Source organism: Chenopodium album, chromosome 4 (assembly GCF_948465745.1).
Source record: "Chenopodium album chromosome 4, dcCheAlbu1.1, whole genome shotgun sequence".
In the NCBI taxonomy this organism is placed as follows: Eukaryota; Viridiplantae; Streptophyta; class Magnoliopsida; order Caryophyllales; family Amaranthaceae; genus Chenopodium; species Chenopodium album.
The window spans coordinates 68,132,774-68,204,862 of record NC_137837.1 but is presented as its reverse complement, the minus strand read 5'-3'; the positions used below and the strand labels follow the sequence as shown (position 1 = coordinate 68,204,862).

The 72,089-nt window shown below is 37.8% G+C and overlaps 2 protein-coding genes across 3 annotated transcripts; one reads left to right on the top strand and one right to left on the bottom strand.

The window, feature by feature from the left end:
* The first annotated feature begins 51,462 nt into the window (after positions 1-51,462).
* On the top strand, positions 51,463-63,637 carry LOC145629232 (increased DNA methylation 1-like). 2 transcript variants are annotated; one of them, XM_081681778.1, is made up of 9 exons: positions 51,463-51,819; positions 54,235-57,053; positions 58,821-58,944; positions 59,657-59,736; positions 59,926-60,167; positions 60,593-60,679; positions 60,856-60,955; positions 61,168-61,369; positions 61,466-63,637. In XM_081681778.1, exons 2-9 carry the CDS (start codon positions 54,336-54,338, stop codon positions 63,610-63,612), a joined length of 5,700 nt encoding a protein of 1,899 aa, XP_081537904.1. In that variant the 5' UTR covers positions 51,463-51,819; positions 54,235-54,335; the 3' UTR covers positions 63,613-63,637. The 2 variants fall into 2 exon arrangements, with proteins under 2 accessions (XP_081537904.1, XP_081537903.1); XM_081681777.1 differs by having other exon boundaries at positions 61,168-61,378.
* Positions 63,638-65,871: 2,234 nt separating this feature from the next.
* Positions 65,872-68,332, bottom strand: LOC145627138 (protein trichome birefringence-like 31). The gene is made up of 5 exons (XM_081679529.1): positions 67,859-68,332; positions 67,427-67,598; positions 67,114-67,313; positions 66,830-66,976; positions 65,872-66,479 (listed from the first exon to the last, which is right to left on the bottom strand). Exons 1-5 carry the CDS (start codon positions 68,251-68,253, stop codon positions 66,131-66,133), a joined length of 1,263 nt encoding a protein of 420 aa, XP_081535655.1. The 5' UTR covers positions 68,254-68,332; the 3' UTR covers positions 65,872-66,130.
* Positions 68,333-72,089: the final 3,757 nt, after the last annotated feature.

The following is a 72,089-nucleotide window of genomic DNA, read 5'->3' as shown; positions in this document are numbered from 1 at the left end:
TCTGTTGGCCCTCATTATTCAAGGATGCTCGTGCCTTTTGCAATGCATGTGATGAGTGTCAAAGAATAGGAAATATATCGATGAGGCAAAAGATGCCACAAAATTGGATTCTTGAGGTCGAGCCTTTTGATGTCTGGGGCATTGATTTTATGGGACCGTTTCCCTCTTCTTGTGGGAATCGGTACATTTTGGTTGCCGTTGACTATGTCACCAAGTGGGTCTATGCTATTGCATCGCCTACTAATGATTCGAAGGTCGTTATGAAGATATTCAAAAAGATCATCTTTCTGCGCTTCGGAGTCCCAAGAGTTGTTATTAGTGACGGTGGTTCTCATTTCCATCAACGAACTTTCAAGTCTCTTCTTAAGAAACATGGAGTTACTCACAAGGTTTGCTTGGCCTATCATCCTCAAATGAGCGGCCAAGTTGAGGTATCTAATCGACAAATCAAGAGAATCCTTGAAAGGTAGTCAACAAATCCCGCAAAGATTGGTCATTGAAGTTGGATGATACACTGTGGGCATTGCGAACGGCTTACAAGACTCCGTTAGGGACAACTCCGTATCAGTTGGTGTATGGCAAAGCTTGTCATTTACTAGTCGAAATGGAATACCTTTCACAATGGGCCGTCAAGGAGATTAATTTAGATCTAGAGAAGGCTAGTGAAGCGAGACTTCTTCAATTGAACGAGCTAGATGAGATTCGGCTCGATGCTTACCAGAATCATAGGCTCTACAAGGAGCAAACGAAGAAGTTTCAAGATAAGATTATCCAAAAAGAGTTCAATAATGGTGACAAGGTGTTGCTTTATAACTCAAGACTTTGACTCTTTCTTGGAAAGCTTAAGTCTAGATGGTCCGGGCCTTTCACAGTCACCGATGTCAAAGCATATGGAGCCATAGATGTTGCTAGCGAAAATGGCACGAAATTCAAGGTAAATGGACAACGTTTAAAGCTATATACCAAGGGTGCTTTCATCATCAAATTGGAGACGATTTATCTCTCCGATACACCAATTGATGCTTGATACTAGGTAAGAAGTCGAGCTCACGACTCTAAATGAGTGCTTATCGGGAGGCAACCCGATTTCCTAATTCTTCTTTTATTTTAATTCTTTTTAGTTTTGTTTTTCCTTTTCTTTCTAGATTCTCTTCCTTTTTGTTTTTAATTTTTCTTACTTTCCTTCTTTTATTTTTATTTTTTATTTTCTATTCATTTATTGTTTTATGTATGCTATTCTTCTAGTTTTAATTTTTTTTTTAGTGTTAGTTTCGTTTCTTTTTTTGTTTTACTTCACTAACTCTATTAACGCTATTTGTTTTCTAAAAAAATTTAGTGAAGGTATAATTTTTATTGTATTTTCATTCTAAAAAAAAAAGGGGAAGCAGGGGCAGCCAGCAGCAGGCACCAGCCCGCACAGCCAGTGGCAGGCCAGCACCCGCTGGGCCGAGCAACCATAAGCAGCCCACCATACTACCAGGGCTGCTGGAATTCCAGCGCTCGCTGGTTCTGGCGCCTAGGCAGCCTACACGCATCCCAATAAACAAAAAAATAGAAAAACGCAGAAACTACGTTACTGCTACAGTCTTGCACACATCCCAAGGGCGCCCTTCTCTCTCCGCCACCCCACAACCGCGCACCACCGCCCACCCTCCGGCACACTGCCGTTGCACCCTCCGGCGACCCGGACAGCCCCCCTCCACGAATTAAACAACAACAAAATAAAGAAACCCCTAATTCTTTCAAGGTTAGAGCTTTTTTTTTTTTATTTTCTTTTTCAATTTGGAGAATTGTTTGGAATTGCAATTTAATCAATGCTTATTTGAGATAATCAACAACAATATAGTCTTAATTGCAAAAAAGGTATTATTTTCAATACAAATTTTTCTTTTTGAATTGTTCACATTCATATAAAAGTTGGAAATTTGCCTTTGTCTTATATTATTGGATTATTGTTGAGTTTGTGGTGATTAATTGTGATTGAACATTGATATTTGGTTGGTGGTTGATTGGAATTGATTCTACTTTAGGTTTTGGAATTGTGATTACTAGTGTTGGTTGGGGTATTTTGTGCTTATTGCTTTTTGATTGTGACAATACATCATGAGAACAACAAAAACAACTAGTTCTCACCCAAAGTCCACCCCTTCTCCACTTGCACCACTACGATCCACCCCCACAAAGAGAAACCCACCTCGAAAAGCAAGAGCTTCACCTTCAAAGAAGCATCCTGTAGGCGTCGCTCGAAGTGCGCCTACGTTAAAGCATGTGGTGAATATGCTTGGCACTCTTAGGAAGTGGGAATTGACATTACAATTAGGGACATGATTAGGGACAAGGAAAGTAGGGAGCCGCCAACAAGTTTTTAAGGAACTTGTAAACCGTTCACGGATCATAAAAGGCAACCATGATAAGGGACAACGATAGGCAACAACGATTGACCCGTGAAGGTTACACCCCATTCATAATCCATGAGATTACTAACTCCATATGGTTCGGAACCACGAAAGGAGGATCGGGGATGATGGTACGAAGTGAGTCATGGAGTCACATTCGCCCGTATTGGCCTCTACTCGATTCTTATAGTGAAAAGCATTCCTGTGATCTCAAAGGCATACAAACAAAATATTCAATTCGCTGCAAACTATTATTTAGCTAAATTGGTTTAATATTAATGCAACATATTATTCTAAAATATTGTGATCACTTGAATTAAACAACAAGATTAAAAAGGAACCTAAACCGATTGTCCAAATTATCTTATTAGGCGTGATTTTCAATTACATATTCCCTTTAAACATGCAATATAGTGATCAATAAATAAAAATAGAATAAACATTAATATTGGAAGCAATTCAACAATAATATCGTTAGTCAAATCAAATAATAAACCTAATCATGATTCTAGCAACAAGAATAAAAATAAGAGTAATTAAGTGATTAACTACTCACTTTCCACGCTTCCTTGAATTGCTACATCATGAATAAACTGTTAGTAACTTCAATAAATATATAAATCAAATTAAAATTAAATAAAATAAAGATTAGATTTGATTTGGTCCAAACCCTCAGTTATTTGTACCTTTCACGCCTTGGTTTAAGGACGGAACCTCGGGTTAAGTATAGACTCCTTGGAGTGCTTAGGGGAATTGTTATGGAAGAATAAGGAGGCTAGAAATTATTTTAAAGAGGGAGAAGAGAATGATTTTTGGTGTAAGGTGAGAGAGAATGATTATTGTTGCCCCGTACATCAGAAATGAGGGGGTATTTATAGGGAAAATGTGCTAAGGGAGCACACGAAACCCTAAAATGATAAAAACCCTAAAAAAGTATCCCGTGACACGGAAAACTGTACCGTGACACGGGAAGTCCCACCGTCAGACGGCAAACTTTCCCGCGACACGGTACATTTTTAGTGTGACGCGGGAAATTTTCAGAAAACGGGAAAGAAAACGCGTTAAGGGTTTACGCGGAAAACACACGGAATGTCCCGTGACATGGCACAGGTACCGTGACACGGAAGTATCCACCGTGACACAGTAAAGTACACCGTGTCACGGTATGGGAGACGCGGAAATTACACGGAAACAGTTCCGTGTCACGGGGAATCCCACCGTCAGACGGTGTAAATTCCCGTGACACAGTGGAAAATGCCGTGACGCGAGAGTTGTTTAGGTACGAAGAACGCAAATAGGACACGGAATAGCCCCGCATCACAGCAAGGGAACCGTGTCACGGGGATTCCCACCGTCAGACGGTGCAATTTCCCGTGACACGGTGGAATTGCACTGTGCGCGGTGATTCCAGGTTTTTACCCGTTTTTAAAACCATCATAACTTTTGATCCGTAACTTGGAATGATGCATATAATATATCATTGGAAAGCTTATCAAGTCTACTTTTCAACCCAATTAGAATCAGGTCAAAATAATATTTAGATTTTAAGATATGTTCGTTTTAGTGGAAGGGTGTCGGTTTTAGGCCGAGTTTAGTGTTTTGCTCATATCTTTTTCGTTATAGCTCGGAATTGGGCTTATGATATATGGTTGGAAAGCTTATTTAAAGGACTATCCAACAAAATAATAATTTGATCAAAATTGTATAGCCATAAAATCAGTTTCTCTCAGTTTTGCGATGTGGACACGAAAAGTGGAAAATAGGTTATGGTTTAGGGAAATGAGCTAGAAATTGGATTGGCTCATGAAATATGTTGGATAGAACATTGATTTAAGCACTCCAAAGATTAAATACTCAACTCGACCAATAATGGCGGTGAAAGGTTGTTCATCATCGGGTTTGGTTTTGGGGAGACATTTTTAGGTGTCTGCACATCCCAAACCTCCACAAAAATCTACCAAAATATCACATAAATCCCCTCCAAACACTTCTCTTACCAACCCACTTTCCACCTCTCACCCTCCTCAAGTTTGAGTAAAGAAGGCCTTGGTTTTTCACTTCAAGACCGAAAAACAAACCAACACTTCGTTATTCACAAGACGATGGTAGGAAGCTTGGGGTTGACGATTGTTTGCAAGAAATAGGTCGAAGGTGTGGTTGGTCAAAATTTCTTAATTTGAAGGAATAGGTTTATCCGGATTTGGTTATTGAGTTTCTTACTTCTTTAGTAGTGTCTGATAATGGTGACATATCTTTTTCTCTTGATGGAGTGGCACATTCAATGGCACCAAAGGAGGTTAATGAAATTTTCGAGTGGCCTTGTGATGGAACTATTGGCCCATCAGAGTTTCGTTCGTTTTGGGGTGACAAGAATGGATTACACTTTCACCAAAAAATGTTTTGGAGAGAACTCACAGGTCGAGATGATTGGAAAATTGGTCTTACTAAGTCTTTTTCAATTGTGAACCCTGTGCCTCGTATTCTACATTGCTTTCTTCTACAAGTGTTCTTTCCAAAGACAGAAATGGGACAAATTGCTACAAGTGATTTCAAGATGCTTTAGTGGTTCTTACATTGTGATCAAGATAGGATGGGTCAATTGGATTTCGGAAAATTCCTCATTGCTGCATTTCTTGTGGAGAGAAACAAGCCGAAATGGCCTATCACTATGGGAAGCTTTGTGTAGACACCCATTTGAGTCTCCCAAAAACCAAACCCGGTGATGAGTATCTTTCACGTCGAATCATAATCGAATGAAACGAAAGTGTGGAAAGTCTAGTGTTGCGGAAAGTTTTTATTTCTTTTATCTTCTCTCTGTTTTTGAAAACTTTACTTTAAGAAAACAGCCAATCCAGTTTGGTTGGTCCATTATATGGGTCCAATAGTAGTGTAGTTGGATGGGGCTTGCAAAAACCTTTCCAACGATATATTATAAGCCCAATTCCGATGAATATTGAGGAAGTTATGGCCAATTTACTAAACTGGGCCCGGTTTGAGCTTTATGTACGGCCCAATGATCTAGGGGAGGGCCTAATATGATTTATCATTCCTAATGCAATTAGGAATGGTTTTAGTCTTCTAGATTCTTCTAGAAGGTTCTTTAATTCAATTAGCATTGATAAGTTGACTTTGTTGACTTTTCAGAGTTTTAATCAAAATCAAATAGCATTTTCGAAGAAATTATATTATTTTATCCTCCAGTACGGTAAACTTATCGGATTTTCGAAAACGTGTTAAAATCAAGCTTGGCGTCCAACCCCAGGCCTTGACGCTTGGAACCAGGCCTAGCGCTAGCCATTGGCGCCTGGCGCTAGTGCTGGTGCCTGGCGCCAGCTAGCCAGGGTTGGCGCCAGCTCTGTTTCCTGAGCGTCAGACTCTGTCTTGTTAATTTATCTTTTTTGGCTGATTTTCTCTATAAATATCGTATTAAAAACTCCGTTTTCATTCATCAAAAAATCATCAAGATTAATCAAGATTCATCAATTCTCACCATTCATCAACATTCATTAGCATTCTTTTAATTCTCTCATTCATCTCCTCCTAAACTTGGTTTTCTCATACAAAATTCCGCATTCACAAGACTTAGATACACCTAGCCATATTCGAAGTTGCCTTCGCCCTAGACGTGAAAGGTTTAATTTCTGAGGGTTTGGTCCCAAATCTCTCTTTCAATTATTTAATTTAATTGTTTGATTTATTATTTTCCTTGAAGTTACTAACGTGTGTATTTTGTTATTAGAAAGAGATACGAGGCATCAAAGTAAGTGCTTTAATTGATTTATTGATGTTATGATGTAGAAATCATGTTTACATTGTTATTATGATATTCCTAGTATCATGTCTAGGGTATTTTTAATATTAAATATGATTGTTACGATGCTTCCTAGGTTCTTCCTAATATTTATTCATGTTAGGGCTAAAGCTTTGATTTTTATTGCCTAGTGACATGCTAGGGTTTGTTATTAATCTTGTTAGTATCATGCCTAGGATCTTGTTATTATTATGCTTTAATATTAACATGAACATGATCATGATTATAATTGTTATAATTTATGATGATTATGAATATCATTATTTTTATTATTATTATTATTATTTTGATGATGATTATTTTATTTATGATGATATTATTATTATTATGATTATTATAATTATTATTCATGATTATTGATTGTTATTATCATAATTATAATTAATTTATTATGTTGCTTGATATTATTTATTGTTATTGCTTGATCACACCTTTTATTGCATGCTTAAAGGGAATTGGTACTTGTAATCACGCTTAATAAGATAATTAATAATCTTGTTAGGGTTAATGTGATTATAATTCAAGTGATCGCCAATAATAGTTTATTTGTGCATTAAATTCAACCAACATAGATAAACAGGTTTAGGGTTAATCCTATTGATCGCATGTTAATTAGAAAGCGCACATGAATACGATCAGAATAAAGTAGAGGCCTATTATTAGGGCAGGTTCAATCTCTTTTAGGTTGGATTTGTACCTTCATCCCCGAACCCTTATTTGGTTCATGACCTTATGGAGTTGACGATCTCTTGGATCGTTAAGGGGTGTAACCTTCACCTCGTGAATGGTTTACAAGTTCCTAAAAAAACTTGTTGGCGACTCTTTTGCTCTATCTTCTTCCCTTTTGGACGCCATCGTACTTTAGTGTATGATCACAGTGGGGTTCAAGCTAGTGGGATTAAAGCTTGAAATTATTCCCCACAGTTTTTGGCGACTCTACTGGGGAGGATTTCTATTTTAATTCCTGAATTTGTTTCGGCAATGATTTAGAATGAGTGGATGAGACTCGAAAAGTTCTAAGTATTTCATGTGCGTAATTTTGATTAACATTATTGTCATATGCATAAAAAAATCTCATTGGAAAGACCATCCGTAATGAGTTAAAACATAGGATTTTAAACGTAGGAAATTTGAGAAATATCTTTCACAACTAGGATTGAAATAACACCGCGCAAAACTGGAAAATTTTATCGAGCACAGAAAGCTGCTGAGGCATGTGGGAAGTAGCGTCAGGGGCCAGAGCATTGGCGCTAGTATTTTAACCGTAGCGCCAGACGCCAGTATTGGCGCCAGGCGCTACAGTTAAAATCTGGCGCCAGTCTCTAATTGCTGGCGCCAATTTCCCCCAATACTGAGCCAGAAATATGCGTTCTAATTTCGACCGGTTTTTCGTATTGTTTGCTCGATCCTACTTCCTGATTGAATTTTTTCTCACTTTTCTGAAACCCATATATGTTCTACATATGGATATAACCCTCTGGGAATTCAAGCTCCATCTACCCGATTGAACGCTCCGTGCAACAAAGGGTACATCCGAGATGTTGAATTCACCAAACCATGGAAACGAGTTTTTTCTAAAACTCGCGGTGTCCCATCCACTCGCGCCAACCCTTCACGGTTAGGCTTCCGCGTGGTGCATCCAGACAATTAACCATGGACCCTCTTTGACTAAACCATATCCCGAACTTTAGAGAACTAGAGCCATGGTTAGGTTGCGAACACATTGCATCATATTGTGCCTACTTGACTAATTGTGCATTATTTGTTGTGCATATATATTCTATGTTCCTCTTAACCGTTTGTTGACTTGTGTTGAGATTAAGTAAATTAATGACTTAAAGGACTTTGCCTAATTAATTAATTAATTAATTATTTAATTTGAGTCAATAAAGTCTAATTTTTTTTAATCGGAATTGACCTAGTACGACTTTAGGCATACCCCAGTTGACTAATAACACCGAAAACAGTCCCAGACCGAAGCTCCACTATTGGCGCCAAGGTCTGAGCTGTAGCGCCACACTATGGAGTGTAGCGCCTGACGACAGCTATGTTGTCTGGCGCCAAGCTCCACAGTGTGACGCCAGTCCTGTCGCTTGGACGACAGTTCGGATTATTTGTCGAGTCATCACCTAAGGTCTAATTAATCAGTTTTCTGTTTAATTCGGTTAATTTTGCTGTCAATAATGTTTAATTGAATCAATGATCGAGTTTAGGCACTAAGTCCCATGGTCTTACACAAGAGTCCAAGCATGTCACTTACACTCAACGCACACACCAATACACATACCTTGACCATGATTAAGAGAGTCTTGTGTGCGCGTTTTTTTTCGTCATTTTTTTTAGGGGAGTAAGTCGGATATCAAACCTCCAACATAAAAATATATACATTATTTTTGCCAAAAATATGCACCCTCTTTTCCTTTTTCTCTTTTTTCCCTTAAAATAAACAATAAAGTCAAGTTGATTCGAGTCAAGTAATTAAAACGCAAAATGGTTTAATTTACAGCGCGTGGTCAAGAAAAGAAGGACGATTAATCAAAGATAACCTCTTCGTGCAAGTCCAACTTTTCGACAAACCTATAGCTCGCAAGAGGAAAGCAAGAGTCATAATGGCAACTCAAGAAGAAATCAATGATCTTAAGAACCAACTGGCTACTGTGACTGAGACACTTAAGCTTCTCGCACTTAGGATCGACGATCTCGTGAAGCAACAACAAATGGACCTCATGCAAGAGAGTTTAAGCAAGTTGTCTAGTGACTACAAGTTTCAAGAGCTTACATCACAAGGGGTCTCGGTGGACAAAAATCTTCTTCCGCAGAAGTTCAACGCCAACGACATCCCAAAATTCAGAGCAATTGACAACCCTTACTTCCATTTAAGAGCATTTGAAACAATAATGAGTATCAAGGGTATTGATAAGAAAGTCTTCCCTTCTCTTTTCTCACTATCTCTCGAGACCATTTGCCAACAATGGTTCTTTTCTCTCGAGAAAGAAAAGACCTCTACCTGGGAGCCTATAGCAAACGCTTTCGTTGATAGGTACAAGTGCAACATTCAAGTAGAGACTGACCATAGAGAACTTGAAATCCTCAAACAGAAAGAGAATGAAGGCTTCACCTCTTTCTTTAACAAGTGGAGAGAAACCTCAGCTAAAATAATTGAGGTGCCAAGTGAAAAAGAGTCTGTGAGATTGTTTATCAAGAATCTCCAAGAAAAATATTCCAAGCATCTTAAATATCAAAATAATCTCCATACCTTTAAGGTTGTTTATGACATTGGGATCAATATTGAAAATGACTTGGCTAAGTCAAAAGCTGCCAACATTAACTCCAACAGTGGCTGGAAAGGAAAGAAAAACGACAATCCTTTTTCTTCCAAAATCGCCCACTCAAATAATGTTAGCACCTTTAATTTAGGAGAAGTTCTTGCCATGAACAACCAATTAGGACAGAAGAAACCATTTAGGAGGAACTTCACTCCTATTGGCATGAGTTATGACACCGCATTTGATCGATTAAATGCAAAAGGTCTTATAACTCCCATTGGACCATTTGGGGACCCACCAGTCGAGAAGAGGTCGGTTAACTGGAACCCCAACGCGCACTGCAAGTATCACCAAGGTAGGGGCCATTCTACTGAAAACTGTTGGAAGCTTAAAGAAGCCATCCAAGACCTAATCGACAATAACAAACTGCTGTTGCCCCCTTCCAGTAAGAAGCCAAGCATCGACAATGCACCTCTAGCTCATACTCTGGCTATCTCCGACGAGGAAAACGAGATTGACCCCTCATCTCTCATTAAACCTGTTGAAGAAATCAATGCCACAGAAAAAGAAGAGGAGACCTTCTTCGATGTCAAAGATAGCCTTCCAGAACCGGAAAATAAGGAAGACATACAATTGCTCACGCTGTCTATGAAGGAGGCATCGCAACTACTACGTGAAGCTCTCAAAGTTATGAACGAACTCCATAAGAAATATGATGAGCTTCCAGTTCCAAAAGAAGAACCTAAAAGAGAATTCACCCCAGTGAGAACGACTTATGAGGCAAAGTATTTTCCCTTACAAGTCACGGAAAAACCCAAGAAGAGCATTAGAATCTACACTCCAATTGGGATCCCATATGCGCAAATGTTCGAAATGCTCTCCGAGAGTGGCGAGGTCAAATTTCTCGAACCGAGACCATTCGAGTCATTAAAAAGGACAAATAGATATTACTGCCAATATCATCAATCAGGGGGGCACACTATAGAAAACTGTTTCAAATTCAAGGATTTGGTACAGAAAATGATTGATGAAAAGAAACTAGTCCAAACCCAACAAGAAGAGGATATAACCATCAATGGAGTTTGGGACAGTGATGAAGAAGATGTCTACCTAAAGGACATAGTAGGACCGTCACCTTCTGTATCATACACCACAGATGACATTTGAGCTGAAGAAGATTCATCAATAGATATCCTCACAAGATCTGGGAGAATGCAACTTCCCGTTTCATCGCAACCTATGCCCACCGTACAACAAGTTCTACCTATCATCGAAGACAATGATATTGTTAAACAGTTTAAGAAGACAAAAGTTGAGATGAATGTGTGGAAACTTTTGGCAACATCTCGAGAACATAGGTTGGCTGTAATGAATGCCTTGGATAAAATCGGGATAGATTCTGACACTACTCCTGAGGGACTAGCCAACTTCCTCACAAGTGACCTTCCTAGTCCGATTAATTTAATCACCTTCTCTGACAAAGATTTACCCCCAGAAGGTGACAGACATTACAAGGCATTAAACCTCACGGTAGTCTGCAAAAGAATGAACGTTCCCATGACTCTTGTAGACAATGGATCGGCTATCAATGTCTGTCCACTTAGAACTGCGAGGATGCTCGGCATAAGGGATGAAGACCTAACTCCGTCCACACAAGGAATAAGAGCCTACTATAATACTCGTCGTCAAGCTCTTAGCAAAATAACCCTAAATGTAACGGCAGGAGCAATAGAACATTCTACTACTTTTCAAGTATTAGACATCAAAGCCTCATTCAACTTGTTGTTGGGACGCCCTTGCCTTCATGATCTAAAGGTCGTCCCTTCATCTCTCCATCAACAAGTAAAAGCCATAGTTGGAGGAATTCCAATCACTATCGATGCTTCGCTAATGAGAATCAAATCCATAGAAAATCCAATCATTAATGTGGAGCATGACGAAGATGATGAAGACCTATGGGGCTATAACGAAGAAGTCTCCTTAATCCAAGAGGATGAAAGGAAATCTCTTTGCCATGACCCCCATTCCAACATGATTGTCAACACCATGCTGAAGAAACAAGGACACTTCCATGGGATGACCCTAGGAAAGAAGAAAGGGATCGCAAAATCGCTGGAGTCACCTGGCCTCCCTAAGCTAGATACTTTCGGACTTGGTTTCGAACCGACTCGGAAAGATCTCAAGCGAGCCCAGGACAAGTTGAAAGCACGTAGGGACGCTGGCATTCAAAAGAAAGCAATTCCAATGGATCAGTACCCTCTTACGCTTAATGGTCAGTTCATAAAAGAAGGAGAGGACTATCCGTGCCATGAATTTCCTGAGCCATTTGTTGTAAACGACATACGACAACCAGGATTCGAGATTTTCTTGGATTGCTACTTCACTGATGAAATCCCAAATCCCGTCCACAAGGAGAAAGTACCCCCATGCTTTGACTTTAACGTCATGGGATTACTGTTTGGGCGAGAAAAGAATGAGCCAACTTACGAAGAAGATAACTCCTCGCTCATTCAAACGGTCCTACAAAGTGAAAGCTTCGACCCCTCGAAGCTAATAACTCCAGCCGAAGGATCACTACAAGGGTGGCGCAAGACTATCAAAGTGACTACTCCAAGCGGAAGGAAGATATCAATCATGACAGGGCTAGGACCGATGTTCGAAGAGTCATCTGAGTCAGAGTCTGAGTCAGAGTCTTCCCCTTTAGAGTCTTCTAAGTCTTTAGTAGTAACACCTCTCCATCCTATTTCTTCTCCTAGGATAGTTAGTGATCCAGTCCCTGAGGACATATCACTCTTTGATGTAGTGATCTCAGAGTACAATAATATTTCTCATTCTCCTTACTTCTTGTGTTCTTCTCTAACCCAAGATGACGAGCATTACTTAGCTAACGATAAAAAAGACAAAGAAATTATTAAAGCAATGGAAACACTCGAAAAGAAAACATCGGTAATTGAAGAAACTGAAACAGTTGACATCTCGAATGATTCAACTCATAAAAGAGAAGTTAAAATCGGACTAACATTGAATAAACAAGAAAGAACCGATTTAATTAACTTGCTTAAAGAATTTATCGATGTATTTTCTTGGTCATATGAAGATATGCCAGGCATTAATAGAGATAGCTCAACACACTATACCACTAATTCCAGGAATGAAACCCGTAAAACAAAAGTTGCGTTGAATGAAACCCGACGTAGCACTTAAAATAAAAGAAGAAGTTCAAAAACAAATAACTGCAGGTTTCATCAAGGTATCCAAATACCCCGAGTGGGTCGCCAACGTCGTCCCAGTTCCAAAGAAAAACGGAAGGGTAAGGATGTGTGTCGACTATCGAGATCTAAATAAGGCAAGTCTAAAGGACGACTTCCCTTTGCCACACATCGATATTCTAGTAGACAACATGGCAAATCACGCGCTTCTTTCATTCATGGATGGATACGCAGGGTATAACCAGATTCTCATGGCAGAAGAAGACATGGAGAAAACAACCTTTATAACACCATGGGGCACTTACTGCTACACGGTAATGCCATTCGGGTTGAAAAACGCGGGTGCTACTTACCAACATGCAGCAACTGCCTTACTCCATGACATGATGCACAAAGAAGTCGAGGTATATGTCGACGACATGATTGTAAAATCAAAAGACCATCCAGGCCATCAAATAGCCTTAAGGAAATTCTTCGAAAGGCTAAGAAAATATAACATGAGGTTGAATCCATCAAAATGTGCTTTTGGAGTCACCTCAGGCAAGCTCTTGGGATACGTCATAAGCTCTAGAGGAATAGAAGTAGATCCAACCAAGATTAAAGCAATCATGTCAATGCCATTGCCCAAGACCGAGAAACAAATTCGAGGATTTATTGGCCGGTTGCAATACATAAGTAGGTTCATATCAAAACTGACGACGATATGTGAACCAATCTTCAAGAAGCTCAAGAAGAATGTACCAGTAATATGGGATGATGAGTGTCAAAAAGCCTTTGAAAAGATCAAAGCCTATCTTGCAAATCCTCCCGTATTAGCGTCAGCACTTCCCGGAATACCTCTTAGGTTATACTTGACGGTTACCAAAGAGACAATGGGAGCCATGCTAGCACAAGAGGTAGAAGGCAAAGAAAACGCAATCTATTACCTAAGTAAAAAGATTCTCGAATACGAAACACGCTATACACCGCTCGAGAAATTGTGCCTCGCCTTGTTGTGGGCCACAACTAAGTTAAGACATTACATGTTAGTACATACCGTTTTCGTAGTCTCCCGATTGGATCCACTCAAATATCTGTTCGAGAAATCTACACTCAATGGACGCATATCAAGATGGATAGTCAATCTAGCCCAGTTCGATGTACGGTTTATGTCACAAAAAGCCATTAAAGGATCCGTGGTGTCAGACTTTCTAGCAGATTTTCCAATAGAAGACTCGACACCAATATAGGGCAATGAATTTCAAGATGAAGACTTAATGGTCACTGAAGATGATACTTGGACCTTGTATTTCGACGGTGCCTCAAACCAAAAGGGATGTGGCGTCGGAGTGCTACTAGTATCACCTAAAGAAGAGCACGTTCCAATCTCAATAAAGCTTGATTTCGACGTTACCAACAATGCTGCTGAATATGAAGCATGTGTGGTAGGCCTTGAAACAGCTTTGGCATTGGGAGTAAAGAAGTTAAGGATATTCGGAGACTCTTCTTTGATCATCAATCAGATATCTAAAAGGTGGAAAGTAAGGAGCGAAAGCCTAGCCCCTTACCAAACCTATCTGGAAACTCTTACCGATCAGTTAGAGAAGGTAGAATACACATATCTACCTAGCGAAGAAAACCAATTTGCTGATGCCTTGGCAAGATTAGCCTCAATGGTTAGGATTCCCACGGAAATCGAGCAAATGCCTCTAACTATCGAAAAAAGGCACAAACCAGCATATATCCAGGCTATAGAAGACGACGACTTAGTCCAAGGCGAAGAAGAAGAAGAAGAAGAAGAAGAACCGTGGTACACAGACATACTCAACTATGTCACCAATGGTGAATACCCTCCTCATGCTGACAAAAGAGCAAAGCGAGCATTGAGACTTTTGGCTTCTCAATATGTACTCATAGACAACGAGCTACATAAAAGGGTACCTAAAGGTCGAGCTCTCCTATGTGTAGGAAAGGTGGATGCACAAAGAGTAATGAGAATAGTTCACGAAGGAATCTGTGGCACTCATGTAAATGGCAAAATGTTAGTCCAGAAAATAATGCGAGAAGGATATTATTGGACTACAATGAATAGGGATTGCCATCAATACGTAAAAAGATGCCCTAAGTGCCAAATTTATGCCAATTTACAACATGTCCCTCCATCTTTGCTCTACACCTACACATCGCCATGGCCATTCTCTACATGGGGAATTGACATAATTGGCAAAATCACTCCCCCAGGAACAGGAGGCCACGAATTTATTCTAGTAGCAATCGATTACTTTACAAAGTGGGTCGAAGCGCAATCATACGCTAAACTCACTGCAAAACATGTAGCACTCTTTATCGAGAGAAATATTATTTGTCGATATGGAGTCCCACATGAAATGATAAGTGACAATGGAACTCACTTTCAAGCCGAATGTGAAGAATTGCTACAAAAATACGGCATTCAACATCATCATTCTTCCCCTTATAGACCTCAAGCAAACGGAGCAGTCGAGGAAGCTAATAAAAATCTAAAGACTATCATTGGGAAATGACAGAAAATTATAAGGATTGGCCTGACAAGCTTCACTTCGCATTGTGGGGTTATCGCACGTCAATCCGTACATCAACGGGAAATACGCCATTTTCCTTAGTATATGGAATGGATGTCGTACAACCTGTCGAACTAGAAATACCATCTCTACGCATTGCGTTAGAGAGTAAACTCGATGAAGTTGAATGGACAAGGGCAAGATATGAAGAATTGATTCTACTCGACGAAAAACGACTAGAAGCTCTACATCACACTCAGTGTTACCAAACTCGTATGGCTAGGAATTTTAATAAGAAGGTCAAGACAAGAAATATCAAAGTAGGAGATTTGGTATTAAAAGCACTAAGAAAAAATGTTTTAGACCCAAGGGGAAAATTTAGACCTAACTGGTGTGGCCCCTACATTGTCAAAACAATCCTGTCAGGAGGTGCAGCAAAACTAACTGATATGGATGGCAATGAATTCTCAAACCTGACTAATCTTGACCAACTTAAAAAATAATACCCATAATTACTTGAGTAGGATACTCAAGAGAGCTACGTTCGGCCTGATTCCTTAAGAAAGGATACGTAGGCAACCCTTTACGGGTGCGGCCACTTTATTTTTCGACATCTCCGCGCTCCAAAATCAATTAAAAAGTCAACAGAAAATCGGTGAATTATTGGCGTCGCAAAACAGAGCCTGGCGCCAGACAGAAGTCATCGGCGTCAGCCGATGGAATTGGCGCTTGGCGCCAGACTTCAATGGCAGGCGCCAAATGCCAATGATTGGCGCCAATTTAGGAATAAAATCTGGGCGAATTTCGGTGTTTTTCGAAAAAATTTCGACTTCCGTACTCGAAGAATTTCTGGAAAATTAATTTTTTCGATTTTCATTGCTTTAATAAAATAAATTTAAAGTAAAACAATTTAATTGAAAGCTAAAATTTCATTAATAAAATAAATTACATTATTTATGGAATTTAAATAAGGGATGAAGTTTTGGATCGTAAGGGATGGAGGAGAAAGATTTATGTTGATGACTACACGGAATAATCAAATTTGGTTCATGTTAGCCGACCCCACTTTTGGGATTAAGGCTTTGATTGATTGATTGATTGATTGATTTATGGAATTTAAATAAGGCTGAAATAAATTAACTTTAAATAAAAATAACAATCTAAGTCTAATAAATCTAAAGCTAAGCAATGCTTTTAATCTTTCTTTTCCTTTCTGCTCTTTTCCAATTCTTTTCTGCTTCCTCCTCTTCATCCATTACTTTAGCTAGTAGGCATCCTTTAGAGGACCTACATTCAATCTTGGAGTAGATGGTCTCCCCTTCAGCTAGCACTCCATGCTTCTTTTCCACCCAAACTTTTTTGTCTGTGGTGTTAGCTTTCTTTTTTCCTTTGTCTTTGGTAGTATTTTTCTTCCTAGGCATTGTAGGTGTTTTGAATTCAATTCTTGCACCTAAGCGTTCTTTGGCAGGAGTCACCCTGTCACCTAGACGATTCTTCACATCGGTTCTACCCTGATCAATTGAAGATTTCTTCAGCAACCACTTCTTTACATCATTGGGCAAAGAAGGAGGAACCTTTTGGGTAATCACTTCCCATAAAGGTCTAGTGCTCCAGTAAACATCGAATCTATCTACTTCTTGAGATACAGGGTACTCATAGGGAGGACGAAGATCCCCGGAAGGAATATTCTGAAGCAAGCCGTATTGTCTTTTTACCCTGCAAGGATAATAATAAGTAACACGAGACAAGCTTGGAAGACGGCAGAAAGGTTTCTTGTTAACACCAACCATCATTTCTATTTTCCACCATGGGACGACCCACTTGATAGCAAAATCACGTGATTCAAATACTTTTCTCCACCCATGGCGCCCAATTTTAGAGATGCGCTTCTTCCTTCTCACGAAGCAATTGGGAGTATATTTTTCAATGTCGTCCGGAGGGCTAATTAATCCTAGCCTCTCCATTAGCCACATCTGTAAAAAAATTGCAACGCAAATAAATTATTACAATAAGAAAATATATTTTTTGATTTCTGTAATTAAAAATATTATTTTTCTACCTGTAATAAAATTGGAGAACCGTGAAGAGGCGCTTTTGGGTCCCTTTTCAATTCATCTAGACTAATCATAGTCTCTCCAACTATTAATGGCATTGGATTTCTCCCTGATTCAATTTGTTCTAAAACAGTGGTTATAATTGATTGACCCTCATTATTTTTACCACTACTAAGAAAAAATTTATTGAGCATGCAAAATAAGAACGCCCTTCTTCTGTATATATGAAAAGATTCATAAAGAGGTTTATCAAAATAATGGCGTGCGAATTCTTTCAAATTAACTATGTTGCCATTCATTATTTTTGATAAATCCCTTTCCTTTAAATTAAAGAAGCGCTCAAAATCCTTATAATAGTATGCATCTACTCTAGGGATTACTACGAGGTCTATTGCAGGGAAGCCTAAAATAGCACCAAATTCCTCTGGCAAAGGGCTAATCTCATCATACCCTATTCTGAAACAATGAGTATCAACATTCCAAAATTCTAGAGCAGTATGTATGAAGTCTAGGTCTAGATCTACCCCTTTGATGCCATAAATTCCCCCCAAGTGAAATAAATCTAATTCTTTTCTGTCTTTAGCATTAAGAGATCGACACCATTCATGAGTGTATTGGGTGAAGGTTTTAGTGGCTAAAGACATGATTATTATTTTTTCTAAAGAAGAGAATAATTTTATTCGCTGGAATTATGAGAAGAATCGGCTGGGCAGGGGGCTATTTATACACAAATTGCGAAGAGTTTTAATCAGAATGAAACATGGAGTCAGCGTCAATTGGCGTCAAACACCCGTGATTGGCGCCAACCGCCAGAGCTTGGCGCCACACGCTAAGTGTAGCACCTGGCGCCACGCGCCATATTGTGGCGCCAGCTGGCGCCAAGTCACCAAGACAGCCGCGCGTGCTCAGATTGCGTTTTTAATATTAAACTCGAGTCGGTCAATGACTTTATGGCTCCGTTTAATTCTCATAAACATCCTTTATTTATCCTTTTCTTAATTAATTAAATATAGCTATTATTTTTTTAATTTACATTATTCTTTTTGGACTTTATTTCAAATTCCAAACACCCGACATTCTTTCCTTTTTTATTTTTTCTTTTTTGGGGGAGAGAGTCGGATACCCTCCATCAATAATAGAAATGACGGAATTTTTGCGCAAAATTGTTGTCACACTTTTCTTGCACACACAAACATACACACAACAATAAATAAATTCATAATAATACAAAATGTGTCTAAATAATGAGTCAAAGGCAAAGTTCTATAAAAAAAGTCAAAATAAAATATATACATGAACAAACTACGGCGCCAGAGGACGTAGGCCCATCATGTTGTAGAATTGCGCCGTACGAGGAGTCACCTCTCCACCGGCTCCAGCACCAGCTCCAGTCTCTGTAGGAGGAAGAAGACTCAAGATAGGACCACTCCAGCCAGGATCAACCTGAGGCTGAGGCCGCGGAGGCTGCTGCGATGACGAGCCCACCTCGTACATCCCACCACCTCTGAAAGCCGAGGTAGCCTCTCCTACCGGTGCAGTGTGACCACCCTCAGAAGAAGATCCCGAGCCCTCTGCAACGTCGGCTCGAGCAGCCTCAGAGCGACCGCCTCTACCCCCTGACGAAGTGCGACGACGTCTCGAGCTAGACCTCGCTAGATCCCTCCGCCCCTCAGGTCTCGTGCGGGTGTGAGAAGCGATAGGCTGACCCTATAAAAAGAGTTAAATCAGAAACAAAGTAAAATTGAAGTAGCAATGCAAAAATAATGAGTAAAGAAAGGCTACCTCTCGGACGACATCATCCCGACGACAGGTGGCCGCGTTCCTCATCCGGACGAGCTGGCTCCGGTGGGCATCTATGCATCGTGCCATAGCCGAAACCACCTCGCGTGAAAACTATCAGAAAAATAAGTCAGTAAAAATGCATGATATATGAACACAAAATTCTGAAAAAACTAGGCTTACTCGAGTCTGGTGGCGAGGAATCGACCGCTCTACGAAGCGCTCGCCCTCGGGAGCCGGAGAAATCATCTCCTCGATCGGCCCGTACATCCCCTGGTAGTGGATAGACATACGGGGCGGCACGAACTCAGCAGCACCATCCTAATAAAAACAGAAAAAAAAAATCATGCTAGTATTACTTGGGGGCTACTTAGCGAAAAATAAAAAGCTAAGAATTTTACCCTCACATCCTCAGCCGGTAAAGGGGCTGGAGCTAACAAAGGTAGTAGCTCCTCAGCATAACACCGCCCGAGGATCGCATGGGACCGCCAAGGGGTACCAGCTCCCTCAGACATGCTCGACAACCGCGCCTCGTCGAACATATGACGTGGTGGAGCGGCAGGAACGACGAAGACATCAGAAGAGAGCTGTCTAGCGACCCTCTCTCCTAAGTACGCGACCGCTCCATAGATCCCCAGAAAATAGCGACGCTCAGCAGAGAATTGTGCGGCTAATCCAGGGACTGTCCAACCGCCCCACGGTCGGTATACCACCTCAGGTCCCTATAAAAAGCATCGATCAGGCAAGAATATATCTAAAACACCGCGGAAAAGCAAGATAAATGATAAAAGTTGTACCGAGATCATCCAGTTTCGGACACGTGCAGTAGACATGTCCACGTGGTGGCCACCCCAAGAGGCGCTCACTGGGAATCCCCTCGGCGATAGTCTCGCCGGCGCAACGGAAGGAAAGTACTCGTAGAACCAGATCTACAAGGAGTTAAAAGTGTGAGTAAATGCGAACTAATATGTAGGGCTAAACTTTATAGGGAATAATGTTTGCCTCTACGACCTTCCAAAAAGCAGACAAAGCGACGTTCGTCCTAAAGGACCGGTGACGACACGAGTCCCTCAGCGCACGAACGAAGTCAGCATAGGCCAAGTTGGCCCAGTCATAAGTCCCGATCCGGTGGAGATCACGGACAGCAGGAAGGTAGTAAAGCAATGCCCTACTACCCTTGTCGGGAGAGAATGTCCCTGACAACAACATCAGCACAAAGATTCTTCTAGAAGGTTCTTTTCATTCCTAATTCAATTAGCATTGATAAGTTGACTTTGTTGACTTTTCAGAGTTTTAATCAAAATCAAATAGCATTTTCGAAGAAATTATATTATTTTATCCTCCAGTACGGTAAACTTATCGGATTTTCGAAAACGTGTTAAAATCAAGCTTGGCGTCCAACCTCAGGCCTTGGCGCCTGGAACCAGGCCTGGGGCCTGGCGCTAGTGCTGGTACCTGGCGCTAGTGCTGATGCCTGGCGCCAGCTAGCCAGGGTTGGCGCCAGCTCTGTTTCCTGAGCGTCAGACTCTGTCTTGTTAATTTATCTTTTTTGGCTGATTTTCTCTATAAATATCGTATTAAAAACTCCGTTTTCATTCATCAAAAAATCATCAAGACTAATCAAGATTCATCAATTCTCACCATTCATCAACATTCATTAGCATTCTTTTAATTCTCTCATTCATCTCCTCCTAAACTTGGTTTTCTCATACAAAATTCTGCATTCACAAGACTTAGATACACCTAGCCATATTCGAAGTTGTCTTCGCCCTAGACGTGAAAGGTTTAATTTTTGAGGGTTTGGTCCCAAATCTCTCTTTCAATTATTTAATTTAATTGTTTGATTTATTATTTTCCTTGAAGTTACTAACGTGTGTATTTTGTTATTAGAAAGAGATACGAGGCATCAAAGTAAGTGCTTTAATTGATTTATTGATGTTATGATGTAGAAATCATGTTTACATTGTTATTATGATATTCCTAGTATCATGTCTAGGGTATTTTTAATATTAAATATGATTGTTACGATGCTTCCTATGTTCTTCCTAATATTTATTCATGTTAGTATCATGTTAGGGCTAAAGCTTTGATTTTTATTGCCTAGTGACATGCTAGGGTTTGTTATTAATCTTGTTAGTATCATGCCTAGGATCTTGTTATTATTAAGCTTTAATATTAACATGAACATGATCATGATTATAATTGTTATAATTTATGATGATTATGAATATCATTATTTTTATTATTATTATTATTATTATTATTTTGATGATGATTATTTTATTTATGATGATATTATTATTATTATGATTATTATAATTATTATTCATGATTATTGATTGTTATTATCATAATTATAATTAATTTATTATGGTGCTTGATATTATTTATTGTTATTGCTTGATCACACCTTTTATTGCATGCTTAAAGGGAATTGGTACTTGTAATCACGCTTAATAAGATAATTAATAATCTTGTTAGGGTTAATGTGATTATAATTCAAGTGATCGCCAATAATAGTTTATTTGTGCATTAAATTCAACCAACATAGATAAACAGGTTTAGGGTTAATCCTATTGATCGCATGTTAATCAGAAAGCGCACATGAATACAATCAGAATAAAGTAGAGGCCTATTATTAGGGCAGGTTCAATCTCTTTTAGGTTGGATTTGTACCTTCATCCCCGAACCCTTATTTGGTTCATGACCTTATGGAGTTGACGATCTCTTGGATCGTTAAGGGGTGTAACCTTCACCTCGTGAATGGTTTACAAGTTCCTAAAAAAACTTGTTGGCGACTCTTTTGCTCTATCTTCTTCCCTTTTGGACGCCACCGTACTTTAGTGTATGATCACAGTGGAGTTCAAGCTAGTGGGGTTCAAGCTAGTGGGATTAAAGCTTGAAATTATTCCCCACACTTTGTAACCGTCTTTGCTACGCATCTAGGGATCGATTTGTCTTACTTTAAGAAGTTGAACACATATGCACTCCTTGATAATGTGAGCATGGAACGATATGGATGGTTGTTGTTACCAAAGATTTGTTTGTTTGTATGGCAGGTTAAGGGAGAGGAGAAGGACTCACACCCGACTCCTTATGTTGTTTTGCCCACTCTTGCGACTCGAATGGGAACTCCCGATGCCCTTTGTTTCCGCCTACCCCCAACATCAAAACAATCATCCAAACAGGTGTGCATTCTACAAAGCAAGGTTCTTCTTTGGCCCCTCTGCCTCTCGTTGATGACAATTCAAAGATCTCTCATACTCCTTCTCATGGGACTATTCCATCCCACCCTTTTCGTGATAGTGCCAATTTCGAGGGGTCTAGCAGCGATCCAGTCACTATAGAGATGTTCAAGCAGTTCATGGCTAACATTGGTATGTTTGCTCAGGGGGTTATTGATCATTTCGCCAATTTGGAACAACGGTTTCAGGCCTTGAATTCAGAGGTTGTTTCTCTACGTCAGCAGATAGTAGCTTCTGGCACCACCGCTACATCTAATGACACTACAGTCGACACCTCTTCTGTCGATGAGGTTCCTGTTGAGTGAGCTTGACTTTCTTATCTTTCTCTCTCTTGTCTTTTATTTTTCCACAATGAGGACATTGTGTTTCATTCTAGCTTGGGGGAGGGATATCTATCTTTTAATGCTTTCATAGTGTAGTTTTATTGCTTTCCGTAGGTGTTGCATGGTTTGTACCGTCTATTAGGGATGGGAGTTTACATGTACCGAAAAAAAAGTATTGCTTTCTTAGTTTAGTTGTGTTTTTGAATAATACATTCTTGACTTCGAACCGTGTGCGGATTAGATTAGACTCTCTTGAGCTTCTTCTCATTATGGTTATGATTTTGAAATCCGGTCGGTGTGCTTTATACGTTGATAACTGCGTAGCAATGTAGCTTGCGATTAATGGGTTTGTGGCAAGATGTTTTGCTCTTTTTGAGTCTAGCTAGTTGAGATTTTGTAGACCCGAAGCCATGTGAGTTTTTGAAACCTGATTGATTGACTGTCACGTTTATAACAGTCTATATTTTTTTATGTGTGATAGTTCCTGGTGCAACTCTGATCTTGATTTTGCCTTGAGACTCGTAGTAATTTGGTTGTGATGAGTGCATGATTGAAATGATAAAGGTCTTTCTTTTTCTCAATTTGAGCCTCCATAAGTTATTTTTGTACATTTGCTTTACTCATGTTGAGCTTTACCCTTCATTGAATTGGTTACTATTCCCAAGCCTAGCTTGGGGGAGTGGTCTATCTTGTGATTTGTGATTTTTATTTGGCTAAATATTTGCTTTGTGGTGCAATAAAGGAGATTTTGAATGGAAGCTCAAGGTTTTTCCAAAAAAAAAAAAAAAAAAAGAGAAAATGAAGGGGTGAAAAAGAAAAAAAATGCTTATAAAAAAAATATTAAATAAATAAATAAGGGTTGAAGAAGGAAGGGAAGAAGAGAAAATCAAATTACTTTGGTGTATAGTGATTTTTGTCTTGGTCTTTATGGTTTATGGAGAGGCTAGATGCTAAACGAGGTTATCTTCGACATGCATTTGGTTGTGTTGTTATTATAAACTACTATTACCACTCTCCCAGCTAGTTCAACTCTCACATCTCCCAAATGTTAATCTTACCTCTCACCCTAGCCCCCTTACAACCCTCATAAAGACCTTTTGATCTTCGTGCATAAGTTATGATTAAGTGAACTGAGTTTTGAGTCAAAGTTAAAGAGTAATGGTTGCATTCCGAGTCGACATGGTATAGGTTGAGTGTCTATTATAATCCTAAGCTGGTAGGGCACCTCTCGTGCTCGACTTCAGCATATCTACAGGAAATCGGCGGAGACTAGCTTGGAAAGAGATTGTTTGTGGCCTCTAGATTGGTGAGTTAATTGCAGGACTATGAGTGCTACGTGGTTCTATATGTATCCGAGCCAGATTTCAGTTTCGCTAACTTTGGTTTGATAGTTTGCTCGAGAGTCAAGTCGGTCTTATTCTGGTTCCCTGTAAGTCTTATTTTTCTTGTTTCTCCGTCTTGAGTAAAGTGTTTCTTAGGGACAAGCAATGATTTAGCTTGGGGGAATTTGATGAATCACATTTATATAGGGTTCTTAAACATGTTTATGTTAGTTTTTATACCTTTTTCTTAGTCTTTTTGGTCGATTTTAGGGTCATATTTGCATAAGTCATCATATATCGCTCTATTACGCTCCGTTTGTGTATTTCTTAATGTTTTAGGTGATTTTGTAGTCATTTGGGCGCTTTTGAAGTGTTTGGAGATGATTCAAATGATATTTGAATGCAAATAGATGGACCGAGTCATTGACCGAGGGATTTATGCTCATGGATGTTGTCTCTAAGGATTATATGCATGGGAATTTAAAATAGCATCCACAAGGATCGATATGCACTTTTCGGAATTGAATTTGAGTTAGGAACAAAGGAAATCGAAGGCTTGCAAAGTATCAAAAAGGAACTTTGTTCATTGTTTCAGCCATATCTCGAGTTCTACAAATCAAATTGAGGTGATTCAAGTTGGGTTGGAAACTAGACTTGAATATCTTTCCAATGGTAGGTTACACGCCTTCATACAATTCCTAGATTGTGAGTTACAGCCTTCCGAAATTGGTCCTGCAAATCTGCCAGCAAGCGCCCAGCCATCGGGCGATGGTTTAGCCGCACAAACGACCCTTCGAATCTGCCTAGCCCAAGATGGTCGAGCGTCAAATTTGTCGCAGCCTACAGCCACTCGACCATCGGCCATCCATCGGGCAATGGGTCTGGTGTGCGGGAATCTTGTTTTCCGTCGATCGTAATTCTCGCGACCAATTAAAAGATGACATTTGTTTTTTTTTTTCCTTATTTTATTTTATCTATTTTATTTTTACTTAGGATTAGGCTTTAATATAAATATAAATACTTGAGAGGATTTTATTTTCTTCTCTTTATGTTTTATTTTTCTAGATTAAACGCTTCTTAGTTTTCTTTCTCTCCATTGTTGAACCCTAGCTTTTCATTCTCCATTAATTCAATCATTGAGGTATTTTCATTCAATCTTTCGTTCTTTATTTATTTTATTAATTATGAATTCAAGTTTATTTATCTCTTTTGTTTTGTTCATTTCAATTATGAGTGAGCAGTCATTTTCTAGGGTTAAGTGAGGGAAGCCATGTTTATACCATGATTATTTGTGCTTAGTTATTTATAAATTTATGAATTAGGGTTTGAATAATTCCAATTGATTTGTGCTTTATTGTTTGATTCATGTAATTGGCCAATATCATAAGTTAATTATTTAGCTAATAAAAATTAGAATTGAAAGATCATATTTTTAGAGGCTTAATTACAATTGGCGAATTTGATTATATTAGCGACCGAACTACATATGTTAATTCGTAAGTGTTAATTCTTGACCGTAGGATTAACAAGTGCTTTAATTATTCGACCTAGTTTGTTTATTAATGGATTGTTTGCATTTCTTGGTTTGGTATAAGCATGGTGGACCGAACGTATGCCCTAGACTTTAATTTATCTATGAACAACCTTATTTTCATTATTGTCATTCTTTAGTTAATTAATCATCAAATCACTCTTCGTTTATCGAAATAGTTTATAATAATTGGGCAAAAACTAATAGAACCTATCTTCCTGTGGGATTCGACCCGTATTTGCTAAGTCTCTGCTAACAACAGACATTGTGCACTTGAAGTATAAATTTTTATTCATCACTTACTTTAGTTGTAATTTGAACTTGAACAATCCTTATGAGAACTTATTTCCCCTGAAATGATATCTGAACTTATTTTTCCTACTAAACTTATCTAAACTTGTCAAACCTGAAAATGAGGTGAACATAGCATACCCTTAGTGGTTACTCAGTCAATCAAGAGTTACTTATTTTGGGGTTACTCGATCGGTTAATGCATTTTTGCCGGAGTTACTTATTCCGGAGTTACTTATTAGGGGTTACCTAGTCGGTTTAAGGTTACTTATTCAAAATATTACGCATGAGTTATAGAACATGCTACTACTTTTCAAGTGGTAGATATTAAAGCTTCTTTCAACCTATTGTTCGGACGCCCTTGGCTTCATGACCTTAAGGTCGTCCCTTCATTGCTTTATCAACAAGTGAAGGCTATAGTTGAAGGAATTCCCGTTACAATCGATGCCTCCCAACTAAGAATCAAGGCAATTGATAATCCTCTCATAAATGTGGAGCACGATGATAACGATGAAGACCTATAGGGCTTTAAAGCAGAAGAGGTCTCCTTAATCAAGGAAGATGAAAGGACCCCTCTCTGCTACGACCTCCATTCAAATATGATAGTTAATGGTATACTCCGAAAACAGGGACACTTTCTTGGAATGACTCTAGGAAATAAGAAAGGAGTAGCAATGCAAACGAAATCGCATGGCCTTCCTAAATTAGATACTTTTGGACTTGGTTTTGAATCGTCTCCGAAAGACTATAAGCAAGCCCAGGAAAAGGCTAATGCGCGGAGAAATGCTCATACCCAAAAGAAAGCAATCCCAATGGATCAATACCCCCTCACTCTAAATGGACAATTTATAAGAGAGGGTGAAGATTATCCATGCTATGAATTTCCCGAGCCCTTTGTCAAAGATGGAATAAGACAACCTGGGTTCGAAATCTTCCTGTATTTCCACTTCTTATATGACATCCCAACTCCTATCTATAAGGCGAAAGCACCTCCGTGCTTCGAATTTAATGTCATGGGACTTCTTTTTGGGCACGAGAAGAATGAGCCAAAATATGTTAAAGACAACTCCGCGCTCATTCAGACAACACTACAAAGTGAGAGCTTTGACCCCTCAAAGCTTATCACTCCAGGAGAGGGATTAGCCTAGGGATGGTGAAAGACTGTGAAAGTGACTACAACAAGCGGATGAAAAATCTCCATAACAGCAGGACAAGGACCTATGTTCGAAGAGTCATCTAAGTCAGAGTCTGAATTTGAGTCTTCCCCTATAGGGTCTTCAAAATCTCTAACTATAGTACCTCTCCCTAGTTCCTCTACTTTAGCACCTACTCCTAGGATAGTTAGTAGTCAAGTACCAACGAACATTTCTTTATTTGATGTAATGGTTTCCGAATGCAATAATAAGTCTTCTTTTGCTTACTCCTCGTGTCATTCCTTAACCTAAGATGACGAGCATTGCTTAACTAAAAATGGAAGTGATATAGAAATAATTAAATCAATGGAAACACTTGAGAATAAAACACCAGTAATAGAAGACACTGAAACAGTGGATATCTCAAAAGATCCAAATGTTAAAAGAGAGGTTAAAATCACACTAACTCTTACTAAAGAAGAAAGAACCGGTTTAATTAATCTACTAAAATAATTTATCGATGTATTTGCTTGGTCATATGAAGATATGCCAGGAATAAATAGAGAAAAATCTCAACACACAATACCACTAATTCCAGGAATGAAACCTGTAAAACATAAGTTACGTCGAATGAAACCTGACGTAGCTCTTAAAATTAAAGAAGAAGTTCAAAAATAAATTACGTACTACAGATTTATTAGGGTATCTAAATACCTAGAATGGGTTGAAAATGTGGTGCCAATTCCAAATAAATATGGAAGGGTAAGAATGTGTGTTGACTATAAAGATCTAAATAAGGCAAGTCTAAAGGACGACTTCCCTTTGCCACACATCGACATTTTGGTAGATAACACAACAAATCACGCGCTTCTCTCATTTATGGATGAATACACGGGGTATAACCAGATTCTCATGGCCGAGGAAGATATGGAAAAGACTACATTCATAACGCTATATGGCACTTACTGTTACACGACAATGCCATTCAAGTTGAAAAACGCGGGTGCCACTTACCGAAGAGCAGCGACTGCTTTACTACATGACATGATGCACAAAAAAGTTGAGGTCTACGTGGATGATATGATTGTAAAATCAAAAGATCGTCCAGGATATCTAGTAGCCTTAAGAAAATTCTTCGAAAGGCTGAGGAAATACAGCATGAGGTTAAACCCATCTAAGTGTGCCTTTGGAGTCACCTCAGGAAAACTCTTGGGACATATCACTAGCTCTAGAGGAATAGAGATAGACCCAACCAAGATTAAGGAAATCATGTCAATGCCGCCGCCCAAGACTGAGAAACAGATTCGAGGATTCATTGGCCGGTTGCAATACATAAGTAGGTTCAAATCCAAATTAACCACGATTTGTGAACCAATATTCAAGAAACTAAAGAAGAACGTGCCAGTATTATGAGACGATGAGTGTCAAAAAGCCTTTGAGAAAATCAAAGCCTATCTTGCTAATCCTCCCGTACTAGCACCTGCGCTCCTGGCAATCCCTCTTAGGTTGTATTTAACAGTCACCAAAGAGACAATGGGGGCTATGCTCGCACAGTCGCACAAGAAGTAGAAGGAAAAGAAAACGCCATCTATTACTTAAGCAAAAAGATGCTCAAGTATGAAGTATGCTACACACCACTTGAGAAATTGTGCCTCGCATTAGTGTGGGCCACAACCAAGTTAAGACACTACATGCTCGTTCATACAGTCTATGCGGTATATCGGATGGATCCACTTAAGTATCTCTTCGAGAAATCTACACTTAATGGGCGAATATCATGATGGATAGTCAACTTAGCCCAATTTGACGTAAGGTTTATGCCCCAAAAGGCTATCAAAGGTTCAGTGGTCTCGGACTTCTTAGTGGATTTCCCAATAGAAGATTTGACGCCTATATAATTTCCACATGAAAACTTAATGCTTACAGAAGATGATACTTGGATGTTATACTTTGATGGAGCATCAAACCAAAGGGTTGTGGTTTAGAGTATTATTAGTATCACCTAAAGAGGAACATGTCCCAATCTGCATAAAGTTATATTTTAACGTTACCAACAATGTTGTGGAATATGAAGTATGAGTGGTAGCCTCGAAACAGCTTTGGCATTAGGAGTAAAGAAACTTTGAATATTCGAAGATTCTTCTTTAATCATCAACCAAATTTCCAAAAGGTGGAAAGTAAGGAGCGAAAGCTTGTCCCCATATCAAACATATCTAGAAGCTCTCACTAATTAGTTAGAAAAGGTATAATACACATATCTACCCTGAGAAGAATGTCAATTCGCTGATTCTTTGGCAAGAGTAGCCTCAATGGTTAGAATTCCCACAAAATTAAGCAAATGCCTTTGACAATAGAAAAGAGGCATAAACCTGCTTACATTCAAGCCATAGAAGACGATGAGGTAGTCCAAGTAGAAGAAGAAGAACCTTGGTATATAAACATCCTCAACTATGTTACCAAAGGAGAATATCCACTCCACGCTCAAAAGAGCAAAACGAGCCTTAAGACTTTTGGCTTCCCAATATGTACTCATAGACAATGAATTACACAAAAGGGTACCTAAAGGTCGAGCTCTTTTGTGCATAGGCAAAAAGGAAGCCCAAAGGGCAATGGGAATAGTCCACGAAGGAGTGTGTGAAACTCATGTAAATGGCAAAATGCTAGTCCAAAAGATAATGTGCGAAGTATATTATTAGACTATCATGAGTAGGGACTGTTATCACTATGTAAAAAGATGTCCTAAATGCCAAATATACGCTAACTTGCAGCACGTTCCTCCATCACTCCTTTACACCTACACTTCACCATGACCATTCTCAACATGGGGATTATATATAATTGGAAAGATCACTCCTCTTGGGACAGGAGGTCACGAATACATCCTAGTAGCAATCGACTATTTTACAAAGTGGGTTGAAGCAGCATCATACGCAAAACTCACTGCAAAACATGTAGCACTCTTTATCGAAAGAAACATCATATGTCGGTAAAAAGTCCCACGTGAAATGATAAAAGACAATGGAACTCACTTTCAAGCAGAATGTGAAGAATTGCTACAAAAGTATGGTATTCAACACCACCATTCTTCCCCATAAAGGCCTCAAGAGAATGGTTCAGTAGAGGCAACCAATAAGAATCTAAAGACCATCATCGAGAAAATGACATAAATTACCAGGATTGGCCTGACAAACTCCATTTTGCTCTTTAGGGTTATCGCACGTCAATTCGCTCATCAACAGGAAATACACCATTCTCCTTAGTCTATGGAATGGATGTCGTACAACCTGTAGAGCTAGAAATACCTTCCCTACGCATTGCGTTGGAAAGTAAACTCAATAAAGTTGAATGGACTATAGCGAGATATGAGGAGCTAATTCTACTTGATGAAAAACGACTAGAAGCTCTACATCATACTCAATGCTACCAAACTCGTATGGCTAGACACTTTAACAAGAAGGTCAAGACAAGAAACATCAAAGTAGGAGACTTGGTGTTAAAAGCATTAATAAAAAATGTTCTAGACTCAAGAGGCAAATAAGGCCTAATTGGTCTGGACCATATATCGTCAAAACTATTGTAGACACCTTAAAATGTCTCCCCGAAACCAAATCCGATGATGAACAATATTTCACCGCCATTATTGGTTGGGTTTAGTAATTAATCCTGAAAGTGCTTAAAATTCATATTCAATCAAATTCAGTTCATGAAATAGTCAACGGATCAGTCCTAATGTTTAGTCAAAGCATAGTTCAATTTTTATTTTGGTTCAAACCTTTTTATTCATTCCATATTATTTAATATTTTAGCCCAAACCCTTTTATTCATTTCATATTATTTATTATTTTAGCCTAATTAATAAATAATAAACCTTAAATAGCCCGAAATTATGAAGCGGCACTTAAAAAGGCTGAACGTAATTAGGGTAAAAATGTATTTGGACGGAAAAAAGGAAGCAGAGTCTGCCGCATCACGGGAAATATTGCCGCGCCACGACATATTCTCCCGAGACACGGTGCTAATTCCGTGACACGGGACAGCTCCGTGTCTTCTCCGCGTAACCCCTTCACGCATTTTTAACTTCCGTAGGTTTATTATTTTTCGTGTCACTCTAGGATGTCACGCGTCACACAAGGTTTCCCCGTGTCGCGGCAATGTTTTTAGGGTTTTTATCCTTTTTAGGTTTCTGTGTATTCCCTCTACTCATTTTCCCTATAAATACCCCCTCATTTATGATGTTCGACATCAATGAATTCTCTCTTCTCTCTTATATGCTATAGCCTAAACACTAGCCTACCTTTCTTTCAAAATTCCTTCATTAAGAACTCCAAGGAGTCCGTAATTTACTCGAGGTTCTGTTCTTAAACCAAGGCGTGAAAGGTAGAACTGTTTGAGGGTTTGGCCCCAAATCAACTCTATTTAATTTAATTTTAATTATTATTTTATTACTTTTCCTTGAAGTTACTAACTCGTTATTGTTTTATAGTTGCAAGCAGACAAAATCAAAGTAAGAATTATGTTCCTTTTATTTCTATTATTTTTCTAACGATTTTATATTGTTGGATTTATTGTTAAATTTTTTTCAATATTAATGTTTATTCTACTATTATTTATGATCACTATATTGCATGTTAAAGGGAATATGTAATTGAAAATCACGCCTAATAAGGTAATTTGGACAACCGGTTTAGGTTTCTTTTTAATCTTGTTATTAATTCAAGTTATCACTAATATTTTAGAATTATATGTTGCATTAATATTTAACCAGTTTAGCATTATAATAGTTTGGAGTAAATTGAATCTTCGTTTTCATGCCTTTGAGATCGCAGGAATCACTTTTCATAATAAGAATCGAGTAGAGGCCAATACGGGCAAATGTGACTCCATGACTCATTTCATACCATCATCCCCGATCCTCCTTTCGTGGTTCCGAATCATATGGAGTTAGTAATCTCATGGATTATGAATGGGGTGTAACCTTCACGGGGCAATCGTTGTTGCCTATCGTTGTCCCTTATTCGTGGTTGCCTTTTATAATATGTGAACGGTTTACAAGTTCCTTAAAAACTTGTTAGCGGCTCCCTACTTTCCTTGTCCCTAATCGTGTCCCTAATTGTATGTCAATTCCCACTTCCTATGAGTGTCAAGCATATTCACAACATGCTTAACTTACGTGCGCACTTCAAACGACGCCTACAACTATCCTATTAGGAGGTGCCACAAAACTAACTGATATTAATGTCAATGAATTCTCAAATATGACAAATCTTGACCAACTTAAGAAGTACTACCCATAATTACTTGAGTAGGATACTCAAGAGAGCTACGTTTGGCCTGATTCCTTAAGAAAGGATAAGTAGGCAACCCCTTACAGGGTGTGGCCACTTTAATCTTCAAAGAAATCAATTCGTCAACAATAGAGCAACTGGCGCGCAAGAATTATGTCTAGCGCGATGCGCCACAACTGTCGCACAGCGACAGGAAGCAGCGCATTGCGACAAATTGCTCTGAACGGCGACAAGTTCAAATCCGCATCGCCGGACGTTCTGCGTTGATCAGGACAAATTTCGGTGTTTTTTCGGAAATTTTCGACTTCCACACTCGAATAATTCTTGGGAAAATTCAAGGCGTTTTGATTACTTTAATAGAATTCTAATATAAAAAGTTAGTTTAACTTTAAAAAAGCTGGAGATTGCATTAATAAAATAAAGTAAAAATTACATTATTGATGGAATTTTAAATAAAGCTTAAAAATAAAATTGACTTAAAAATTAAATTTGTCTAATAAATTGAAAGTAAAGCAATGCTCTAATCTATCTTCTCTTTTCTAGCTCTTTTACAATTCTTGTCCGCTTCTTCTTCATCATCCATCACTTTTGCTAGTAAGCATCCTTTGGAAGATCTACACTCAGTCTTGGTGTTAATAGTATCTCCAATAGCCATTACACCGTGCTTCTTTTCAACCCACACTTTCTTTTCTGTAGAGACAACTTTTCTTTTCTCTTTGCCCTTAGTAGAACTATTCTTCTTAGGCATAACAAGAGTCTTGAATTCAACTTTTTTACCCAAATGCTCCTTAGGAGGAATCTTATTATCCCCTTGGTGGTCCTTCTTATTGGTCTTACTCAGCTTATGAGCTTTGTTCTTGTTCTTTTATGATCTACCAAGTAGTCGTTGCTTCATATCCCTAGACAAGGAAGGTGGGACCTTTTGGGTAAAAACTTCCCGTAAAGGTCTAGCACACCAATAATAGTCAAATCTCTCTCCATCCTGTGAAACAGGAAATTCATATGGACGACGAAGATCACCAGATGGAACAGTTTGAGCAAGACCATATTATCTTCTCACCCTGGAAGGGTAATAAAAATTCAATGACAAGATAGGATGACGACAAAAAGGTTGGCTATTGACACCAACCATCTTCTCAATTTTCCACCAAGGAACGACCCACTTGATGGTAAAATCACAAGTTTCAAAGATCCTACTCCACTCCCGGTGGCCTATCTTTATGGAAAAGCGTTTCTTCCGTCTCACAAAGCAATTCGGTGTATAGTTATAAACATTGTCAGGAGGGCTAATTAATTCAAGCCTCTCCATTAGCCACATCTGCAAAAAAATTCAATGCAAAAAAAATTATTAATACTATACAAATTTAAATATATTTTATTTTTGTAATTAAAAGTATTGATTTTCTACCTGTAATAATATTGGAGAACCTCGAAAAGGTGCTTTTGGATTTTGTTTTAATTCATCTAAACCAAGCATGGTTTTTCCAACGATCAAAGGAATTGGATTTCTACTTGATTCAATTTTCTCCATAACAGATCCTAAAATAGCTTAGCCCTCATGACTATTACCACTAGTGAGCAGATATCGGTTTAACATGCAAAAAAGGAAGGTTCTCTTCCTATAAACATGTAAAGATTCGGAGTGTGGTATGTCAAAATAAAAACGTGCAAATTCCCTCATATAAACTACGTTCCCATGCACTATATCTTTCAAGTCCTTATCCTTAAGGTTAAGGAAACGCTCAAAATCTTTGTAATAATACTCGCTTACTTAAGGAATTACCGCAAGATTTAGGGAAGGGAAGCCTAGAATGGCACCAAATTCTTCTGGTAAAGGACAAATTTCATCATAATCAAGTCTAAAGCAATGAGTATCTGAATCCCAATACTCCAAAGCGGTATGAATAAAGTCCATGTCAAGATCTACCCCCTTTATACCATATATACCCCCCAAGTGAAAAAAAGTCAAGCTCTTTTCTCTCCTTAGCAGTCAGAGACCAGCACCACTCATGAGTGAAATTGCTAAAACTCTTAGACATGATTAAGAAATAAAAGTTAGAACTATTTTTTATTTGTTCGACTATACATAATCGACAAATTTGGGGGCTATTTGTGCAAAAAATTGGCAAAATCGAATCCTGCTAGGATTCGGAAAATAGGTCCAGCGCCATGTGACAGAAATCACACATTGCATGATGCCTGTCGCGTCGCGACAGCTAGGTGTGTATCACACCAGCCTCGCACACTACGCTAACCGATTTTTGTTCGACTTTCACTCAGTTTTGTACTACAATTTTATGGTTTTTACCCTTTTTTCAAAGCCTCATCCACTCAAATATGACCTTATTGCAAATACTTATGCCATATTTGACTGTCTCGAGTTTAATTAAATTTAAGCTTATTAAAGACAAACTCGATTATTTTTTTCCTTTTTTCCTTTTTGGGGGAGAAAGTCGGAGACCCTCCATTGCTAATAAAAATGACAAAAAAAATTTGCACAAAAATTAGTCATAATTTTCACACTTACATAAACAATAAAATGAAAAATAAAAAAATGCAAAGCTAAAAATAAACATAAATATATATATGAAAGTGATGAGTAAAATAAGCAAAGTCCTACAAAGTCAAAATAAATACAAGTACATCTATGATGGTGGACCCTGCAAATGTGAAGGAACATCACACATGTCAAAAATTGTGCAGTCCGAGGGGTCAAGCCTGATCAGAAGGAGCCGGAATTGAGAGAGTAGGGCCAGCCCATCCAGGCTCACCCTGCTGCTGCACTCCCAAATGCTGAGGCTACTGCGATGACGAGCCAACCTCGTACGTCCCACCACCCGCTGAAGGAGATGACGTCGTGCCTCCTTGGCTGGTCAGCCTCCCTGATGCACCCTTAGACGAAGAGCCGGAACCCTCTAGTTTGGCAATACGGTCTGACTTTTCTCGACCGCCTTGACTCCCAATCGAGATACGACGATGCCTCGAGTCAAACCCCGACCTCTCACTCATAGCCTCGGGCCTCGTACAAGTGCGCGTCGGAGGAATAGCTTGAAATAGAAAACGAAAACTAAGTCAAGTATAGAAAGACAAATATAAACATAAGAGGAGGTTAAGAGAAATACCTTCATGTCGTCAACACCGCGACGACACATAGCTCGATGGCTCAACCTCATGAGTTGATAACGGAAGGTGTCCATGCCTCTCACCATCCTTGCCAGCACCTCACGAGAAAACTGTCTCAGACACAAAGTCAGAAATAATCAAAGCATATATGCAAATGAGATAACAAATAAAGTGACTTACCGAAGTCAGGTGTCGAGGTATCGACTCCTCTATGAAGCATAATGGCTCGGTATCCAGGGGAATCATCTCCTCGACAGGACCCGAAGTGCCCTGGTAGACGATGGATACCGGCGGAGGCACGAACTCTCTAGTCGAAGCCAGTCAAGTTAAACCTGAATAATTAGGATTGGCTCGGGGGATATCAAATGAATAAATGAAAAGTACAAAATATACCTCTATCGGCTCTAGCAAGCAAGGTGGTGGGGCCAAACGCGGTAAAAGCCAATCCCCATAACTACGGTTCGGATGGATATGACTCCGCCTGTAATCCCCTGTATTTTTAAAATATTTTATTAATGAAATTTTATTTTATTTATAATATTTATTTGTTATTTTTCGGAATTTAATTTCAAAATTTTCAAATTATTAATCTGGGTCGAAAATTATTTGAACAAATTATTTTATACAACTTTACTCTACAATTTATGTCCAATCAAACCAGCCTAACCCATTTGTTTACTTAATTGACCCATTATTTATATGAGGCCCAATCTTCCTTTTTACCCCACAATAATTCTCTCCTATAAATACCCCATGAATCTCCAAAAATTTCCCACACAAAAAGGTTAGTCTTATTTTCATCCTCCTTTGTTTCATTATTTTGCTTAATGTTAATTTAATTGTTTTAGGTTTTGATTTTAGTATAAAGATTATATTTTTAGTATCAAATTATATTTTGATGGTATAAAGATTATAAATTTCAGATTATATTTATGTTATAAATTTTCATATTTTATGAATTATAAAACTAGGGTTTCAATTTATTGAAAATCATGATTTTAGGGTTTTTATGAACAATTGATTTAGGGCTTTTATAGTAATGATGTTTTGAAATTTTGGTGATTATAACTAATGATTAGTTTAACTTAATTCCATATTATTTTGAACACTTAAATTCATGTTTTAATTTTTAGATTTTCGTTCGTTAATATTAATCCCGTTTTAATCTCAATCAGGTTCTGAACTCATCCGATTTTGATGAAAAAGTAGTGTTTTTCATGTAGAAACAACGTTTTAAGAAAGTGAGTACCACCCTTTCGTGGCCAAATTCAACCTCTAAATATGATTTTCGGGCAGTTTTTGATTTTCACGAAGTTTTTTTATACTTAAAATATTATACTTGAGTCTGTTTAATAAAATTAATTATGTTTAAAGTTAATTAAGCATAAATATATATGTTTTTATTGAAGTTTTAAGTGTTGGAAATAGTTTCTAAGTACTACTTTTGATGTTTTATAAAGAGGGTTTAATCACCCATTAAAAAGGGAGATTATTAGGGGTTTTAAAATAATTTTTAGATTTTTATTAAACTTTAAAATTGCTGTAATTTCATGTATAAGAGTGTATTTTAAGGTTTTTATGAATAAAATTTAAAGAACTATATATAAGCCTTTAATTTTAACTAAAGGGAAGGTTTTAAAGTGTTGTTTGATTTGGATTTTGAAGGTTTTAAAGTAAGTTAGTATTGCTGTAAATTTGATTGATTGGGTATTGATTGAGATGTTATTGTTTGGTTTAGGAGAGGAGAGGAGTTTATTGAAGGTGAAATCTAGTTAGTAAAGTGGCATACCAATTCGTTTATTCAAGGTACGTACAAGTTACAAAACCTTTCTTTTAGGTGCATGTTTAAGGAAGGATCGAGAACTTAGTATCATGTATAGGGATGACTGGGTTAAATTGTTTGGTTATACATTGTGAATTTCATATGATGTGCACTATTTTGTATTGCAAGTATTATTTGTGCTCTAATTATGCAAGGTGCGCTTAGAGGCAAAGGTATGTGATTGGTGTAATGATTAATTTATTACTCATTCATGATTATGCAAACAGGATGAGTAAAGGAAGAATTCAAGTCTTATAAGACGAGGTTAAGGTTTTGGGGTGCCTTATGCACTCAAGGTGTTTATACACCGAGGTAGTAAAGGAATAAATAATAAATGGTGTTTGTCACTAATAAATCAAGATTTGAATTGGAAACTTGCCTTGTTTGATTGAATTGTGTTTGGAATGTTTGTATTGTTATGCATATGAGTCATCACCAAGTCTAAACCTGTAAATCACGTAAAGTGCAAGATGGATGAGAAATAAAACTCTGGATTGGTGCACTTCTGGAGTAATGACAGTCAGGGGTTGGGGTACACGGGGTATTTGCCGTGCACTTTTCTCGAGGCCGTCTGATCTACGAGTCTCTTATTTCAAATACTTTTCAAAATTAGGAGTTAGATGAGATCTCATACTAACTACGGTCACGGAGTCGCGCCCGTGGTCGTTGGATGTTTATTGATGTTTCCGAAAGGAGGCATGGGGTTTTTCTTTTATTGATGTTCCAAATGGAGCATGGGTTGGACAACCTTGTCTATTGCGTAATCCAATGAAATAAATAAATGATTTAGTTAATATCAACTAGTGAAGTCTTAATAAATTTGATAGTTGAGTCATGTGTTGAGTCTATAATTTAATGATGCATGATGATTGATTATTAGTAGCATGTTAGGGATTTCTTAATTTATTTCGCAGCTTGTATGTACTCAGTTTTGCTGATTGCGTGCTTTTGTGTGTGTCTTTCTTTGGTCATGGCCTTCGCCTTTCAATGACCCTGTGACGATCCAATTTTTTACACTTGTAATATTGGGGAGCAGATTAACCACAGGTTCTTACATCCGCAGCATTCGCATCAGGGTTGTGGGATTTTGAGATGAGAGTTGGTTATTATTCGTAGTTTATTTCTTTTCATAAGTTTGAATTTATTTAAACTCTGGTTTTATTTATTTACTACTTTTGTGGGGTTTTGAATAAGGGCCTTAATGGTTCCAAGTTGTAAGATTTAATTTGGTTTTGGTTATTGGTTTTGAAACTTATTTATAACTGAGTTAGTTTTTCCGCTGCTAATTTCTGATAAAGCCTTAACGTTTGAACACGTGTCGGTAGCACGCCAGTAATTCTCTTGGATTTTGTTCAGGGTATTCACAGGTTTTAAGAGAGAATTATTGGGGTGTTACACCGCCAATCTGTACCCGCTGGCGTCCTAGACTCCCGAGCCCTCGGCCTCGTATGATCGAACATATGTCGTGGAGGGCAAGAAGGAACAATAAGGGACTCTAAAGAGTTTTGAATCACAACTCTCTCACCTAGATATACCACAGCGTCGTATGTCCCCTGAAAATACCGACGCTGGGCAGTGTACAAAACGGCCAATGCAGAAAAGATGAAATTATCTTACGGCCGAAACTGAACATCAGACTCCTACAAAACGAACATCCATAAGTTCAAATCTTACTAAGGGTAATACCAACAAAAAGTGTTAAGAAAACATACCGAGAGAATCAACTCTCGAACACGAGCAGTAGCAGTCTAGTCGTTATGACGGCCTCCCCAACTGGCAACAATGGGGAGCTTTCGAGGCGAAGGCCTCGCTGGTGAAAAAGAAGGGAAGTACTCGTGGAACCAGATCTATAAAACAATGAAGCGTCAGCGAGTGATAGCACCAAAACCTAAGACAAACTTTGGTTAAAGCAAATAAGGTATACCTCTACGCGTCCCTAGAAACTGGAAAGTGTGACTTCCCTATCAAATTTGCGGTGGCGACAAGCAAGTCGCAATCCAAGTAGGAAGTCAGCATAGGCCAAGCTGGCCCAGTCATATGATCCGGCCATACGAAGGTCGCAAAGAGCAGGCAAATAGTAGAGTAGCACACGGTTACTCTTGTCAGGGGAGAAGGTCCCTAACAAAATAATCAAAGCAAAGATGTGCACTCGCTGCTCCAGGGTAGTCGCACCATCCTGAAATGCCTCCGTTAGCATGGTCCGACGAATGCACTGAGCGTTGATCTGCGTCGAGCGAGCCTCTCCACAAGCTCGAACAGCTATAGGGTCGATCAACTCCTCTACCTCCGGAGAGAAAACAGTAATATCGCTATCGAATGGAACCGCATCTGGCCAAAACTCAAGTCCGGTGATCAGAGAGAAGTAAAGGGGAGTGATAGACATCTCATCCCAAGGAAAGTGAAAGGTGTTGGTGGTGTCCCAAAAGAACTCTATCAAATCTCGAACTAGAGAACGACTTGACATAAAAGAGTACATGGCCCGAGTAGCCTGAAGTAAAGGAGTCAGACCACAAGACTCCTATAGCTCGCGTAACTCATTGTTGTCGCAAAAGTGAAGATCGTACAACGAACCAATGGCCTCGTTGCCTAGTATGTGGCAACGAACATGATTGCCAGTCATCCCGAGCCATACCCACTCCAAGATGTGAAACTTGGGCTCGAAGTAAAGAGTGCGCTCATCCCACTCAGGGAACTCCCCTAGCCTAATGAAAGCTCCCCCATCAATGGGCTCGTCCTCCCGATGAGCCTAGCGAGAACGAGAGCCAGAGCCACGATGTCAAGACATGCTAAATTATGCAAAACAATAGTAAATCAAAGATTCTATAGTGTCTAAGGTTCGCCTAGCCTCATGATACTATGTTTGAACAAAAACAGAGTACGTAGTACTAAAACAAAGCATGATTTTGATTCGAGCAGAAAAAGCATTTTCAAGAAATAAAATAATTTCTTACAATACTATGACAAATATTGTGACAAATTAAGCATGAATAGCTAGCAAGAACATCAAGAACGAGCCACATTGTTCTCACGACCTCAAAAGGGCACAGCAATAGCAAAATGTTCTTTTCTCCGCCAAATCGAGCAAACAAGTCTCACACTCCCAAGGCAATATACATGCATAAAAAACCAAATTCATGGAATAAGATTCAACAAACAAGGAGAATGCGTTAACTCCCTAGCTTGAACCCCACTGTGATCATACACTAAAGTACGGTGGCGTCCAAAAGGAAAAGAAGATAGAGCAAAAGAGTCGCTAACAAGTTTTAGGAACTTGTAAACCATTCACAGGGTGAAGGTTACACCCCTTAACGATCCAAGAGATCGTCAACTCCATAAGGTCTAGAACCAAATAAAGGTTCGGGGATGAAGGTACAAATCCAACCTAAAAGAGATTGAACCTGCCCTAATAATAGGCCTCTACTTTATTCTGATCGTATTCATGTGCGCTTTCTGATTAACATGCAATCAATAGGATTAACCCTAAACCTGTTTATTTATGTTGGTTGAATATAATGCACACATAAACTATTATTGGCGATCACTTGAAATTATAATCACATTAACCCTAAACAAGATTATTAATATCTTATTAAGCGTGATTACAAGTACAAATTCCCTTTAAGCATGCATAAAAGGTGTGATCAAGCAATAACAATGAATAACAAGCAACACAATAATAATTATGACAATAAAATTATAATCATAATAATAATCATCATAGATAAAATAATCATCATCAAAATAATAATAATAACAATATTCATAATCATCATAAATTATAACAATTATAAACATAATCATATTCATATTAATATTAAAGCATAATAACAGCAAGATCCTAGGCATGATACTAACAAGATTAATAACAAACCCTAGCATGTCACTAAGCAATAAAGATCAAATCTTTAGCCCTAACATGATACTAACAATCATAAATATTAGGAAGAGAATAAAAGGCATCGTAACAATCATATTTAATATTAAAATTACCCTAGACATGATACTAGGAATATCATAATAACAATATAAACATGATTTCTACATCATAATATCAATAAAAATCAATTAAAGTACTTACTTTGATGCCTCTTACCTCTTTCTAATACAAAATACACACGTTAGTAACTTCAAGGAAAATAATAAAGCGTAACAATTAAATTAAATAATTGAAAGAGAGATTTGGGACCAAACCCTCAGAAATTAAACCTTTCACGTCTAGGGCGAAGGCAACTTCGAATATGGCTAGGTGTTTCTAGATCTAATGAATGCGGAATTTTGTATGTGAAAACAAAGTTTAGAAAAAGAGAAAGATGAAGAGATGAATGAATTAAGAGAGAATTAGAGAATTAATGATTGCGAAAGAAAACTGATTGTAGGTGAATATTCGTGAGAATTGGTGAATGAAAACGGAGTTTTTAATACGTTATTTATAGAGAAAATCAGCTAAAAAGATAAAATATCAAAACAGAGTATTGGCGCACGAAAAACAGAGCTGGCGCCAGGCGCCAATGGCTAGCACCAGGCGCCAAGCCTGGTTCCAGGCGCCAATGCCTGGAGTCAAGCGCCAAGCCTGTTTTTAACGCGCTTTCGAAAATCAGATAAGTTTGCCGTACTAGAGGATAAAATCATATATTTTCCTCGAAAATGCTATTTGATTTTAATTAAAACTCTGAAAAGTCAACAAAAGTCAATTTATCAATGCTAATTGAATTAGGAATGAAAAGAACCTTCTAGAAGAATCTAGAAGACTAAAACCATTCCTAATTGCATTAGGAATGATAAATCATATTAGGCCCTCCTCAAGATCATTGGGCCGCATATAAAGCTCAAATCGGGCCCAGTTTAGTAAATTGGCCATAACTTCCTCAATATTCATCGGAATTGGGCTTATAATATATCGTTGGAAAGCTCTTGTCAAGCTCCATCCAACTACACTACTATTGGACCCATATCATGGACCAACCAAACTAGATTGGCTGTTTTCTTAAAATAAGTTTTCAAAAACAGAGAGAAGAGAAAAGAAATTAAAACTTATCCGCAACACTAGACTTTCCACACTTTCGCTTCATTCGATTATGATTCGACGTGAAAGGCACTCATCACTGGGTTTGGTTTTGGGGAGACACAAATGGGTGTCTACAGTAAGTTTCGAATTTTTTGAAAATTCGTAAACAAAAGCATGCAAAATTCAGTAAAACCGAGGTGGGTTTGAGTAAAACTTACTTGGATCGGGAAACTAGAGATCGAAAGCTTTGATTTTTAAGAAACATGAGTGAATTTGGTTGAGAAACAAGTGAGAATGAGCAATTCGAACTTTTGAGCAAAATTGAGTAAATGAAAGCAGCCAAGGCAAAATGGAGAAGAACATGGCTTTTATTTCGAAAACCCGACTCTAGCGCCAAACTATGGAAATCACGCAAATCATGATTCATGTCGCATTGCGACAGCTCCTGCGCGCGGCAAAAGCGTGTCAAGCACGCCCTGGCTCTGCGACAAAAGCCTGTGACCCCTATAATGGTTTATGTGGACCTAATGCAACGGCTTTGGGTTCCTTGGTACGCCAGTTAGCCGATGTAAGAAAATTGACATGATTAGTAGTCAGCTCGATTACAATTGCATTAAGTGATCAACCTGGAAACGATCGTCTCACTTAGCTTAAAGCGCCTAAGCATTGGCTCATCACAAGCACCAAGGTAATGTCTCACAAGCAAGCACAAGTGCCAAGGCACCGACCCATTTACAAAATGTGCCGAGGTACTAGCACAGCAAGAAATTACAGCAAAACAAAGAATTAACACAACAAGCATTCCAGCAAAGCATCAATAGATAAAGGATCACAAGGCAACGAGGTCCTCGACGACTTTCACTAGGATGAGAAGGTTGTCAATTAAATAATCGAGTCAAGACACATACGAGATTTTAAAGTAGCAGTCTTCGACGATGTTCCCTAGGATGAGGAAGATTGTCATTTCAAGACTGAAGACAACTACAAGCAGTGGTCTTCGACGATATTCTCTAGGATGAGAAAATTGTCAAAACTGAAGATGGCTAAAAACAGTCACCTACGACGGTGTTCCCTAGGATGTGGAAGATTGTCACAGCAAAGCTAAAGATGGCTACAGGCAGTCATCTTCGACGACGTTCCCTAGGATGTGGAGAGTTGTCACAAACAATCGAGGATAGCTACAAGCAGCGGTCTTCGACGATGGCGTTCAAGAGGCACTATGGAGGTTGTCATAAATGCAGCAACAAAATCGGTTACCTCAGAGACGTGTGCTCAACGGTGCAAGATACGCATTTTTTAACTCTCTTATACGTTTAACTAACACTAGTTTGCAGGTATTGGCGTTACAAGAATGATTTAGGATTGCAGAGCGTTCTGAATCATTCTCCGTCCCTATCGCTACTTTGACTTTTGTTTTCAAAACATACGTTTCTCCAAACTCAATCAAAGTGGGGGATTCTATAGACACTCAAATGTGTCTCCTTAAAAATCAAACCCAGTGATGAATATTTTTCACGTCGCTTGATTATCAAACGAAGTGAAAGTCTTGTGATGCGGTCATGTTAATAAAAATCTTTCTTTCTGTTTTCGAAAATCTTCTCTATTTTATGAAAATAGCTAGTCCAATTTATGGCCCAATGATCTAATGTAGGGTCCATAAATTATTATTCCTAAAATTATTAGGATTGATTTTTATTTTCTAGAATAGTCTAGAAGGTTATTTTGAGTTCTAATGACGTTAGGATTGATAATTATTCTTTTTAGAAAAATAGTGAATTTGATTAGAAATAAAACAAGAGTTTTATTATGATAAAATCTTATTTTAAATTGATAAACACGGAGTTTACTTGTTTAATTATATTAAGAAGAGAATTCCGTACGAAAGCGCGTTTATCTTTTAATCAGCGCCAAACGACAAGGTTGTCGCCAAACGACAGAGCTTGTTGCCAAACGACAGAGCCTGTCGCCATGTGTGATGCTTGTTGTTTCGTGGTGGGCTCAGTCGTTGGCAACAAGGGTCAGTTTTATACCGATTCAAATTCAAATCCTGATTCTATTCTATCATTTTTGGACTATTTTTTTTATAAATAGGGTCGTATATCCCCATTTTCATTCATTGAGAATCATCAAGATTCATCAACAATTCTTATTCTCTCAAGCAATATCTTATTCTTCTATCTTTTTCTAAACCTTTCCATTTTACAAAATTCCGCATTCACAAGTTTTAGACACACCTAGCCAAGTTCGAAGTTTCTTTCACCCTAGACGTGAAAGGTTGATATATTCTGAGGGTTTGGTCCCAAATCTCTATTTCAATTATTTAATTTAATTGTTTGATTTAATATTTTCCTTGAAGTTACTAACGTGTGTATTTTGTTATTAGAAAGAGATACGAGGCATCGAAGTAAGTAATTTAATTACTTTGCTATTCTTTTGATATAGAAATCATGCTTCTATTATATTAGTTCCTAGTATCATGTTAGGATGCTTTTATTGTTTTCTAGTATCATATTTAGGTTGCTTCCTATTCTTTCTTATATCATGTTAGGGTTAAAGCCTTGATCTTTATTGTTTAGTGACATGCTAAGGTTCGTTTGTTATTAATCTTGTTAGTATCATGCCTAGGATCTTGCTAATAATATCATTATGCTTTATTGAATATTATTATGATGATTTGTTTTTATTATGTTGATTTATATATTATTATTGTTATTGCTTGATCACGCCCTCTCTTGCAAGTTTAAAGGGAATTTGTACTTGTAATCATGCTTAATAAGATAATTAATAATCTTGTGTAGACTAATATAATTTTAATTCAATTGATCGCCAATAATAGTTTTGTTTGTGCATTTAATATTCAACCAACATAGATTAAACAAGTTTAGGGTTAACCTATTGATTTTATGTTAGTCAGAAAGCGCACATGAATATGAGAAGAATAAAGTAGAGGCTTATTTTTAGGGCAAGTTCAATCTCTTTTAGATTGGATTTGTACCTTCATCCCCGAATATCCAATCATGGTTCCGACCTATGGAGTTAGCGATCTCATGGATCGTGAAGGGGTGTAACCTTCACCCTGTGAACGGTTTACAAGTTCCTAAAATTTTTTGGCGACTCTTTTGCTCTAGCTTCCTTCCCTTTGGACGCCACCATACTTAAGTGTATGATCATAGTGGGGCTCAATTGCGAGTTACTTGAAATATTCCCTACACACGTTAACTCTTGCCTGATGGAACGAGTTGAGGGTGAGTGGGAAGATGATGAGGAAATCAAATTTAAGACACATGGTTCCTTGCCTTACTCAGTCACCACAATTGTCGTCTAATCTTGTCCCTAGACTGACATGTGCAATGGAATGTGATCCGTATGACTGGTGTAACCTCGTACTCATAAAATTTATGGGTAGTGTCATGAGCTTTTCAAAAAGGTTTTATGCCATAGGCTATGCTGGTGGCAGCGGGGCTTGTTTGTTGTTCATTGTGGTTAGTGAACTGATATCATTCGAAGTATACATTGTGAAATATCATTCTATCTCGCACAAATAATTTACATTTTTGTGCATAGGTTTATTATCTGGACCATTTGAATAGAGGCCCTGCGAAGTGGTCTGTTTATCCAAGGTTGAGTGTATGGGATATGCAAAACATTAGCGATGCTATCAAGGTTGATCATCTCTATGCAAATGGTGATTACGGAAAGTTAGGGGTAAGTAATGATAGATTCATATCACTTGGGTGGTAAGTAATTCTTCATTGATGTCGCAATTAGACTAATTTTTGTGTCCATTCTTAGATGTTGGATGTAGCGTACGAGGAAAAACATCCAAGGGATTCCCGGGACAGTGACGGTCCTTTTACCGGTGCCCATTTCCGGTAAACACTAGTAATCGCAAGTATTGTTCTATACGTTTTTTTTTATATTAATGATTTCTGGTTTGATACATACCCGACTGTCATCAGGTATGTGCTTTTGGATTAGTGGAAACGTCGCATGTGAAGCCTAGGAGGAACCGAATTGCACTGGGGAACCTTGGTTTGCAAAGTGTATCGCTCTTATAAATGGGAATTTCGGTATAGACATAGATATGCCAATTTCAGAGGAAGATCTTCATGATGATTCTACATCTGCAGCTCGTAAGTCTACTCGTAATCTAATGTGGTAGGTTGGATGAGTGAACAGTGTAGTCAGTTAGTTGTGACGTCGTGATTTGATTAGCGGCATTGTACTCTACAAAACCCGAATTATGTTTATTTGATTAGCGGCATTGTACTCTACGAAACAATAATTATTTATTACCCTTTTATAGTCACTGGTTTAATTGAGACTCAATAGTTTGTAGGAGCCTATAAGGCACATCTACTTTCTTATGGGCTAATGTTACCCACTATAGGACCCACGTATTTAAAGCAAATTAAGAAAGATAACTCCTCTTATTTCTAAATTTGCATGTTTGTTTCTAAACAATAGCTAGTGGTTTAATTAATATGATGTCTTGTTGTGTCTACTAAAGAATTTCATAGCCTTGCTAGATGATAAATAGAATGGCTGGTTGTTCTGATTTATTTGTTTAACTGTACCCAAAACAGTCATTTTTGCCAATCCTATTCAAAGACTAAACTACTATACTACAAATTTCAAAACTTGAACATGCCTATCATATACTCAAGTTCATTAACCTTATTATTATGTAACACCACCTTCATGAACCCATAAGTGTTCTGCTCCACCTACCATCTTCATTCCCTTTGTCTTCTACCCTTCTTTAATTAAAATGAGGTTGACACAAGTTGAGAGCAATTAGAAAACACTATGATTGAGTTGCTATGGTTACAATATGAATGTAACTCATTGAATTTGGTAAAGGAACGAATTAGGTAACCTTAACCATTTTGATGGCTTTTAAGCTAACAATTACAGTGCAACATCCAAGCTTTCTTGGAATGTTACAAAGGTGATTAAGTGGAAGGAGGTTTGAAATGAACAGATGGAAGACAAAATGAACAGGCTAGTAAGGCTTCAACTCTAAATGATGTCTTTTTTTTTTTTTTTTTTTTTTTTTTTGCAGGAAGCAAAAGCATTTTGTTAAGCATCCATTACATAACTATGATAATCCTCTAACCAAACTATAAGGTCAGACTACTTATTACAAGCTTTTGCCACAAAATAAGCTAATCAATTTCCAAACGAATTTAAAGAAAAATGACACGAATGATAGAAGGTTAGGATATCATTGACAATTATGACACAAACCTTCTCCAAATAGAAGCTTCAAACATATTAAAACAAAACTACACTGCTTCCATTTGGATATGATTTCTCTAAAACAAATCAAAACCATCCTCTATGCTTTTTCTCCAAAACTAATCAAAACCATCCTCTATGATTTTTCTCCAAAACTAATCTATGTAATCTTAATATTAATTGCCATGAAGGATGACCACTCAAGTCTCAGAATGACCACTCAAGTCTCAAGTCTCAGCATAAACGAAACACCCCAACGCAATGCATCTACACCAACCTGCATCATGACTACTTAAGTCTCAGAATCACATCGTCAATCCAGACACTTGGGGGGCTAGTGGTATATGAGGAAGTTTAGCCGGACGAGCCGTTGAGCACCGTCCGATAAGACCATACGCTCAGAATAGTTGGCATGAGCAACCTCATACCACCTCTTCAGGGGCTAGTTGTAGGGGATAGCTCATGCTGAGCTATCTCCTCCAGCTGGAACCACTATGAAAGGGGATTCATCGCACAAGCAAGAGCCGACATGAGTGACCTCATACCACCTCTTGAGGGGCTAGTTGTATAGGATAGCTCCTACTGAACTATCACCGGGCTCCCATATTGGCCCTTGGGGTGCGCACTCACCGTTGGAAGGATAGCCAACGGGGCTCCTCAGCCCGATAGAGTCAGCCCGTAGGCTGATCAAGTAAGACTTTCCACAAAGGGGATCGTATTCCTATAAACAAAGGACAAAGTGCAACAGAAAGGAGGTTAGACACACAAGTTATTACATTCTCTCTATCTTTCTAAGTACACTTTCTCCCTCTAAACACATTCTAACTTAAGCATCGGAGGGGGGTTCCTCGAGCCACCCCCGAGGGCAGTTTACGTGTGCTGCCTTGCGCAGGTCGTCGACGGGACCCAACTCGTGCCAACAGAACCCTTGGATCCACACCTAGAACAAATACTATATCAATTACCCTTGTATACACATATTCCAACAACTTAAACTCACTTTAAACAACTTATAATATTCTGAAAATTATTTAAAAACCCCTAAATAATCCCCTCTTTAATGGGTAATTAAACCCTTTCATTAAAATCACAATTCTACTACTTTAAATAAAATTCCAGCTACATTAATTGATTAAAACTCCCTTAAAAACTTTATTAAAACATACTTTTATGCCTTAATTAATCAATAAAATCATTAGGTATACAAAAGCCCTAAATCAATTTGTATAAGAACCCTAAAAATCATGTCTTTAATAAATTAGAAACCTTTACTTTAATCATATCAAAATATGAAAATAATACTCATAATAATAATCTAATAAAAATATAAATTAAAACCTTTAAAATATGGTTTTGATACTAATTAAACAAGTTTTAGGGTCTGTTCTCATACGTTTATTTTCAGTTCAGTTCAGTTCAGTTCAACTCATAATTTCCTTCTCTTATAAAATATTCATTTCAGTTCAGTTCAGCTCAGTTCAATTCAGTTCAGTTCAGTTTAGTTCAGCTGAGTTCAGTCAATGAGAACATGCCCTTAAACAATAAAACCAAAACCATAAAAATAATCATCAACACCCATTAAAATAAAAAGAGGAGAGAGAAGGAGTATCCACGGTGGTGGCGGCTGCATGGCGGCGATAGGTCGTCGGAGGGTGGTCAGTAGTTAGAGGGAGGCTCGATGACGTGACTGCAATACTTGAGTGGAATTGTAGTTCACTTGGTCCGTTCCCACGCATGAACTAACGGGAAGGAGCGAGGAAAACAAAAAGGAAAAGAAAGAAAGAAAAAAAAAAGAAAGGAGAAATATATAAAAGAAAGAGGAAAAGAAAGAAAATTTACCTTTTTTTTACTTTTGTGTGGCAAATTTTTGGGATTCAAGAGATATTTATATAGTAGGGTACATTAGAATTATTTGGGCCTTGTAAGAAATGATATGATGGAGAAATAATTGGCCCAAATGAATAAGTAAATAGGATGATTGGTCTTATTGTAAAAATGGGCTATGTTTGGATTAAATACTTATTAACCCAAATATTAAAACTTGTTTTATTTATGATCCAATAATTAAAATAGTTTGATCCAAAATATATTTTATAATTAAATAAATAATTAATAAAATATATTTAAAATAAGGGGTACTACAATTTGGTTGGGGGTATTCATCAAAGTTAATGGGAATCAACAGTCGTCATTCCCTTTGTTGTCGTTTGTTAGGTCTTTTTTCCCGTTCCATTTACCCTCTTTATTCTCCCAAACCCTCTAAGTTGATTCCCCACCCCTAGTCATTTCCATTCCCATTCCTTAGCAACCACCACACCACCACCCTCCTACCTACCCACACCACCGGAAAACAAGCCACTGCACCACCGTCCCTTCCCCACCATTCGCCGCCCCTCATCATCCCCGAAACCCTTCCCCACCCCTGCAAAAACTAAAAAAACCCTCCTCCCTCCTCGTGAAACGCCCAGCCGAACACGCTAGACGCAAGATTCCTCACCACCGAATACCCAAGCCACCCTACTGCAACCCCTCGACGCCCCACTTTATCCCGAAACCCTTCTCCTTCCCCATTGAAAAACCTTAAAAATTCTTCTCCTTCGCCATCTGCAACGGCTAAGACCTCTCTCCCTTTGTCAGAAAAGATTTCGTCGTCGGATTGCAACCTACCCTGTATATGACCGCGATTGCAACGATTGTCCTTGTCAATTGTGCAGCCATTGCCGAGCTTTCTCGAGTGCTAGGGTTTCGTGGGTAGGGAGAGGGGCGGCGATGGGTTGCGGTGGGGTGACTGGGTTGTTGGGATATTCACAGTGGCTAGAGAAAGAGGGAAAGGAGAAGTAATATTGTAGTTTTTGTGGTGGTTGTATGGTGGTTTTGTGGTGATTGTGATTTTATTGTTGTATATAAAAAAAAAACAACATTGCAAAAGAAAGGGAATTACATTCTATTCTTTTCCATTCCCTTTGTTTAATTCATTCCCTTTCCCTTTGATGAACCTAACGACCCCTAAGTAATAACTTGTGCATGGAACGGGCTAGAAGGCTAGTTTATATTGAGAAGTTTATCTAGCCTTATTTTCGTCATTCCCCACAAAAGAAGTATGGGTATTTCTTTAATTTTATCCAGCAAGGCAAATTGAATTTGACGGATGTTGGGTGACAGGAACTAACCTGGGGTTTGCTACCAAAGTAACCACGAGAGAGAAAATCGAAAAAATAATTGATTGAACATGAAGAACCCTAATCACGAAGAAGATAAAGACGAACTATAGACAAATTGAATTAAAACATGAACGAAGAAGATATAGTACATGAAGAAGTGAAGAACCCTAACCTAAACACAAAGAAGAAGACGAAGTACAAAACCATAGACAAACGAAGAAGACGAAATACAGACAAAGAAGAGGCTTAATAGTCTGTACTGTCCTAGTTGGGGTCCCATAAGGCTATGAAACACATCCCTTCCTTCATTGTTCACTGTCGGAGAATTACTCATACAGTTAGTTTCATCTAATGGCAACTAAGAACCGAAGGACCACATTTTTTGCTTTTCACTAAGCTTTTTCCAGAGTAACAAATATTTTATTTACCTAGCACAAATTAATGTGATTATATTATTCCCCTTTCTTAGGATATCTTGCTAAAGTTTATTTAGGAGATAAATGGAGACCTTCTCATTTATATTACCTTGAATTAAATTATCAATTTTAGGTAACTAAGCAACTAGTTTTACTAAATAATAATAATGAGTACAAGTTATCTTATCAGTTATCGCTTTTTATTAGTTTCGAGTGTCGATTTACAGTTTTACCTAACTTATCAGTTTCAACTCCATTTCAGATTGTGTTGCACTATCGCCAATTACAACCTATGACAAATTTAAATGAACTCATATCATATCAAATCTTAAAAAGTAATTGCACTTAGTAACATAAACACAAAAGTGCATATTACAACAATGTAGAAACAACATAATTTAGAACAAGTTATGTGCTTAAACAAATCTTAATTACATATAATTTCCATTTACCCACAAATTAAGTGCATAAAATAGCAACTCTGTACTTGTAATAATTTACAAAATCATGTATGAATATAACATCAAAGATAAGTGGTCTGAAGATAGAATAGACAATAGTACATGCACATACCCAACCCAACTGACTTCACCTCACCTATGGCTTAACTTTGCCAGGTTAGAGAGAGAAACCCATTGCCATTTGTTGAGCTTTCAGCAGAATTCGGGTTCAAAAATCAAGAATTTTTCACAATTTTTTTCAATATACTTCGTATTTATTCACACCTTTTTGCTCAGTTTTGTTGTTGTTACCTTGGGTTGTGATTTTGCACTGAAATTTCTGGGCTTTTCGGCAAATTTGAAGAAAAAAAAACCCAATTTCTGAATCCCTAATTCATACCATTTGGAGCTCAATTTGCATGTTATTTTGGGATTTCTCTTAAAAAGGTTAGTAGATCTATTCTTTACTATTTTATTTAAGTGTTGTTCTTAGCTTAATTTCAGATCTTTCATTATTTTATTTCTCAATTTTTTGGCTAGATTATGTAATTTTTTTTAGCAATTTCTGTACAAATGTTATCGTTGATTTTGGGATTTATTATTTTTGTTTGATGGGTTGATGTTAGATTTTGGAAATATTTTCTGGGTTTTGTTCATAATTAGTGTTTGTATTGAAATGGGAATTCTGTATAGTGATATTTGCATGCACAGAAAAGGAATTTTATGGCTAATGTTTTTATGGGTTGTGTTCCATAATTAGGATACTATGATGCTTGTGTTTATGTAATATTATATTGCACTTTGTGAAGAAGTTTGTTGCCAAAAAATAAAAAAATTACATTTTTAGCTAATTACTGTAGAAAATGAATTCAGAGAGAAGTAATTGATGTTTAAGGTACATATGTGTGAGCTCTAGAAAGAGTGAAGGCTTTTTGTCGAATGAACAATTACAAATTTACATTAATACTCCTGATACAATGCTTGCTTGAGAAACCAAGTGAAGTTCCTTATACCTAGAAGAAATCTAGAACTATCTCATGTACCATGATAATGGAGAGATTGAACACTGAATTCCGCTTATCTGTTAGCTCTTTACTTGAGGCTAGATTATGTGACTACCAGGGAGGAAGGAGAATGTAAGCCACACATTCCTGATCTCGTTGCTTGGTTGGGGCATAGATTATATGACACATTGATCTAGGTTCTATGCCTGCAGTCTGTTTGAATGTAGAGTGTAGTTCGTGTTCTTGGAAAGAAAATAAGAAATGACTTGAAGTTACTAGAGTTTGGCCTTTCATTGCTTCTTTCGTGTGGGTTAAAAAACCAATTAGAGAGAAAAAAAATTGTGTTTTTATAATTCTACATTTAGGGTTGATAACAAGCTAAATGGACCTTAGGACTTAGGTAGCCAGACTTGGCCCACAACAAGTTGGGTTGATCTTAGAAGCTTTAGTCTTGACTCACAATTCCACTATTGCATGAGTACAGTTCAAAGCTTACAATTACTGTTGGGCCCCGAATACCTTGTTTTCCGTTAAATGCATCTTTTGGTTTTATATCAAAATGTGGAACTGAAAGTTTTTTTCCCTTGAAAAGTTGTCAAACATTTGCCTCCATAAATTACGTATGTAGTATTCAACTGCCGAATACATCACAAGTTCTCCATAAGTTTTATTGTAGGATTTTAGTTTTTTTTGGAAATTCTGAAGCTTTGTTGAATATCTATAGTACTCCGGAGTATTTGTCAACTTAAAATTACATTATTGTCACCCAGATGGCTTGTAAATCAACTTTGATGTTTAGTGAGAAGAAGGACAAGTAATAAGTTATTCTAAGTCTCGCTCGTAAGTTTAACAATAAAGATATTTTTTTGGGGGAGAGGGAGGGGGTCTACAATAGCTACCTCCATCCATCAATAGCATACTGACTGTCCCGGCCCCTTAAAATTAAAGATCAACTTGAGTTCCTTAAAGCACTCATATTAGTTGTGTTATCCCCTTCCTCTTTGCATTAATTGAATTAAAGGGAGCATTCTGGGGAATGCAACTGTGATCTACTATTAATTTTGGGAAATGGAATTTTCTTTGGACATCTTGAAATAATATATAACTATTAATTCTAGACAAAGAAAATGCTTTGCCAATTATAATTAACTTCAGTTATAAGGTATTCAAATAAAAATTATAGTTGTTCCTCTATGTTGGAAGTTTGAGAATGAAAGGTGCTGCCCATTTATCCTTTCTTTCACTTCTTGGGTTTTCTATTAAGTACAAATCATTAAATTAAATGATTATTATTGTAGTTCATTTTCAAACGGGTGGGTCTGTCTGAGACAGTTGAATTATTTGTTTTTATCATGTGTACTATGTAGTATTAAGCTAACTCCTAACTGAATCATTATTGTACGATTCTTGCGTAAATCCAGGGTTTTAGATGACTTCAACTAAATTTTACTATTAAAAGTTCTGTTAGAGGTAATATTTATTATTAAATTTACTGCAGACACTAATGCAACTATAGGACATTTAATATATTTACATCATAGTATTAACTTAATAAATAATTAATCCAGTCTTTTTGAATTGCGACATTACTTTTCTTGGCTTAAGTCCTTTTTATCTCTCTCCTCTCACATGGGTTGCTTGACTTGCCTGTCTCCATATCTGTCCTCAGCATATGGGCTCTTCAATATGCGTGCCTCTCACCTCCCCTCCCCTCTGTTGCAGCTAAAAGAGAACAAAGAAAATAACTATATTATTGTTAAGATGCAAAGACGCCTACAAGATATAGCGATTTAGGATTTCAAAAATTGTTGCTAGGGTGAATATGACATATTTAATTACTTCTATTATTTTGGTGCAGGGTTCGAGATGCTTTACAAAGATATTGATTCTGACCTTTTCAATGTAGCAAGCTGGAAGGAAGGTGCATTCTAGTGAAATGAAATTAGCCTAAGGCCAGAGATGATGTTCAGCCAGGATATCTTTGATATAGTAGATGATGGCTTTGAGGACTCAAATGATGAGATCCGCATTTCCCAGGAGGTGTTCTATGGAAATGCTTCAGTTGCCTGTGGTAAAAAATGTGAGATTCCTGGAGTTACCAGATGCTTAAATGAGCATGATGAAATGCTAGAGATTTCACCTAGTTCTCACAGTGAAAACTCTGCCGTAACCCATGAAGCTTCCTCAAAAGATCTGAGTCAGAAGGAGGGTGTTTCTGATGAACTCCAAAGGGACTTACAAGCAATAAGCTCCACAGAAGGGTCTATTATGGATGAAAGGATTGATCATGATGTTCATGCAAAGCGGATGAGATATTCAGTGAATGAGCTGTCTAATTTTAAACCTTACCTTGATAAGGCTGTGGCCTCATCTGTTCCGCTGAAGCAAGTTGTTTCTGAAACATATCGTCCTGTGTTGCCTTCTCCCTGCCAAATTCTTATGTGCCATGTGGTTGAATCGTGCTGTGAAGGTGTGACATCTAGTTGTTACCTGTTAAAGCAATATCCTGAATCAGACCAAGAAGGCAACTTAGGAGATAGCGTCACTCTTAATTGTAGCTTGTCAGGCTTGGATGGAAGTGAAGTAAAGCAAGTTGGCTGCAGTAAATCTATAGCCTCACCTATTTCCCAGGAAAGTTCTGCTACCAAACTTTTGGCCCCCAGCCCCACAGCTGTTGCAGTCAGTGAGTGTGGAACACCTGAGCGTGCTGACAAAAGTACTAAAAATGAAACTTATCTTGAATGCGAAGATGATGAAATATTGAATTGTGACAACATGAAGGATGCCCATGCTATTCTTCGTTCCCGAGTATACCTCTTGCTTGAAAAAGCTGGATGGTCCCCTGAGAAGCGAATAAGAAATGATGGGAGGAACAGATATGTTTACCGATCACCAGATGGAAAGCTTGTTCGTGAATTTTCAAAAGTTTGGGACTTGGTTGGTCAGAGATTATTTGCCTATGGTAACAGTAAAGTGACTGTAGGTGATAAAGAGTGGACTAATGTTCATCAATTCTGCTCTGATATGTATGAGACACTAAGGTATATTGACAGTACAATGACCGATGGGAAGCCTAAGTGTTCATTGAGTTGTCAATGGAGACTTCTGGATCCCTTTGTGAATGTGGTTCTCGTGAACAGAAAGATTCATGCACTCAGAGCTGGAACTGTAGTCATAGCAAAGCAAAGTTACGTACCTGATGTGGACAGAGAAGGTGGGATAGATTTTAGACCAAAATCCAGGAAAGGTGATAAGAAGAGGCCTTCCATGGACTCTAATCTTGTGGAGACTCATAATACCAAATCATTTTATGTTTCTGAAGGAAATAGCATGCGTCTTGTAAAGACAGTTGCTAACACTGATAATCACTATGTAGGAGCTTGTACGGATGAAATTATGAATTCTTGTCGCTTATCAGCATGTGGTTCTGATAGCAAATGTTTACAGCATCCTGCTTATCTGTATGACGTTCCTGTTGGTTCTACTGAGACCCATGCAATCTATAAACAGCCTTTATCTCATCAATCGAGTTGTATGAGCTCTCCAAGCTTTGATAAACATAACCTGGAATTTATCATGGAAAGCTCCAAAGATTTGTCAGTTTGTTTGTTGGAGGAAGGAGCTGAACCGTCGGAAAGATCTATCATTAATGCAGGGCTGAAGAAAATGGACTGTGAAACTGAAGGGTTTTCTGGTGTTGAACTCTCCAAGCTATGCCAAGCAGAAACTGATGATACTCGTCCGACCAGTGATAGGAGCAGCCAATTGAAGTTGGTTGATGTCCAGGGTTGGTCTATGGATTGTGCTGGCAATGATAGAATATCAGATAGGTTTCCAACCGGCCTCTTTGAGCATCAAAATGGATTAAAAAGGTCTATACTTGGAAAATCTCACCAAAGCAGATATCTTAGTGATTGCTGTTTAGAAAAGGTAAAAGCTGGCCATAATACCAATAAACCCCATGCATATGATGGATCTTTTGAATCTCAGTCCTGCAAGAAAAGTATGAAGCCTAGAAAGCGTCACAGCAGCAAGAGGCGATCAATGGGTTCCCGGCTTAAGGATGACGACTTGTTAATCTCGGCAATAATAAAGAAAAGAAGCTTCAGATCCAGGATTGATGAATGCGGTTCTGAGCCTGGGAAGTTTAAGTTAAAATCTCTGCAGAAGCGCAAGACTCAGAAAGGTAGTTGCAGGTTGCTTCTGCGGGGCACTGGTAAGGGTGGGAAACATGTCACAGATAGGTGGACATTGATTGATAATAGGACGGTTTTGGCGTGGTTAATTAGTGTTGGGGCTGTACTTGTAAAGGAAGCAGTTCAATACCGTGACCCGAAGGATGATGCTGTGGCTAAAGAAGGTGTTATTACAAAGAATGGGATTCTGTGTAATTGTTGCAGTGAGGTGTTTTCTGTCTCTAGGTTTAAAATCCATGCAGGTTTTAATCAGAATCGTCCTTGTTTGAATCTGTTTGTGGGGTCTGGCCGGCCATATACTCTATGCCAGCTTCAAGCATGGTCGGCTGAATACAAGGTCAGGAAAAGTGGCCCAAGACATGTGTCAGCTGATAGGTTTGACAAAAATGATGATTCTTGTGGACTTTGTGGCGATGGAGGAGAATTACTGTGTTGTGATAACTGTCCTTCCACATTCCATCAGTCATGCTTGTCAGCAGAGGTTTGTTTGTGGCTTATTTGCTTATGTTTCTTCCTTCCACTATTAATTATTCCTACTCATATTGGCTATTTTTTTAAAAAGAAATTATTGGTTACACTCCTTTATATGACATCACCTGCCCCCCAGTGCAGAATAGCCATATCGAACTGTGTCAAGGGTGTGAATTAAGTGTAATATTAACTGGATAAAATTGTGCTTCTGAACTTTTTTATTGTTGCTGATGTAAGCTGTTCTAGTATACTCAGGCTCTAATTTGGATGGGAAATATGCATGCATTATGTTGTTTACGTCACTCAAATTGGTACCAAAACTTTTTTGACTGGTAATTAGCTATGATTTATCGACCTGCCTGCAGAAAGGTCTCAGAATTTATTCTGCTAAAATATATATATAAGACTCCATTTGCTGACAGAGTTTCTGTCCACAGCGCTTATTTTGTTGATCAGTACCTTCTGAAAATGGAGCAGCCATATTTTAGGCTGGAAAGATCTTTTTGTTTATTGACTTGATTGATGAGGGTTCTGATCACGTATCAATAGATTTTTCAGGCTTCACACCATAAATAGTTATCTCAGTGACTCAATCCTATCCTCCCTAGGAATAAGGGATGCTTTCAGTATAGAAGAATACATGATAAAAAGTTTATCTGGCACAAAAACTTCCCTGCTATCTATTTGCAATATGACTTTTACTAATATGGATTACTCGAGTATGGTAAGCTTAATGCAAAGAGTACATGAGCTTTGAATTAAAGTAGAGAGCTAGAGACTATACAAGTATGTACATGAATGGAGATGTCAATCTTCATGTAAGAAGATTAAGATCTCCTACCAGGCTACTATGTATATCCTTTTTGCACTTTGTATAGTGCTATCCATTTGTTACTTTCAATCTTTACTTTGAATCCATGAACATTTACTAATATGTATGAAGGTGCAACTGGAAGCAGTCTTTGCCTTCAAATATTACTGTCGTGTTTGTGGCGTAAGTCTTGGTATGCTTAGTTTTTCTCTCTAGCCTGCATGTGTTTAGGTGTTGTTTCTTACCTTCTGAATGGTTTGGTCTACTTTTGAATACATGAACTGGTATCGGTGTAGAATACAATAGTCGAAGCTGCCACAATGATACTTCATGTTAAAATCACTGGCAGGATTGGTATTTGTTCTTATCTAAGGAGCATGTATTGTGCATGCTCCTATGTAGACCTGGTTATTGGGCGGGTCGGGTCAGGGTCGGTGCGGGTCGGATGCGGGTCAGGGTCAAAGAGGGTCACATTTTATAGGGTCAATATAAGGTCGGGCCAATGCGGGTCGCGGGTCGATAATGGGCGGGCCTACAAAATATCAATTAAAATAAATATTGGACAAAGCCATTATTAAATACATATGAATACAAATCAATCTATATAATTATTTTTACATTATGTATTTTCTTTATCAACTAAATTGGAAAAACATATTGGCCCTATATTGACCCTACCCAATAAGGGCCCTGTCCATTAATAGTCCTGTCCATTAAAAGCCCTATAAGCTTGGCCCTGACCCTATTATCATTGGGCTACCCTGTCCAATAACCACCTCTACTCCTATGCATGTATTTGTCTTAGCTGTTGAAATCTGTAGAATGTTCTGTGTTCTGGTTTAAGATTTCAGTGTTGATTATGTATATACTATATACTAATTTCTTTATTTCACTTTGTGCTTTGCTTTTTCTACAATTTAGCATCCACAATATGAAGTTATTCTGATTTTTATTTGTTTGGCACAGGAGCTTCCTGAAGGAAGTTGGTATTGCCCAAACTGTACTTGTGAGGTATGTGGAGCACTAGCCAACGATGCAGGAACCTCAAGTTCTTATGCTGCACTGAAGTGTTCACAATGCGATAAAAAGTGTATACTTCTTTTACTGTTCTAGAATGTTCTTTGCTATAAGCTTCTTTCTTTTCACCTAAAAAACCCTTTCTGAATAGATTAGTCGGTTAGCCCTTTTATGAACTTATCTAAACCTACCATCTAACTTGTTGGTCCTTTTCTGAACTTTTTTGAACTTATCAGGATTAACTGTTTTTGTGAATTGAACAAGGGTAGGCCCTTTTCAATTTTTTTAATTCCCTGAATTTGTTAATCTTTGTATTAATTTATAAAAATATATTATCTTAAAGAGACAGGAACGGAATATTGCTATCAGCCTATGAACGTTGGTGATAGTGGCCTGTTAATAAAAAAAAGACTTCACTTTAAGGCTATGTTTGGATAACAAAAAATGGAAGGAAAGGAAGGGAAGGGAAAGGGAGGGAGACAAACTTCCTTGTTTGGATAATATGTTGGGGGAGGAAAGGGGAGGGGGAGGGAGGGATCCATTTTCCCTCCTCCTTTAATAAAGACCATCCCTTCAAAATTGGAGAGATTTGGAGGGAAAATGGAGCTCATCATTTCCTCCACTTTCCCTTCCTTCCCCTTCCTCCTATTTCCCTCCCTTCCATTTTCCTTCTAATTTGTTGTCCGAACATAGCATAAAGTCTTTATGAGATTCTCTATATTACGGGCATGATTAGTAATTTATCTTTTCCTTTGTGAAGTAATGACTGTCAATTCTGCTAACAGATCATCAAGGGTGCTTGACGGACAAGAGTATGAGTAAGCTTGGCGGTGCACCTTGGTTCTGTGGCTCAAATTGTGAAGAGGTAATCTGGTCTATAACTTTAGTTCCCAACTTCCCATCAGAAATGTTAATGTTGGCTGTACATGTAGGACAAATTATAAAAGATAGTGGAAGACTGTAAGCTATCCATTATTCCATTTAGACATTTAAATTGTTCATGGATCTTCCTCAATTTTGGTTGACCTTCACAGTCCTGCAAATGATTTTGCAGGTCTTTGGTGGTATACAATCTCGTATTGGCTTGTTGAACAAAATTGTTGATGACTATACCTGGACCCTTCTGAGATGCATTCATGATGACCAAAAAGTTTCTTCTGCTCAACGTTTCGCGTTAAAGGCTGAATGCAATTCTAAGTTAGCTGCTGCTGTTACCATTATGGAGGAGTGCTTCCTCTCTATGATCGATCCAAGAACAGGCATAGATATGATACCACAAGTGGTGTACAATTGGGGGTAAGTACCGTTGTTTGGATGTTAATAGCAATAATAATATATACTGTATATTTTTTTCCCATGTATTGATACCTGAGTTATGAATGCAGTAGTAAATTTGAGGTCATACTTAATTTGTCCACATGATCCACTCCATTTATATTGTCCTTGATGACAATCTAATAGCATGCATATATAGTGTGAAGTTTTCTCTGAGTGAAGTCTCCGATTTATTGGAAAAAAGAACAAAAACCAAACATAAGCTTCCCCAACTTCTATAATAGGATTATTCACGAAAATTCAGAAAATATATTCTTTCTGCCCCTCAGTAATTGGACCATCATGCTTTGTCCATCAAATTGCTATTATCTGATTGGCTTGAAGTAAATTTCTGTGAAGCACCCTTCTTTCATCTGTTTGACTGATTTTGATGTTACTGATGCCAGGTCAGAATTTCCAAGACTGGATTATCATGGATTTTATACTGCTGTCTTGGAGAAAGATGATGTACTGATATCAGTTGCATCTATAAGGTATCATAAGTGGTATTTATGATCCCATAGGCTCATATTTCTTCATTATTCTTGAATGATTTATTTGAAAGTTACAATTCACTTACCATGTCTAATTGTCATAATCATATTCTTGTTATTGTGCTTTATTGCTGCACTTAACAACTAACTATAGTATTTGACCTCAACGTTTACAGAGTGCATGGAGTAGCTGTTGCAGAGATGCCACTCATCGCAACTTGTAGCAAATATCGCCGACAGGGAATGTGTCGAAGTTTGCTAAATTCTATTGAAAAGGTATTTTACTTTGTATTTGGCTGCCTTCTCTGTGGTGTTGGGTTGGTTATGGGGTTGTTTGACTTGTTTTTACCCCTGGTATCTATAACTGCAGAAGCCAATAATACTTACTTTCACCAGAATCTATATTAACAAAGTTGGATTAATGTGTCTTCCCACTTTTCATGTATATGAAGAAACTCATTATTTCTTTTAACCTTTTATGGCTGTAGATGCTCATATCCCTGAAAGTTGAGAAGCTTGTGATTACTGCAATTGCTGATTTAGTAGAAACTTGGACCGTTGGTTTTGGCTTTGTTCCTGTGGAGGAAGAAGAGAAAAGAAGCTTGAACAAAATCAACCTGATGGTGTTTCCAGGAACTGTGATGCTTAAAAAGACACTCTACGTGAATCAAGCTGCAGATCTACCAAATGGTGATTTAGGTTCAATGATAGTCACAGTCATTTATCGTAGATGATTTTCTAATTACAAGGATAAAATGATACTGACTAAAATTGTCCTCAATTCAGGAGTTGAAGATTTCTCTGCCGTTGGCAGTGATGAGTCTTGTAAGGTAGGTAAGTGCTTGGAAGGGAATCCTGAAACAAATGCCATGTATGGAAATGCTGGAGAGGATACTTTTAATGGAAATGCAAATGCACTAGAAGTTAAGCCGGTGACCTTATCTGATATGGAGACAGGTGAAGCTCCAAAGAGTGCTGCTGCTGCTGATGAAATGGATACTGAAATTTTCAATGGTTTGGGTTCTTTGGAGCAGGAGGATAGGGTTACAAATGTAACAACAGGTTTTAGAAATGAGGAAGAGGTTTTCCACGTACCAGTTGGGTGTGGAATAGAAACAAATGAGTTTGAGGATAGGAAAATTTTGCAATTTGGTTTATTTAGAACGAGTGAAGGTGATATCCAGATGAAATCCCAATTTTCTGACGTGGGGTCAGAGATTGGACTTGATATAGAAGATCAGAGCAATCGTTTGCAAGCTGCTAATGACCAATACATTGTTAGTGCTGTGGAATGCATGGAAACACCACCTGCCCAGAACAAGCCTAATAGCAGAGCTGAAATATTAACAGCAGATAAATTTTGTGGATTTCCAAAATTACTAGAATATATAAATCAAGACAACTCTCTTTCGAACCAATTCACAAGGGAGAGTCTAGATGATATTGTCTTCAAAAAAATGGAAAAAAATGTAGAACTTCTGCTTGATGATGCAACTCATGCTGAAAGCATGGTTATGGAAGCTGAATCAGTTTTAGAGCTCAGAAATCACGTGGGTTGTAAGGGTGGGGAAAGTGAGATCACCAATGATGCATGTAAAACAAATCAAGATGTGCAGTGTAAGTTTGAAAGTTCAGAGACAGTGAAGGGAGATGAAGGATCTGCCGAAGCCATGAAAGTTGATGCTTCAAGTAACATTCATGAAAATGTGGCAACTGAAATGGTGAAGTTGGAGGCAGAAAAGGAAGATACGCAATCTCCTGGAGGTATTGAAGTCAGGTCTGCAAGTAATGTGAGAGAAACTGTGACTATTAAGTCAGATTATATGGAAGTTGCAGAGGAAGAAGAGGAAGGTGCTGTAGGCATTAATTGTGGTGAGCTATCTTCTGGAGCTATTGATGTGAGAGAAAGTCTGTCTGTTAAGTTGATGAATTTAGAGGCTGTGAAGGAAGATGAAGAAGCTTCGGTAAGCATAGGTATAGGAGTAGTGAGTGATAGGAGTAAAATTATGGTAAATAGACTGGTGAATTTAGAAGTCGTGAACGAAGAAGATGAAGTTGCAGAAGGCAAGGAAGCAGGGGTTGCAAGTGCCAGTAACACTTGGGAAAACATGTTGACCATGGATGATTTGGTGACAGTGAAGAAAGATGAGGAAACTAAGTTGGTGAGCTTGAAAACAGTGAAGGAAAATGATGAGGCTACAAGTAATCTTACTGAAGGTGTGATGGTCAAGCTGGCTAATTCTGAGGCAGACACAGTTAAGGAAGATGGGATTATCGGTAAAGGCGCTGCAAATAATATGAGAGAAGATCTGAAATTTAAGTTTGTGAAATCGGATGATTCGGATCTAGTGATGGAGGATGATGAAGATACAGAAGGCATGGAAATTGGAGCTGCGAGTATTATGAGTGATAATGTGCCTGTTAAGTTGGCAAGTTCGGGGGTGATGAAGGAAATCGAGGACTTTACCATCTCAAGTGATTTGAACGCAAATGCACCAACCAAGTTGGTCAACATGAATTTATCAATTAATGTCAAGGTGGTGAAGGAAGAAGAGGAAACTGCTGTAGCCATGGATTCAGAAGCTGCAAATATGACAACAAAATTGACGTATTCCGAGGCAGTTAATTATGTAAAGACTGATGAAAGCATGGAAATAATCACCACAAATAACACAAGTGATGCCGTGACTCCTCGTTTAATTAACACGGGGACAGTTCAGGAAGAAGTTGCTGTTGAAGCTATGGAAACAGGTCCTGAACTCATTGACCATGATGAATTTAGTTTAGGAAAGCGTTCACCGGAACTGTATTGTGAATATAATGTAATCCAAGAAGAGGGGGAATATGGTCAAGAAATCCAGTATGTAAATGTTGCTGAAAACCAGCTTTCTGTGGTTAAACAATCTCAGCAAGCTAGTGTTTTGCCTCCGTAGTAATAATATCAGTGCATATTTTGAATGTTTCTTGTCTTTGTTGCTGTTGAGCCCTAACCGAGTCATCGGATTCTCAGATTCTTCTTAATCAAAGCTTGAGTCAAGGTGAGCTCAGACAGACCTATGTTGGGTGACTTGGGTCCAAGCTTAAGATCAGATATACGGGTTTCAGAGCAAGATTAACTGATTTTTTTTATTTTATTTTATTTTATTATTTTTTTTTTGAATAGAGTGATTTTCCTTGGTTTAAAAATTAATAATATTAAGCACACTATTATATATAAATAATACTGGATAATATAGTTTAATAAATCAAATCATTATAATAAATGGTCGTGTATAAATTATATCATTGGTCTAAAAATATATAATCTGTTTTTGTTATCGGGAAAAATTAGTAATAGTTGCGAATTATTTTTATTTAGACTAGTAGTTTGACTAGAACTGGGACTCCTAATCCAATTAAATCTTGAAAGTTATAATGGGAAATAAATTCTGTTTGAAAGAATCACTATATATAATTGCAGAGCTACCCACAAATCATTGCTTTGGAAAAACGTTGTTTCGCATCACAGGTTATGCTCTCTCCTTTCTTTAATTTGCTCTTTTCTTTAATGTCTATGTCTTTTTTCTTTCTTCCCTGCATCAAGAATTGATCTTTTTAATTACTACTTGCTCTGCCCAGATATAGTTGTCGTGTTTTTAATTCAAATTACACTATCAACAACCCAAAGTACTCTTTATGTCGCGTTTTTACAATGATTGTTACTGTTTTTTTTTTTTTTTTTTTTTTTTTTTTTATTTTTTTTATTTTTTTTTTTATAGAGTAGCATTCAAGAAACCAAGTATACTTTAGTTTTTGTGTTTCAATTCTTGTTACTATCTAAACTTTGGGTTTGTGTTTTTGTGTGATTTACATGGTGACTTAATTTGTAATGATTAATTAGACTATTATTAGGAATCATAACGTTAGAGTTGGTGTTTTAACGTAACAAAATAAGGTATAGTACTTATTTTTAATTTTTTAATGATGTAAAATAATGTATAAATATTAATGTTCATAATTCTTACATTATAATTAACATTATTACCAGTTTCCTTATTTTATTTTTTTAAGGCACATTATTACTAGTTTCTAATTAAGTGCTAACTTCTGAATATTGCAGATTACTTGAGTTGCACAAAGTTTAGGAGTGTTGTTAATCTCCATTAAAAGCGCCATCATGTTGAACTCGATATTAAATTGCGGGTGTATGTCGTTTATTGAAGTTATATACGAGACAATCAGTGATATGTGCCGTGAAATTGATGACACAATGATCCAGGTTATTACTCTTCATGTTACTATATTAGTACGTTAGGATGTTAGTATTATCCGTTTCACTGCAAAGATCGCGGTTCTTTCAGGCCTTTGTTACTGATCAATGTTTGATTTTATTCGTTTGTAAATGCAGAATTCTCGTGGGAACGTCAGAGACCAAGTGCAAGTGCAGACAACGAGTGAGAATGACAAGAAGAAATTAGCTGTTGCAATGAAAAAATTATCTCTCTTTGATGATGATATTCAAGAAGATGATCTCTCAACTTCATTCAGAAGAGCATATGGCCGCGATATATATGGAAGTGATTATGAGGTACTTCCAATTAAAACCTTCTTTTAGAAAGAAAGACAGTTATGAACTAAAAATTTGCTGTTAGTTGATAGTTGAATTTGTATCGAAATTTTTCTTAGGCTTGGAATTAAAGGCAAGAATTAGTATTAATTTGTTTCCTAAAAGTGGATTCTCATTTTCTGCCTTTTCTTTTATAAAATGTTCCAGATTCCAACTAGGGAGACACTGGAAGAAAGTAAAGAGGTCCAAAAACCATATCGCAACTGTGATAGAGATTTCAGTCACCTCAGTGAAAGTGCCCAAAACATCCTGAAGAATTTCGAAACGGAGTATGTTGAAGACATAGACTGGGAGATTGTCAGATTATATGGTGTTCATGGTGATAATATATTTTGACTTGTATCTTATAAACTTGGGTAAAGGGCATTTGACTTAGTTGGTTAAAGATTTAGAGAACTATTAGGCAGAAATTTCGATTACTAATACAACTTGTTTAGTAGAGCTAGAAAATTTTCATTTTATCTAAATATATGCTTCTTTTTTTTACTCAAATATATACTTCTTATTCCAATGCAATTACAAAGAACAGTTTATTGAATTCTAAACTACCAAAAATGCAAAGTGTGTGATTTACAGGATTAAGTGTTACAAAATCGTATAACGTCGCTTTTTATTCATGTCTAATTTCCTAAATCATACAAAGAATTTTCCGTTCTCTTCTCTGTATAGGCTGGGATTTAACTTGCAATAGGGTCTTGAGTCAGGCTCGTTTCATAACCATCTCGAAAAATAGACCTCCTGATTTTCTCCTCTCAAAGTCTCATTGCAATCTTTCGTGTTAAAACTTTTGTTTTTGATAGAATATAGTAATTAATATGAATCAAAATTTGGTCCTAACAAAGAGATTAGTTATAAAACTCTTGTAACAAATGTGCATACAAAATCTCGTTCCATGTATCAGGAACTCCTGGTAAACACCAATGAATGCAATCTGCAAAGTTTTTTGGGTCAGCCTTTTGTTCCTTAGTTAAAAGTTTTCCTTTCCTTTCTGTATATATTGTAGTATGTGCATCTTTTCTGAAGTCTGACAACTGTGTTATGTTCAGAAATGTTACTTCTGTCTTTAGACCTTGTATTGTTTCTTGCACTATTTTCATGATTTCACGATTCGTTCCCATCCCCCAGTATGGTCCATGGATCGGTTCCTTTTCGTTGAAGCAGTTGCCGTCACTTCCTGGGTTCCATTCTGAGCTCCTGTTATTTGCAAAGAGTAACATTAATATTACATTGATTAACAAGCAAGGTAATCCGGCTGCAATTTAGGCTCTAAGAAGGATTAGTACATGTACATGTTCGAGCTTTGAACACTGAATGTTCATTGCCCTGTTTCATTCAGGGGTTAGACAAGTTCCAAACTTTTAGACCCGGACAGACTGACCTGGTTAAAACTACCCGGCTGGAACAACAGGACTCGGACCCAAATTTAACCTGAATTGACCTCATTCGAATGTGTAGGAGATTAACTCGAATCAAATTCAATCCGAAACAGCCTTTTTACGACTTCTCAGACATTGATGCTACTTACGAATAGAAGAAAATCTTACCACAAATGAGTAGGAGACAAACTCATGAAGAAGACTTTCTGTGTCTGAGGATTGATGCTCGAGTCCAACCAGTTTCCCCACATTTGCAATGCCATTTTGTAAGCAGTAGTAACATTATATTCTTGTACATCATTGAGATTTCCGTACCTGTAACATATATTTCCAACAAATTTAGCCATCCAAAGAAAAGAAAATCGCGGAAAAATCAATCAGCTAGAACACAGCACCTATAGTATAAATGAAGCACATCATTGATTGAATATGTAATTACCATTCACACTTACGTTGCGTTTATGATAGGCTTGTACATCCACCAAACATAGCTTTCAAATACCAAAATGTCCACTCCTTCCCAGTTTTTACTGTGATCTGCAATACGATCAAGCTTAACCAGCCTCTTAAGCACTGAATGATTTGTAGAATGGTCTGAATTCGACTCGATTATAAACGGAGCCCAGTAGAATTCAACTGTAGCATTATATTCCTGCATGACAATTCCATATATATAATTAATCTTCTTTTTATGTCACTAAAGTTACATTAAATTTGAATTAGTGAAAGTAGTTGTAGTAAGAAATACTTTGTAATAAAAATTACCTGAGCATGGAAAATCTTCTTAGAAGGAACCTTATGAAGTGATTTCTTTCCATCAGGTATTGCAGACTGTAACATGCAAACCATCGAGTCGAATTGACCTCTTTGAATCGAGTCTCCTACGAACATCAAGCGTTTGTTCCTTAGTATACGCAATAGCTTTACTGCATTAAACCTGTACACATCATATATGCCATCACCTTACTTTTAAAAACAGTACGTAAATTAAAGTAGGTCTTGTATACAACAGGTGTATTCAACATAACCAATGTTTTTCCTTACAAATTTTTCGACATTAGACATTAAGATGCTCCATCCATAATATTGAACAACATTTCCACATTAATTTTATCTCATACTCAAAACTTCTTAAGTCAAATCTTCAAAATAAATTCACATCAAAATTTTTTACCATACACTAAAAAATAATGTTACCGTGGTAAATTGCATTCATTAGGCTGCCATCTCCAATTCTGGTAAGATTTATCAGGTCTTCCATTTCTTTGACAAGTAACTTGTTTAACCAAAAACGGGCAACTCTCTTCACTATACAACGGGCGAGACACATTATCCCAAACCCATTTCCCGTCGAAAACGTTACAATCTTCTATATCTTCGTAACTATTATCATCATCATCAAATGCATTGAATATGTACCTATGAAATCCACCCCCTCGTAACCAAAATTGCCATTGGCCAAAAATACTTTCTCGGTTACTCTTTAGGTTGTCAAACACTAGCCTCGCGGTCCCTAGCACAAGTACACAGGCCAACGCTATAGGTAAGATGGAATGGTACTTAGCGCGATTGGGAGATTGTTGGGTCGTCATTTCGGGTTTTGGCTAATCTTGGAAGGTTAAGAGAAGGAAGGAAGAAAGATTTGTACGAGTTTGGTACGTGTTTTGAACATGGTTTTTGCAATGTTTAGCTTTAACTTTAGATTCAAGCATTTTGAGAAGTAACCTGTTACCCATGCAACTACCGGTTGGTAAAGTATCTGAATTTAGGTGTCTTTTGCTACTATAATGTTTTATTAAAATGGTTCTTGGTGATTTTAATTATTTATAAGTAGACTTAAGTATTGTAATTTGTAAGAGTAAGAGCTAGTCAATCATTGTTAATAACATTTGGCGAGGGCGATTAGGAAATCATGGTTACATTGATTTCTCGCTATCCAAATATAGTGTAAGTTTAATTTAGAGAAAATAATTTAGGAAAAATTGACAAAAATAATCCCAACTTTCGCTAATTCGCTCAAAATAATCCCAACTTTGGATTATTTTTAAATAATCCTAACTTTAGGGGTTATTCGCTTTAAACGGTCCCAACCGTCACATAACCATATCAGGTTACGAGGACACGTGGCACCACATGATAGGTTGAAAATTTTAAATAAAAAAAAAAAACTAAATTTTTTTTAAAAAAAATAAGCATCCCACCCACGACCGCCTCCCTTTCACCACCGCCGGCTGCTTCCAAAGCCTCAAACCGCCGCCGCCAACCTCTGTCATGCTGGCGCCGGTTCCCAGAACCTCCCTCCAACACGCCGGCGTCGGCGCTTCCCTTCTCCTCCCCTAAATCACCAAGCCTCCACCGAAATTAAACCCCGAAACCCTTAAAATAACCCAACCCCACCGCAAAACACCCCAATCGACCCTCCCCCACCCTCGGCGCTAGGGTTCCGAGGTTGGGGGAGGGCCGATTTGGGGTTTTTATCGGTGGGGCTGGGTTATTTAAAGTGTTTTCGGGTTTTTGGTAAGGTGGTTTTGCGGTGGTGGTTTAGGTGGTTCAGGGGTTAGGAGAGGGGGAAGCGCCAGAGCCGGCGCCAACACGGGGTTGAGGCGGTCTGGCGCGACGTTAGGGCTGGGGTATGGCTGGGCAGTGGGAGAAGGTTGCCGCCTGCCGGAATCCGGGGGTTGATGGTGGTGGACCAGTGGTTTTCAAGTTTTTTTAAAAGAAAAAATGAATAAAAAATTAAATATCAACCAACCATGTGGTGACATATGTCACTTAAACAACAAAAAAAAAAAAAAAAAAAAAAAAAAAAAAAAAAAAACCTCTTTAACAAGTTACCGGCCACTTGGGATCGTTTAAAGCAAATAACCCCTAAAGTTGGGATTATTTAAAATAATCCAAAGTTGGGATTATTTTGAGCGAATCAGTGAAAGTTGGGATTATTTTTGTCAATTTTTCCAATAATTTAAGAGAAGGTATTGCGTATGTACGGACGCACGAACTGTTTGGTGCGAGAGGCTTGGCTGATATCTTTTACTTGTTGGCTATATGTTTCATGTGTTGGCTGATATGTTTCATTTGTTGACTTATATATATGGTTTTTGTGTTGGCTAATATATTCCTTTTGTTGGCTGATATTTTTTTTTTTTTGAATTGCTAAATACCGCCAATGTTTTTTTTTTTTATCAAACCGCCGACAAAAATAATGAAGGGACAAAAGTACGGACCCTTACTCATCCCCCGACTTTGCTTTCTCTCTCCTAATAAATCAAGCCTCAAAGGCTCAAACTAACTCAACCATCAACCACCAACGCCACCACAACCACGACCACCACCCACTGCACCATCACCTGCCAAACCATTAAGAGGGAAAGAGGTTAGAATAACCAATAAGGGAGCCTTATTTAGAACAATCATTCATCAATACGAGCCCCTTTGGTTTCGTGACAATAGCAATTGAACAGCGACGACCCACCACCTTCCTCGTCGCGCAGGAAGGTGGTTTTTTTTATTCCCAACGACCATAACAACCGGCGCGCAAAATTGGTCACTGGGAACAGTAATTAGTTTCCAACGCCGGCTGACCACGGTAACCAACATCCAAACCAATTACCATCCCTGGTGACCGGTTTTGCACACCGATTGACCACGGTTGACTGGTGTACAAAACCGGTTATCGTGGTGCCGGTCTTTCGGAGATTTTTTTTTTTTAAAAAAAAAAGATTGGAGGTGACACAATTTATTACCTCCGATCGTCGTTGTCGCCACTCATAATCCACCACTGATGTAATGCCGCCCATTCCCTTCCACCTCCGACGTACTACCGCCGCTTGTACAACCACTGTTGTGTTGATGGTGGTTGGGAAGTGGTGGTTGCAGCCCTTATGGGTGATGAGAGAGAAAAATAAAAGAGGAAGAGGAAGGTGGATAAGAGGTATAAATAGGGGTATTGATGTCCATTCACCTTAAATGTCGACAGTTTTGATCAAAATTGTTGGCGGTGTTTAACACCCCCCCCCCTTTTTTTTCCTTTTGTTGGCTAATATCAAATATCATTTGGCTTATATTTTCTTTAGTTGGCTGATGTATTTATTTTATTGGCTGATATGTATATTTAATTGTTGGCTTATATGTTTCATTTTGTTGGCTTACATGTTGCTTTTCTTAGGTGAATTCATCCTTTTGTTGGCTGATACGCTTCATTTGTTGGTTGATATGTTCTTTTTGTTGCTGATAAGTAGTGTTTGTTACGTTGGCTGATATATTCTTCTAGTTGGTTGATATGTATCTTTTATTGGCTAATATATTCCTTTTGTTTGCTGATTTCATCCTTCTGTTGGCTGATATATTTCTTCTCTTGGCATATTTGTACATTTTGTTGACGGATATATTCCTCTTGTTGGCTGATATGTATTTTTTTTGTTAGCTCATAGATTTCTTTTGTTGGCTATTATGTTTATTAATGTCTGATACGTCTATAATGTTGACTAATATCAGACATCAATTGGCTTATATGTTAATTTTTATGGGCTTATACATGTCATTTATTGGCTGATATGTATACAAACAAAGAGAATCTTGAGATAAAGCCAACAATTCAGCTTCACCACCAGCCAAGAATTCAACAATTCATCTAGGAATGGCAACGGATCGGATTTGGGTCGAATGTGGCTAAATCCGAATCCGATCCGTTTAGTGAACGGACCCTAGACTCGGATCCTAATCCGAGTCTGAATCCAAAAAATCCGAGTCCGAATCTGATCCGACTCGTAATTTTCGGATTCGAATCCGACCCGTTTATACGGACCTCCAAAATGATCCGAATATTTTTTTATTTTTATTTTTTGTAATGTCATATACCTATAATTGCTTATATTGTCATACCAATTAAAGTATAAACATAACATATTAAAATTATAAACTAAGTTACATAACAAAATTTTGCTACAAAACAAGCAAATAATTGTACCAAGTTATAGAGCATATGCTTATACTCTCGGATCGGACTTCATCGGATTTTGCGTAGGGTCCAAGTCCGATCCACCTCCTATTCGGATTCGGATCTATTTTATCGGATTCGGATTCACACTAATTTTAAACGTATTCGAATCAGATCAGATTCGAATCGAACTCGGATTAAATTGTCATCCCTAAATTCATCATACCATCATCATCATCACACAACAAACAAACAAATAAAGCCACCATCCATATCATATCATCATCATCAACAACACCCAAAACCACTTCATCTGCCATTTTCGAACTCTAACCCGGAAATTATAGAGTCAACATGTTTGAAGTTCCATGTAATACCCCGTATTTTTATGTATTTTTATAAAGTATTCAAGTATTAATAAATGTATTGTTAAGGGCTTAATTAAATATTTTAAAGGGTTAAAGTATTTTAAATATAAAGTTTTATAAAAGT

What these genes read in the sequence shown, in the direction of transcription:
- LOC145629232 (XM_081681777.1), top strand. Translation starts at nt 54,336, where the DNA reads ATGATGTTCAGCCAGGATATCTTTGATATAGTAGATGATGGCTTTGAG. An exon ending in TTCACAATGCGATAAAAAGT is followed by an intron (nt 58,945 to 59,656) that starts GTATACTTCTTT and finishes TTCTGCTAACAG; the next exon opens with ATCATCAAGGGTGCTTGACG. An exon ending in TCTACCAAATGGTGATTTAG is followed by an intron (nt 61,379 to 61,465) that starts GTTCAATGATAG and finishes TCCTCAATTCAG; the next exon opens with GAGTTGAAGATTTCTCTGCC.
- LOC145627138 (XM_081679529.1), bottom strand. Translation starts at nt 68,253, where the DNA reads ATGACGACCCAACAATCTCCCAATCGCGCTAAGTACCATTCCATCTTA. An exon ending in AGAAGATTTTCCATGCTCAG is followed by an intron (nt 67,314 to 67,426) that starts GTAATTTTTATT and finishes ATTGTCATGCAG; the next exon opens with GAATATAATGCTACAGTTGA. An exon ending in AAGCCTATCATAAACGCAAC is followed by an intron (nt 66,977 to 67,113) that starts GTAAGTGTGAAT and finishes TATATGTTACAG; the next exon opens with GTACGGAAATCTCAATGATG.